The following is a 70,600-nucleotide window of genomic DNA, read 5'->3' as shown; positions in this document are numbered from 1 at the left end:
GGCTGGTTGAACATACAGATTGCATGACACTGGGCGTGGACCAGAGCCTATTACGACGGGACGTTGCTGCACGACATGGCTGTTGGCACTAAGAACTCCATCTCATACAATATTTTTTTAAGAAAAATAGCCATTAACTTGTTGGGAAGGGTAGCAAATTAATTTCAGAACTTCCGTAAGATGTTCTTGTTATTACGTCTGCCATGATAGGGCAGTGTAATTGTAGACAGAAATTTTTTTGTACTGGAACACTGTAATACGCTGAACGAAATTTGAAAGAGCCTCGTGTTTGACTTCATCGTTGCACTCCCGATGCCCCTTGTACGTTGGCCCTTATTCCACTTTTTCCCCTCAATACTTTCAATCGATGCCTTGACCCCCAGACGTCATTTTTTCACGATTCTTGGTTAATTTCATAACATACACCGCATAACTACATATGCAAGATAACGATAGGGTGAATTCTTAAGGGTTCCGTTTGATAATTATTTTGATTTCAGTTCGTTTTTTTAGTACATCAATTTTTTTACATTAAGGGGAGGGGGAGTTCGGCAAAGCCACACAATGGTCAGCCTAATTTAGTATCGAAATCGTCATCCACGAGATTCAAACTAAGACCTTTCGGTTCCAAGTGAAGAGAAATACTACCAGATTGCAGTACTGAGTGGCTTCGATTTCAGTTATTGTTTTCATTGTTTTGAAATTTGAAAACTGAAATGCTGTTGGGTAGTACTGCTTTCTTGGGGGCCGTTTGATACCATTTCATTTTCCGTTCATTTATTTGAAAACCAAAATCTTGTGTGGTAAATTTTTCCATTTAAAAAATAATAATAATAACTGAGAACTACCTTATTGAGTTTTTCAAAATTTAACCTTGAATTTTCACCTTTTGATTTTCAACTTTTATTTTAAAAATAAAGAATAAAAAATATTACTATTTAAGTTTTCAGTTTTCAAAAAATTAAAAACAAAATAATCTAAAGTTTTCACCTATGTTGCATTTGCCTCTGGCTTACAAATTTTTCCTTTTATTCTGTTAACTTTATTTATCGCTGGAGGTATCTTTTCTTTTGGTTATTTTATCTCAAAGTATCCAAGTGGATTGTTTTTGTTTTTTAAATAAAGAAATTACTTAAAGTGAGAAACCTCACGAACAACTGTTGCCAGTCTACCTATACAATCAAACATAAGAGCAGGTATAGCCCTCGAAGGAAGGGTACAATTCTAAATATGCATATTAGAAAGGGATCAACCTACATTAGTCACAACATCAGCCACAAAATTTGCTTCTCAATAAATATGCTTCCAAGTTATGCAACAAAGGGAGGATGCCAACCAATGAATGTCCGTAATTGTGTCTCGAGTTCTCCAAAGGTCCAAGGACACCGCTACTTCCCTCCATATTATCTATAACTAGCTTAGAGTATCCCTTCACCAAAATTCAAGAAAAACCCCTCTACTTTGCAAGCTTAAGAGCATCTACAAGCACTTCAGCCACCATTATAGAACCGTCCTTGTGGCCGTTAGTCCAAGTAAAAGGAACCCCAAAAGCCGGAAGAGAGACTTAAGTTACCATTGGGAAGAAAACTAGCAAAATTGTCCATATAAATTGTGTGTTTGTCTATCCCTTTTCCATTTAATATTCAAATGGATTATGAACCGTCAGATCATATGGTTTATTTTTTCTTTTTCTTATATTTTACTGCAAGAATATAGAATAGATAAGGTAAAATACAGTCCACACAGTAAAAAAATACTCCAAGTACATCAGAAAGGTAATATGATTTACTACAACAAATACAAAAGTGGGGTGCCCTCCCCTCTAGCCTCTGCCTTCTAAAACGATCCTCAGCGACATGATTAAACCCTAATCACAATCCTCCCTAATCCACTAGAATTATTTAGACACTGAATGTAAATAAATAATAATTGTCCTGCAAAAGCCGAAAAGAGAGAAAAGTTAGGAAAGGACTTATTAAATAAGGTTTGGTACCAATTGACTCATTGAGTGCCACTTTCCCAACTAAAAAGATTAATAGCCACCCACCACCATCATCACCACATCATCACTTTCACTAAGTGAGCCCCACACTATCTCAAATTATCAAGACCGATTTGATGACCATCAAGAAAATCTCACCTAATTGCATCTAGGGGTCTGGGGATCATTGGGAATTTTGTGTTACAAACGAATTTTATGAGCTACGCTAGAATCGGTCGCTCATCAACAAGTGCCAATTCTTGATAGTTAGCGTGCAGGTAGAGTTTACAATGCATTAAATGTTAGGAATCACTAATTTGTGTTATAGTCAAATTTGAAGTGGTACGCTACAGTCAATCACTCATTATAAGTTGAACGATTTCTACCCGGTGATACATACGAACCGTCTATGTGAAAGTGGTAATTGTCAATGATGATGATAGTGGAGTAGAGTAATTAGTAAGAGGGTGAGTTAGTTTTACCTTTTTCCTAAATTCCCAAGTAACCTCTTCTATTTTCCTGTTTCTTTTTCTCTTTTCCACCGTCCATTTGAGCAACTTTAGATATTTTGCACTCAGCTTTTGTCCAGCCTCAAAGGACGTGTTTCATCAACAACGAGACCACTAGCCACGTCATCGGAATCCCACCAATCACATCCCATCTCTCCTGAAAACAAAAAATACCAAAAATTAAAACACATAATTCCATTTATCACATGCCGGACGACGTCGTATTCACCACCACGTCACTATTAAATCGACCTCAATCAAATTCAACGAGACCACTGTCTCCGGTGATTATAAAGGATTTGGATCTCTCCTGAGCCTAAGGAGAGGATCTTCCTAATCAAGAGACATGGATCGTTGCTTATAAAGGATTTGAATCTCTCCTGAGCCCAAGGAGATCAAGACACATAGATTGTTGAATTTTTATTCATCAGTTACAAACAAAGAATCTCTTTAAAATTATAATAATTATAACCGTTGAATTTTTATTTAACAGTTCACGTATCTTGATCAGGAGGATCCTCTCTTTGGCTCATGAGAGGATCCAAATCCAATTATAAAATCACTCCTAAATCTTATCAACGAATGAACGACCACTAACAAATCGACACCTGTCCAGTTTACAACTATCACACTCTTCACAGTAAGTTAAAGTTGGGAGGACTTACCGTGGCCGGGGCGGAGGAAATGGACAAGTATGGCGTGCCGGAAAAATCCGACGGGGACCTACCGTTACTAATCGGGTTCACCTGTCCCTGGCCCGAACTCGAACCAGAACCCGAACTCGAACTGGAGTTACCAAAGGAAATGTTGCCCGCCGCGAGCCCGATTGAGTACGCAGGCGACCCGTCGGGTTTAAAAAGCCCGAAATTCCTCTCTGAACTCGGGCCGGGTTTCATGTTCTCGTTGAACAGAGCGAAGACGTAGATGTTGAGATCCGACCCGGGCCTGAGCGGCGTTCCCTTCTTCTGGTAAATGAGCTTGATCAGATTCCCGTTGTACTTCTTCGCGTTCTCCGGCGTCGCTCCGGCCTCGTCCTCATCTCCCTTCGACGGCCACCCGGTCTCGGAGATGTGGACCGGGAGCTTCTTGAAACCGAGGGAGCCCAGGGCGGAGTACACGGCGTCGATCTGGGCGATGAGCATGTTGTCATAGTGGAGATTGGTGGCGGGATCGACGGAGCCAGAGTTCGGCTGGAAGAGGACGTAGTCGAGAGGCACCTGCTTTGGGTTCGACTTGTAGGCGAAGTAAGGGTAGGCATTGATCAGGAATGGCGATCCGGTTTTGGCGTGGAAATTGAGGATCGGAGTGATGCAGCTAGTCAGATCTCGGCGGAAAGCGCCGGCGGAGGGCGGAAACGAGGTCTCGAGAATGGAGAGGGAGTGGGCGGTGGTGACGGCGACTTGCTTATCGAGCCCTAGACCAACGAGGGCGGAGTGGACGCTCTGCATTGCCGGAAGGAGGTTGTTGCTCAACGACGTGTCGTTGAGGGTGAGGACCTCGTTGCCGACGAAGATGCTTGTGATGTTGGTGGCGGGGAGGTGGGCCTGGACGTTGGACTTGACCCAGGATTGGGCCTGGGCCGGGGCCTGGACCTTGGAGAGGTACTCGTTGGGGAGGCCCACTATGAACTCGACGCCAGTGTTGGCGAAGGCTTTGAGGACTTTGGGATCGGCGTCGTACAGCTTGATCTTGGAGATGCCGATGGACTTCACCAGCGGAACGACGTCGTCCGGTGACGGTAAGTTGTTGGCGATTTGGCCGTAGTTTATTCCCATTGAATTTACCGTTTCTGGAAACTTGAACCCTTTTCAAAAACAAAAACAAAACAGTGATAAAATGTTGTAAATTCGCTGACCAAAATTCAAAATTTTCAAAAAAGAAAGTAAATGGGAAAATTGGGAGCTGGGTTTTACCTGAAATGATGAGGACTGACAGGAAAATTGCAGAGGGGTAGGGGAAGCTGGTGGTGGCCGCCATTTTTGGAGCACACTGCACAGCTTGGAGACTGAAAAGGGAAGAATGTAGCAGCTGGGAAGAATGTAGCAGCTGCAGCAGCTCCAAATTGGGCAACAATGAGGGGAGAGAGAGAGAGAGAGAGAGAGGAGTGATATATAGAGCTGTGAGATTTCACTCTCTGACACTCACTCTCAGAAATACAGAAATGAGCTGGGTACTGAAAGGGCACAATGTCCAATGTAGACACGCAACTGTGAAGTTGAGAGAGAGAGAGAGAGAGAGAATATTAGATTTCAGTTGGTAGACGGTTAAATATTAAGATCATCTCTAACCGAAAGAGAGATAGATGACTCGTTTTAGCCTTTTAGTTCACCAAGAAATTAATATTTTAATGAACAATGTATGACTATATTTTTTACCATCTCGAAATGAAGCATGAGATGGCTATAGACCAAACATAGTCCTGTGACAAAAAATCATCTCCAACCAAGGGCCAAAGAACTATAGTATGGAATGTGAAGAATTGAAATAAAATGAGGTAAGATAATATGGAATGGTGAAAAATATGTGAGAAATGGTGTAGGAAAAAATTAAAAATTAAAAAAAAAAAAAAAGGGCGGGGTTAGCCAGCGAGCTAATTGAAGATGGCTAGCCAGTTGGCCCTTTGGCTTTTTTTTTTGTCCCGCGGGGCCCACAAGCCATTTGGCTTAGCTCTCGGTTGGATTATTTTCGGCTCTTTGGACCATTCGGTTGGAGATGGTCTTAGGCCATCTCCAACCAAAGGTTGGCCAGAATGCTCGTTTTAGCCCTCTAGCCCTCCAAAATATTAATATTTTAATGAGCAATACATGACCATATTTCCCTCCATCTTCAACCGAGTGCCAAGGGACCATAGGGCTCGTTTTAGCCCTGTCACAAAAAAACGTCTCCAAGGGCCAAAGGCCCAAACAAAATTTTATTATTTAAATTTAAAAACTACAACAACTTAAATTTAAAAACAACAACTTAAATTTAAAAACTACAAATTAAAATTTAAAAACTACAAATTAAATTTAAAAACTACAAATTAAATTCGTAAAAAAAAATAATAATAATTTGGCCCAAAAAAAAAAAAGAATCCAAAGGTAACTAGCCGTTGTATTTGAAATTTTGACCTACCATTCCCGTTGGATATAACTGATAGGAATAAGTACAATGCTATCGGATATAACCAACAGGAATAATGAAAATTCTGGCTCGACCCGGGACTGGCTAGTTGGCTGCTTTGGGCCAGCCGGTTGGCCCTTTGGCCCTTTTTTTGCCCAATAGGGCCCACAAGCCCTTTGGCCTAGTCCTCGGTAGGAGACGGCTTTTGGGCTATTTTTAGTCCTTTAACCCTCTGGACCATTCGGTTGGAGATGGCCTTAGGGCTTATAGGGGCAACAAGCACTAGAGTAAAAAGTGAAAGAAACTGAGGATGTGATCCAACTTTAACCTCGTTCCAATTTGTCATTTGTCATGCGGTTTAATTTTTAAAATTTGTATTACACGATTGATAGTCAATGCGAAACTGATTCACATCACTAAAGTATTATTATGTGTTTAATTTTCTTACGTGGCATGCATTATTAGTTCAAATTACCCCAACAGTATTAGACGGATAGACAAATCCTTAAGTTTTAGTAATAGGAGGGGTTGAAATTACAATGGGGACCAAAAGAATAAAAGGCTATCTACTTTTGCCGTTTCTGATGAAGAAATGTATGTGGGTGTGTGATTTGTGTGAGCTACTTTGATTCTTCCTTCACATCCATGCTATGATTCATGCAATGGTGTTGGCATTTTGCGATGGCGATGAGGTTTTTGGTGGGGACCAAATAACTGTTGTCCGACAAGCTTCACATGATCCCATTCCCAATCCACTCAATGTGGGAGGTCTCAGACCACAAACATTCGAGTTCAACTCATTGTTGCGTGAAAGGTAAGAGTGGGCAAATCACAGATTTTACTTTAAGAGGATTTGTTTCGGTTTTCTTCTCGTTATGCTATTGCTCGATAATTGAAACTGTCTATTTAAGTTTGTTAAAAATCAATCAAATTTGAAATTGTTTAGTCATTTAATATGTACTCAATAAATAGACAATTATGTTTCCAATTATATATTCAAATTTTGACAACAATAATTGTATAGCAAGCGGACAATTCTGATCACCGTGCAACATTGCAAAATGAGAAACAAGTCGAGAAGGTAGAGCAAGAAAGTCCGGGAGAAAAGATCGGTAGCATCCCTTACTATAATTTTCGATTGACCTTTTCTTCTCCTCGCTTCTTTTTAATAAAGGAGATGTTACTGTTAGGCTGTTGCCGTTGGGATTTTTTTCAGGGTCGAAGAAAAACGGCAAAGAGAATTGCCAAAGGGGACAAAGATGCGTGGCATGCATGCCAAGCAAAGCAAAAGCAGCCGGTTCTGGCTGCTTGCGGGGAATAATAATCTTATCTCCTTTATCTTCTTCCACTCTTTGTTTTGCTTTGCTTTGCTTTGCTTTCATACGCATGATTTAACAATTCAACGGCCGCAAACAAACATGAGATGTTTGCTGATCCACATGTCTCACTGCTACGTAAGCCTAATGTCTTTTCTCCACCATGTCCATGCACTTTTCACAATTAGTTCCATTTAAATACTTTGGGGTATCTATCTAATCTATTAGCGACGATTGTCTGACTAAGATAATTCTAACACAGAGAGAAGTTAGTGTGAAATCGTGTGTGACGAAATTTAAGAAACCCTATACTTTTGTCAGAGTTGTCATACGAATGATGTGATCAAAATGCCATGTACAAATTTTTCTGTTTGGTCTATATGTTCACTTCCCCTAGAGCATCATCATGCTTGTTACTGAAATTATTACTTGGAGCAATTGGATTGATTACTTGAGTCCTAATTTACTATTATTTTACCTTCCACCATCATATATACCCTTTTGTTAGTGCTTCGATTTTGTTCCCATTGCAAAAATGTTCTCTTGATTCTGTTTTTTGTGTGCTTTTCGGGTGCTCAATGTATAAAATGGATTCGAAATACTTGGATGATCAAACAACTTAGCTGTGATTGAATTTGGACTATTGGATCCACCAGAGGAATCTGATCTCTCAGCCATAGGCCTTTTTGAGAGACTTTCTCTGACTCACTCACATGTCTTACTTCAATAGTAGACATACACCTTTATGAAAGAGGAAAATCTCAAGTGTTACCGGATTTATATGTGATGCAAGATAATAATACATGGGTTTATATGCCGTTGTGACACAGTACAATCTCTACACAGCTTATCAGAGACCACGCTATTAATAGCTAAGATTCCACTAAAACATCGTCATTGTGTTCTAATGTCTGTAATGACATGGCAGGATGACCAGTTTTGGCTTAAATTTGTGTGGTCTAAGCAGCTCAAAGTTTGTTTGGTTCTTAATCTTTTGTTACATTTGTACATACTGAGTTGTTATTCAACAATCGGTTGTAATCTCTTTACAAGAAGCAACGAGGTACCCTCTCTTGTTCGGGAATTAATGCCGAAAATTACACGAATGCATCAAAATCTTGTATTCAGATGAAATGTACTGAAGCATACAATAGGAAAAGAATAAGAACCCTACAAGTGATCTGCATTTTTTATTTGCCTACAAGACGTATAAAACGTACAAGAACAAGGCAAGAACAGAAAAAACTTGTTGTCCAAGTCTTCACGACCGCAGCAAAGCCGTGGCAGATTCATTATGTTATTCAACTCCACGAACTTAATTGACAGAATAAAATCTCTTGGATTTCTACCACCAAGCATATGGCTCTCTCTTGCAGCTGAAGGTTACACGAACCACCAGCCGTTGCCACAGGTGGAAGTTAGCATGCTAGCTTATACGTTAATATCCGAAACCTAATGCTCTAGGGAGTGGCAATATTTTCCTTGGCAAGAGGAGCAATCTCTTCTCCTTCAAGGCCTTGTTCGTTGCCACCAACTTCCAGGCTCAACAGCAGCTTTTCCCATTGTTTCGAAGGTCCCTGAACGAAACACAACACTTTTCAATTAATGTTCTGATTGCAGAACCAAAAATTAAACTCAACTTATTTGTCTCGACGAGCTGCTTAGCAACTCCGTGTTAAACTAACCTTCCACGAAAGATCTTGGGCCATGCAGTTCTGGATCATCTCATTCAACGCAGGAGTACCGTAAGTTGCAACAGCTCTTTTGACAGTAGTAGCAATTGCAGTTACGTCTGCTGGATCAACTTCGTCACACTAAAAAAAAAATCAAACGAGACAATTCATCATTATGATGTTATATAAGTAGGGCATAGAAAAGAAGTAAAATTGTGCATCTTAGATGCAAGCCAAGCGTTGACTTACTTCGACGTTGAAAGCTCCCATTTGAAATCCAGTAAAACCTTCTTTGACAGTGTCGACAAGTCCACCAGTTGAGGCAACAATAGGCACCTGAAGTTATTGCATTCATCAGTTTAAGACATTGGCGGTGCAAATATCAAATGAGAACAAAGTGGGGGTGATCTAGCTCCTTACCGTTCCATATCTCATAGCATGCAACTGAATGAGACCGCAGGGTTCGAATCTACTTGGGACCAACATAAAATCAGAGCCGCCAATGATCATATGGGCTAGCGAGACATTGAATTTTGCAACTCCTACAGCCTTGCCCGGATATTTGATCTCTAGTTGTTCTATCTGCGTCTCCATGTACTTTTTGCCGGTCCCCTAAAAGAAAGAACATATCCTTCAATCAAACTACGCCTACTGCCAACAGAAAAGTGCCGAAGGAAGCAAACTCAACAGATACTTACAAGGACTATTATCTGCACGTCCTCCTCCCCGACAAATTTTGAGATAGCTTCCACTAGAATATCCGACCCTTTCTGCTCCTCTAGCCTACCAATGAATCCGATCACAGGGATGTTCCTGTCAACTGGCAACCCAACTTCTGCTTGAAGAGCCTCCTTCACCAGAGGCTTTGCATCCAGTACCTAAGCATCCAATTCTGATTAGTAAAATGGTTTCTTTTCCTGCCCCATTCTTCAAGGAATTAAAAATCCTTAGGAGTTACTCACAGTTGTGCTGTCATATTTGGTATCTAAGTATTTGTCTGTGGACGGATTCCACTCTTGTACGTCCATTCCATTCACGATACCAGTGATGCCGGTCTTGCGAATAATGTTATCCAATTCCACACCTTTGTCTTCTCCAGAAACAAGTTCTTGTGCATAGAATGGGCTTACAGTTACAACTCTGTCCGACTCTAGTATTCCGGCCTTCATCCAATTGATTTTTCTTCCTTTCACAGGCGTGTTATACCTGCAAACCGAACATTAAGAAAGAGGAATAATTTGTCACTTCAACGAGTAAGGTGTTGAGTCCTTAATAGAGTTTCTATATCAAATGTAAGATCAATACCCGTCAATGAAGTCGAAAGAACCCTTAAGGTTTTCGGGCAAATTAAGAACTGAGAAATCCGAAATGGGAAATCTGCCCTGGTAAGCTATGTTGTGGATGCAAAATACAACCTGCAATTCATTGATCAATTTCTCATGTAAGAAATGCCCTTCAAACCCAAGAGATGCCTTACCTTCGCATTTTCGTAAATCCCCTTCGGTTTGTAGATCGCTTTTAAGTAGCAGGGAAGAAGGGCAGTGTGCCAGTCATTAGCAAGGAATACAACTTCATCACCTGCATTGTGGTACCCATGGATACATCATTAGTATTTCTATTTCTTCATGAAATTACACTTTTCGTTAAGCAAAAGTTTCCGAGAAGAATAGAAAGATGCACACCATACGGTCCGGAGAAGTATGTGTTGCTGTTCAAGTTAAGAACCCTTGGTGCCTCCAAAGCAGCCTGAAAGTTCATAAAAATCATCATTGAACTTTATGCATGTTTGTAAGATTCATCTTTTCTATTCGCGGAGAAATACACCAATGAATAAGACCGGGATAGTTTGATTTCTATTCCTTCAAGTGGATAATTTCTCAAGTTAGAGAAAAATAAATCAAACAAAAGAACATTACTTGCCTGGCACAACAAGCTGAAGCGAAACTGGTTGTCCTTGTAATCCTCTCCTGCACTCGGGCCATAGATTTTGGATCCAGTTTTGCCCCATACCTTTGTATCCAGAAAATCAAGCATGAGTCAGGGATCCAACTGAACCCTCATTCATACAATAATCTAGCAGTTTTCAACCTTAGACAACAGAAAGAAAATTCATACTCTCTCAAGGAACGATGGGTGATCCACAAAGACACGATCAACTCCGCGTTTGTAGCAGTGGAAGAAGCGAACAGTTTCAACCCTACCACCAACTTCTATCTGCATATACACAAAACTTCTGATCATTCAAGGAAAATATCCGCCAGGGCATACATTACTCACCGAAACATGAAACTACGAAAACATTTTCGAAATAATGCAACACTTAACAAGTATAAAAAGCATATATAATATCTGCAAATCTTACCTCAACTGGTACACCAGTGTCCCATGCATCTTTGTACTGATCGTAGCGTGGAGACACCGTCATAACACGGTGCCCGTTAGCCTAGACATGAATCAGGAATAAAAATCAGTTCAATTAAACCCAATGAGATGAAATGTGAAAATTACAGAAAACTTATGAAATTGACTAACCGCCATTGCCGGTGGGAGTCCTCCAAGAACATCACCAAGACCACCAGTTTTGCTCCATGGACCAACTTCTGCCCCCACGAACACCAAGTTCATGCCATTCCCACATACAATCTTCCCCACACACCGATCACTCTCGGTCTTCTCAGATTTCCTCATGGCTTGCCTAGCAACCGCATTGGAACGGATCTTCATCCTAAGCATATCCAAATTGCTCAAAGATCTTAACCCGTTGTGAGTCATGGGTTGGTTCCACATAGCCATCTGCCCCAAGTTTGTTCTGGTATCTAACCCCGAAGCTCCATTGACATGGGAAGTCTTTGACACAAAGTGCGAGGATGCCACAGTTGCCATCTCTGATGTCCTTATTCTGAAACACATTAACCAAACCAATATTTCAAAAAATAAAAATTAATCAAATCTAAAAATTAATTTTTGATCGATATTCTAATTAATTTAATCTAATCTACGTGGAGGGGGATTGGTAACCAACTTGGCTAATCCCAAGTCCAAAATCAACAAAATTTAAGCCAAAAGAATTAACATGAAATGCAGAACAAGATGATCAAGCAAAATCGTAGACTTTCAGGCTCATAGGGTTGACAGATTAATAAAAAAAAATATAGACCCAAAAATTATGAAAAAATATAGACCCAAAAATTATGATCATGCAAATTTGAAGACTCTGAAGATCATGGGGTCCTTAGATTACTCAAACAAAAGAGACCCAATGAAAGGATCATTAAATCAGACACAAAAGTGATTACCTTAATACTAAAAATTGAAATTACAACAAATTGAGAAAATCTCTGAATATTTGTTCATGCAGTGATCAAAATATTGCGAAAACTGGAACGGATCATACCAAATTATGTGAGAAGTTAAAATTTTAAATCAGTTGTAAAAAAATTGTTTGATTTGATCTTTAGATGAAGCTACTTACCAGATCACAAAAGACCTCTCTCACTGTCAGTCTCCGAGTCTCACTCAACAGCTAGCTCAGAATGCTTGTGCGAAATGGTCATGGGGAAGTGGGGATTATGTACTTGCTGCCTACGTTATTGTCGCATGACACGTGTCTACATGGCAACTGTTGGGCTTTCTGGCCCTCAAGTACGATCACATCCAAGTTTGAGAAATTCCTTTTAGTATGACGTCACACCGTTCGTTTTTTTTTCTCGTAACTGAGAATTATATTCCATGACAAAGATGCCAAAACGTACCGGGAAATCCTACAACAAGGCAAGCAAAAGCTAACACAGCAGTAATAAACAGTGTAAAGAGGTACATGAAGGAAGGACGCTGCAAACATGCAAAACGTCGCCCCTACACTGTCAAAATAAATTAATGAGGACAAGGTAAGCCATCATTGTTCAGCACATGCATCAAAGAAGATGGGGGTCGATCAACCCAAATAACATCACACATCTCCGAATTGTTTGCTGACGCAAGAGAGTCTAGCGCAGCATTGGCTGATCTTGGAACTCAAGACTAGCGACAGTTCTGAAAAGACTTCTCCAACTCCTTGACTCTCATCAAGATCAGAAAGGCCTCCCAGCAACCATCCTCCATCGAATCAGAAAGGCATGAGATAGATGTTAGCCTTATAAGGTTATACAATTAAAACACAAACGAATGAGTGACTAACCTGATTCTGACGGCGGTCATGGAAGTCGAACATAAAAGTAGCGGAGCACGGCAACACCAAGATCTTCTATAAACACCTAGCCGGATACAACTACTCTATAGGAAGCGTTATGTTGTGTGTTCTAGGGCTTATAGGGACCGGTGCTTTATATAGGCTAAAAGTTAGGGTTTTCATCCATAAAGGAAACCTCAACCTACTTTATTAGCCTCCAAGTCAAGTATTGATAGGAGCATATTCATGCGACTTAAATGGCTTGTTCTCGTGCATTTACGTTATGTTTCTTTAGTTATTTTAGTACTTTAAGCTATTTTCGTGTGTTTGTAGGTCTAAAGGGCTAAAAGAGCAAAAAGATGCATTTTGGAGACTTTTGGAGCACTGTTGGGCTAAGGATGGATAGCTTATGCTTGGAGCCAAAGTGTTGGACGAAATTGAAGACCTAATTGAAGACCAAAGTGTTGGAACCTTGTTCCCTTTAGTTCTAGGACATTTAAACCTTTCCTATATCCATTGCACATGCATTCCTTTAATCCACATGCATCTCCATAAATCATCCAACACACTTTCTCTCCCAAAAACCGTACACACCATTCACCCTAGATTCTAATCAGCCATTCACCAAAACCATTTCCCTTTGTGCCGTGCACATGCATACACACTTCATTTCAGTCACATGCATTCCATCCTTTAATTCACCCACATGCACTCATAATCATTCACACCTTGCATTCACATGCATTTCCAACCTAATCACTCACCCACACAATCTGCCATCATTCACACAAACACCATCATTGCCGTGCATCCCATTCCATCTTCCATTTCAGATTGCATTCCATTCATTCCAGCCAAGCCACATGCACTCCCTTTAATTAATTCATCCTAGCTGTCAAAGCACATGCACATTCACCCTAATCATTCACATAGCTTTAATTCACATGCAAACACATTGCATTACCATTCACCACCAGAAAATCACCATCATTTCCGTGCATTTCATGCACTCCCAACCTTTAATCCACATGCATTTCATCCTTTAAAACATTGCACATGCACTCCCTTTAATTAATTAACCCACATGCATCCTTTATTCTTTCATCATTCCAGCCACTCCACATCCCTCACCAAGAAATAATTCAACACATGCATCCATAATCATTTCTCCAACCTTGTGTCGTGACTTTCCCATCCAAATGCACACAAACAAAGTTCCTTGCAGCCACATGCATTCCCCTTTCATCATTGCACCACAAATCAGCACATGCACCACCAATTCAGCCAACACATGCTTTCACATGCATTTTCAGATTGTCCCCTTGCACATGCAGCCACATATTCATTGCACATGCAATTCCAACCCACATGCATCCTTTAATCATTCAAACATGCAGCCACATTCCCTCCTAGCTGTCATGTTCCCCCCATTTCACCTATAAATAAGCATCCATTCATTCATTCAAAAATTCATTCACTCTTCCATTTCAGAAAATCACCCAATTCCACACATCCTTGGCCGTGGCTTCCCTACCAATCCAAACACCACCATCCTTCCATTTTCACCACTCCCCAAACCATTCACACCATAAAACTATCCTTAGACCTTGTGCTACAACGAAGAGGAAGATAAGAGGGCCTAAACGTTCATACAATTCAAGTTTGAGTTGTTGGAATGTTTAGGTGTTTCTTTGATTTCAATGTTTAATTTCAATACTCTTTGTTTTGTACGGATGAGGAATGGAAGAGAAGAGGGCCTAAACGTTCATACAATTCAAGTTTGAGTTGTTGGAATGTTTAGGTGTTTCTTTGATTTCAAAGTTATGAGGAATTAAACCCCCCCTTGGCTAGGGGGGGATTCGAAATATATGTTTAAGCTTGCATTTTGATTTGATTACTTCTAATTGCGTTTCATAAGTTGTGGATTCAATTTGTTTAACCGTTTGATTAATAACTTATTTATGTATGTTTATTGAGAATGCGCGCTTAATTTTCATGCATGAATATGACGCTAGAATATAAGTGAGTTTCACCTAATCGTTATGAACTTATATTCACAAGTAGTGGAGGTTGCTTATAAACAATCGCGTTAAACGAATTCTTGGCATAAGTTTCATGTGTATTCCATAGTAACGAATGCCTCGTCAACACTTATAATTTTCATAGAGCGTAATGATTCCTGCTTGTATCTCTATTATGCAATCATGTAGGGGACTTGTGGGGAATGTTTTGGGTTGTCGTATGCAATCATCCAATTCAATAACGTTAGGAAGATTTGAAGGTTAATTAGTGCATCACGGTTAACTTGGGGTGTTGAGAATTAATGGTTTATTGAAATGCAATTGGAAATCATTTTATTATGCAAGTGTAACATGTGTGGAGATGAACCCCTTAGCTAGCCTTCCATCCATATTTTCATCACATTCATCTTTACTATCTGTTTTTACTTACAATCTGTTCTTTTAGTTTAAATTTGTCAAAACCTAAATCCCCCTTTACTTTCTTGTCAAATTAGTTAGAAATCAATTTAGTTTGTGTTTATAAGTGTTGTGATTCAATTTGTTACATAAATTCGTCCAAAGTACTCAAAGTGCTCAAAACTGCCCAGAAAGTGATTTTAAGGCAGTTTTGAGTGTTTTGGGTAATGTTTGAGTCTTTTGGTTTGTTTTAGTGTTTTAAAGTTTAGTTTTGCATTCTTTGAGTCTAGTATAGTGTTTCATATTGTTATTTTACGTTTTTGAGTCAAATCCAAGTGGTTAACAATCCCTCCTAATCCCCGGTCCAGAACGATCCCTACTTATACTTATACTACAATTGTCAAAAAGAGGGTTTAATTTGTGTGCGTATAAATCACGCATCAAGTATCAAAATCATATTCAATTAAGGATTTCATCAATCCTATTTCCAATATAAGACACCCTATATAGGATTGATATCTTTAAGAGATTAAATCACAATCAACACTATTCTCCAATATTACATTCCTATTACATGTAGTAGACCACTTAAAGGTTGATTTATATTGGATAAATCCAACATTCTCCTACTTGGTCTACAAAATGTAATATTCATGTTTATACTTTGAGATTGGAGACTAATGTTACTTTACTGGCCATGTAACAGTGATTACATCTCGTCCTTAATGCAATTTCTGTCAAATGCATTTCTTAACATGGAACTAACAAGGTTGTAGGATTGACACAACCCAGAACCTTCATAATCACACATGCTAAGATCCTCATTCACATGAAACACAAATTATGATCAAGAGATGAAACTTTAAATTATCCAAAATGTCTTACTTTAGATCATCTCTGGTCCACCTTATTGTAACTCACAAGTTACACTTTATGCTTCTTCGAAGCCTTAAATCTGTCAATGCAAATATCCTTCATCTAATGAAACCACCATCACCTGCAGGTGTGAATACATCTCCAAAACAATCACGCATCACTTTCATTAGATCAGTAACAATACAAACGATGTTTGTAGCCAACGGACACAACTGAAAATACCAAATAGGCACATGTCCAAGTAAAATATCCCAAAAACTTCATAAAATAAATTAATTCAACACTTGTGAGCAAGATGAATTAATATGTTTTTGACACTGATCTATGCATTATACCAGTTACTTTCATAATGATTTGCAACATTTGCAGGCAAGATGGAAATCCTCACAACCGAGGCAGTGCACAAACCATGTCATGCCATTTAATATGCAATTTGATAACAACTTGATATCTGATATATATTTCATCAAATGATTGACTAGCACACGAAAAATGTGACTTAAAGAATCCAACTGGAGATTAAAATGAATACATGGATTTTATACATACCTTATAGGTCATATGCAAATGTAAGGCATTACTAACACGAAACTTAAACTCCCACTGATCTGCAACATCATTACTTAATTTGCAAATCAATATTTAAATCATATTTTTGAAAATATGCCTTTGGGAATAGCCTTACTTAGTCAATGAATGCATATTACCTCAATGAAAGGTACAACAAAGCACGAAAACATTCACCACTGTTACACAAAACATGCATCCAACAACCATCTTATATGTATCAATAAGTCTACATTTATGCTAAGTCCTTATGAGCCTCAAAACAAATGATCAACCAAGAAATCCAAATGATTGCAAATAACAGAAAAATATACGCATATACCAAGTATCCATTCGTGCAACTTAAACATATTATAGACATTTGAGTAGCACAAATTCATAGAAGATAGAATAACGCTTTAATAGATTCATGCAAGTCCACTTAATGCTCAAAATTTTAGAACAACTCCCACTAAGTTTTTAGAGTTTATATTGCAAATAGGTTAATGAGTTTGAAGCCTAATTTTCGTTCACTAATTCACTCACTTGGGCAAACACTCTTTCAAGGATGTACCTAAATAAAACTGCTTTATATTTTAGACATAATAAAATAGACATTACAACCAACATAAAGTTGTCAAACATAATTTCAGCAATGAGTTACACTTACTTTAGAATTTATCATAATTAATTTACAAGCTTGATTGCTACCAAAGTTATACTGATCAAAATAAACATACTAATCTTCATAAAATAAATATAGAGCCGTTTTGGGTCTAAATAGTAGTCTAAAGTCACGTCTCAAAAAGACCAACACAATCTGCTAGTAAAACTGTCTATACGAGTATGGGTTACTAATAAATTCACCATAATTAAAATATATGGCAGAAAATTACAAAAATTGCCGACACATAGTAGACATCTATATGTTGAACATATCCAAAATTCAGGTCAAATGGTGACTATTGGACATGTCATTCATCCAATTTAAATCAAGACACTAAATCTTCCAGAAACAATTATGTGCATCTACCATGAATTTATGCATCCATAACAAATTCAATTTCATATCATTTCAATTTCGATGTCCAAAGGAAACTCTAGTAGTCAAATTTCATCCTCTAAATTGACATCATAGTTCAAATTGAAAAAATTTACAAGCGTAAGACTTAAACAATGCGTACCTTAGCAATCCTTGATTAACCTTCATGGGTCCAATACTTTGCATCAACAAGTCTCATAAAGAGACACAAAGATACATCATGATGCAAACGGTTTCCATGCCTTAAAACCACAACCTATTATAGGGCTCATAGTGGAGTTATTTGTAACTGATAGCATGGAACTTTATCCCAATAAACTTCATGAAACTAAATTAATTTATGCTTGTAGGCAAGAAAATTAACTAGTTTCTAGTACTAGATTTTATGTCACAAAAGTACCTTGAAGAAAAACTTCAAGACATGTAGGCAAGATGAAGATTTTCACAACTTTTGTGAAATAAAACTCATACTATGCCATCTTAATTAAACTAAAAGAAGTAATCCACACCTGTAGGCAAGAAGATTATCCATTTTATTCTAATTAAGATGCAAAGTTGACCAAAGTAACTCAAAAACACAATCCCATCATCAATTAAGCCGTTGTGGCTTGCTTTGGTTGAAAAGACATTGTTCAACTCCGTCCTGAAACAATACAAAAGTCACATGGATTAATTAATTGTAAGCAACAAAATTATGATAACCTGATTCAAGCGTCGAGTCTTGCTAACAAATGGCACTAATTCCTTCATGACTCCCCTTGACATTAAATTAATCTCAAGAAACATGACAACATACTTGAAAGAGATTAATCACATATAGAACAAGTTTTATTCCACCACAAGAATGTCAATACTTATCATTATGGAGTCAATTACTTAATAGAAATACTTTATGTAATGGGAAAGAACAATACATTCCTTTAATTTAAAAGCTAAATCACTCAAATGTTTTCTTAAGTCAAACATGTTCCTTTCCTTTTATATATTTCTTTCCGTAACACAAAACTACTAAACATAGCATTAAAATCATGCATTAGCTTTGTAAATACCAAATTAAATAAAAGGAACAACCAAAATTATTTTCTTCCATAGAAAACATCTCCAATATGTGCCATACATTAGCCTTGAAAAGTTTCTTTTCTTCTCCCCTTATGACACATAAAAATTTAGTAATCAAAGCACTGTTTAAATTCTTTAGGCATAAGAAAAACCACAAACAATAATACATGTTTGAAATTCATACTTATCAATTAAGTCACATATTTTGAATGGATTACATATTTCATGCCTTCATATGTTCACCACTTCTTTGTAAACATATATATAATCACATGACCAACCATAATTCTTATATAAGAATAGATAAAAATACAAATGAGAATTGTCACATTACTACAAACCTTATTCATTTGTATAATACCCTTGTTCTTGTCACTCGATACTTTATGTCATTCTCAGTCAATCCATAAGTTATGCATCAATTTCATAGTTAACTAATCATGTATAATTAAATGACTATATTGAGATAGGAAAGCAAAATTATAGACAAACTTGATTGATTAGTCACACATATTTCTTGTTCTATTAATGGCATAAAAGTTCATTCACATCTCGTAAATATTAGTGAAAACAAAACTACAATTCATTATAGTCCAAAACCCACGGCAATATTAGAAATATGTCATCTCATGCTTGAACCAAATTAGCCATACAAGCAACACTATACATGCCATTTGCTTAACAAATGTTGCCAAAATATGTATGACTTACTTTCATGTATAGGAATTTTATTAAAATTCATTAATAGACATGTATACAGTTGACGTGCATAAAACTTAGCATATGCTTCCCTGCAACACAACTGTAATATATGTTATTACAATCATAGGCACAACATATCCCAATAGTATTAATAAATTATAGGATATGACTAATTCCATCTCCTACAATTAGAAAGACGTCACGACATGGTTAAATTTTGCGGGAACAATTTAACACTTCATGAATCCAACACAACCATTCCTTATATAATTTATCATGAAGACCAAAAGTAAAATCATACCTGAATTTCATATACTAATGTATATACGAACCTCTTCATTGGGCCCGTTCGACTGAGGGATCTCAAGAAATTCTCCAATGCAAGGTTAGAACAAATGTAAATTTGTACATATGCTCACACAACTTGAGAACACATCGACAGTATATGGTAAAACATTCTAATCAAACTTTTCTTTACATCCCTTTATCAAAACCGAATACGATAAGAGCTTTAACAGTAGCAAGCTTGCCACATTTAAAATCCAAATCTAATTGATTAAGCAGTTTGTATTCAGTCTCTAAGTAAATTAATTAGGCCACAGTTGTATTACGACTTGAAGCAATTGACATGAATATTCATGTAGAATAGTTAAAAGTGATATGGCAATCAAACCAACATGTAATCACAGGTTCACGATGCAGGCTCAGATTTTATAAACTTTACGCCCCATATGCAGAAAGACCAACTTTTACAATAAATTCGTTGCATACTTGCAATGGGCTCCAAACCTCTTTTAGTGCACAAGCAATACGCATGAGCATAACCCACTTTCCTTCTTTAAAATTGAATGACTCAACACTGCATAATTTCTAGGAATAAGCAGTTAGGAATTGTTGCATGCAAAAGAGATCCCAATTCCCTAGAATATTATAGGACTATAACTGATTTGATGCACTCTACAAGTGCATATATACAAGTCTAAATCATGTCACAAATCAATAGCAAGGTATAATTCTTAATTATTAATATGCCAAAACCTCATACATAATGGTTTTAGTTGAAACTATCATGAATGATCAGAGCTAAATGCAATTGGTTGCAAGAGGCATGCGGTCCCAGGAAATAGGTCATAACGACAATATATTAATTATACAATTGCTCAAGAAGTATCACTGCAGTTATGCTTTACTCACGGCAATTGATCGGATGTGAGTTGACAAATTGCACAAAATTTCAAGACAATTGTATGTATTCTCAACACGTTGCTTAAAATAAAATAAAATAAAATAAAATTTAAAGCTCAGTTCATCAATTTTCTCGACAACTTTAATCAAACTTCAATCTTAATAGGTTTTAATTATATAACCAATGGCTCTGATACCAACTGTTAGTCGTATAAGGTTATACAATTAAAACACAAACGAATGAGTGACAAACCTGATTCCAACACCAATGTCTTCTATAAACACCTAGGCCAATGCATGAGCTTATAAAGAACCGAGCTATTTTTCATGTTGCCAATTGAATTTATAGAGTAAACTCGCAACTTTATTTGTAGCACCAGAGTATGTTAGTCCATGTCTAAATAAGTTTAGAATGAAATCTCAACTTTCTTCGAAGCTGAATGATAACTTAAAATACTCCATGTTTGGGTTAATATTTAGCATTGAGCTTTATGGTAATGAAGGCCCAAAGGTGCCAAAGAAAATAAGGACTCACCCGAAGCCCAATCGATAGGCCTGAAGCAAATTGAAGCCATTTCAGCTAAGGCATAGGCCATGTGCTTATGATTGAAATAATGGATGACAGAGACTAACTCACCACCAGCCAAAAAGCACTTTTTAAGGGCATGACAAGTAAATAAAGGATGACTCATTGCCCTCCGAAAGCCATCAGCTAGAAATAGAGCCAAGAAGGGTTAGGCCAAATTGTCTATAAAAGGAGAAAGGGACACCAAAGGCAAGGACACTTAACCAACCAATCAAAAAACATACAAACTCTGCTCTCAAGCCAGTTCGTACCCAGAAATCTAAATCTTATCCATATCCAGTCCTTTTTAGCTATAGTTCCCTTAGGAAAATCCATCTTTTGTCTAGTGTAAAAGCTCTACTACCTTGCCTTAGTATTGTCTAGTGTAAAAGCTCTGCTACCTTCCCTTAGTATTGTAGTATCGATTCTTTCGTGTGAAACCTATTCATTTTTCATCCCACACCACATATAAACCTCTGTAAACTCGAAAGAGAAGTGGCTGCAAGAAGTTGTACCTTGCCCGACAAGGGTAAATCTTGCCCGAGTCTTTTTGTAAAATCCCACATCGCCTAGGGGAATGGATCATGTAAGCCTTATATGTATATTCCCATCTCTACCTAGCACGAGGCCTTTTGGGAGCTCACTGGCTTCGGGTTCCGTAGGAACTCCAAAGTTAAGCGAGTAGCGCACGAGAGCAATCCCATGATGATTGACCTACTGGGAAGTTCTCATGAGAGTTCCTAGAAACAAAACCGTGAGGGCGTGGTCGAGGCCTAAAGTGGATAATATCGTGCTACAGTGGAGTCGAGCCCGGGATGTGGTGGGGGCCCAGGCCAGAATGTGACAATTTGGTATTAGAGCCAATCCCTGGCTGGATGTGTGCCAACAAGGACTTCGGGTCCCTAAGGAAGGTGGATTGTAAAATCCCACATCGCCCAGAGGAGTGGATCCTGTAAGCCTTATATGTATATTCCCATCTCTACCTAGCACGAGGCCTTTTGGGAGCTCACTGGCTTCGGGTTCTGTAGGAACTCCGAAGTTAAGCGAGTAGCGCGCGAGAGCAATCCAATGATGGGTGACCCACTGAGAAGTTCTCGTGTGAGTTCCCAGAAACAAAACCGTAAGGGCGTGGTCGAGGCCTAAAGCGGACAATATCGTGCTACGGTAGAGTCGAGCCCGAAATGTGGTGGGGGCACGGGCTGGGATGTGACATTTTTGTTTAAACTTATATGTAGTAGATCTGTCGTTTAATGTACTTTCCTTCATATATTCAAGTTATTTTCAACTGTTTTTTACTTAAGAATTTAATTTACATTCGAATCTGATTAAGTTAAGAAGTTTGGTTTCATTAAAACAAACTATGATCGTGGAAATGGTTGGGAAGGCCTTGAATCCCCTTTTTGAACATACAAGACTATGAATTAAAAGTCCTTGTTTACAAGGCAAGAAAAGAACTTAATGCATACTTAACCCATCTGTAACAATCATTTGATAAAGAAGAAGTTTAAGTAACTTGGGACGCAAGCAACCAATTTAAATCACTTTAACTCAACAATCTGTTATACAAAGATAATAGTGGCACATTCAAACCCTTGTTAGTTTTGATTGCGAGCCTTAAGACCTTCACCAAAGGCCCCACAAAGGCACCTTTCAAACTAACTGTAAACTTATCTTGCAACACACAAAGCAATAAGAATTGCCCAACAAACAACAAACTGCCATTCCCTAAGGGAGCTGTGCGAGGAACCAGACCCAGAAATCTTTGCCTGAACACCCCCTTATTACCAATTAGATTTCGGTTGAACACTCACATTCCAACGGACCCCATTGCACCTTATGTGGATTGGAAGTTTGGAAGAGATTGAGCAACTAGCTGGAAGATCTTTTTCTTGAATCAAGTGCGAGAACAACACCGTGCGGAGTAGTCTGCAGCTAAGAGTGCATGGCTTGGTGCTGGTGGGGCTTTTGAGGTTGATGGTTCCCACATAGGATGCAAACAAAGTACCAAACCACATCCCGAAATTCTTTCTTCCATATTTTGCTGACTCAGTTGCTGATAATCGACGGTGTCTGGTTTTAGAGAGAAATGGAGACTCCGACACTTGCTTGGAAACCTTAAAAATAATGTAATCAAGTTGCAATTTTGTATTATATTATGCATGGACATTGTTGAAGTAGCAATCTTAATCACTACGATCTGCTGCATGCATTGCCACACTAATTTAGGTTGGAAAAATTCTTTGAACTCATATTTTTTCAAATTTGAGGGAAAAGTTGGTTCTATACCATTTTTTGATCTAAGTCCCTAGTATTAATGTAATAATGAATTTACATGTTAGTTACATAATTTTTTAAAATAAAAATTAATAATTGATTTAGGATTTTAATACTCAAACCTTTATTAAACTCCTAACTAAATTTTAATCCAAAACAGTTCCAAAATAAATAAAAAATTAGAATAAGTTTGTACCCTTAGCTTTTTAAAAAATGTTTTCAATTTTTTAATCTTATATGTACCCATTCATGTAAATTTTTTCAAATTTTTAATCTTAAAATGTACCCATTCTTAAATATACAAATTTGTTATATGTAAAATGCACTAATTTTTTAACCTGATCAAATTTTTTCTAATCCATTTTTAAACATCTATGGATACATTATTTTTCTTTGATTTTGAGAATGTATCCATGTCAAGTTTTATTGAAGAAATTTACTAATATTATTAAGCCTAATATCCATTATTATTATTATTTGTGTGGTTTTGAAGAATGTACCCATGTTTTGGTACAATAATTTTTTTTTAATACACACACACACACAATAGTATAATTTAATTTAATTCCACAAATTATGGCTTTTTATTTAAAATCTCATTAACATAAACAACTATAAATTTCAATTTTTAATTTAAAATATATAGTAACATAAATAGAAATAAATTATCACATTAATTTCAAGGAAAACCAACAAGGTTTTAGTAAAAAAAATATTGATAAATAGAGACCGCATCCAAAGTCTCCTTTTAAAATTACTAATGCCGATAAAATTACTACTTGCACTTTACCCTTTTACTTAGTAATGGGGAAGTTCAAATTTCAGTAAAACCTGACGTTGAATTCATGGCATCTTAATAAGGTGAATTGCCTACAACTATTGTAATTGTTGAAAAATTATTGGTTGGCGTTGGAACACAATCGCGTGGTATAATCATTTCATGACGTGTTATAATATGGATGAACACAAGACCTAGGTTTTATTAGGGTCGATGAAGGAAATTGAAATTCTGCTACAAAACCAATTAGCAATATGGGGAGTAATTGAACTCCTTATGTGACGGTCTTCCTCAATTTTGGATATACTCTCAACAACCAAACCTAATGGGGTTTCAACTGTAAACAAAAGTTGTCATTCTTTGTTAATGAAATTTCTGAAGGGATCACGGAGTGAATGTAAGCAAAATCAACAGCTGAACCACTATAAATTGTTGCTTTTTCATGTGGTTGTTTATTTCCTTGAGGTTGATTGGGTGCGTAGTCATCATACTGCATCGACAACAAAATCCTTAGAACGGCATGTATACAACATGAATTAATTAAACTATGACTGTATTCCAATTATTACCAAATAATCTCGTGTTGGTTACATATAAAATCAATGTTTTCCACTCTATCAACAACCTTAAAATGGCATGCATATAACATGAATTAATTAAACCAATGACCATATTCCAATACCAAATCATCTCATGTTGATTACATATAAATTCACTGTTTTCCACTCTATCAACAACCTTAAAAGAGCGTGTATACAACATGAATTAATTAAACCACGACCGTATTCCAATACCAAGTAACCTAATGAAGAACACTAGAAAGATCAATGAAACTCATGCTGTAAAGTCGCATTAATACTCATAGTCTTGTACCATCCACTCGTATTTTTTGCGATTATAGGCCATTTGTTCGATTTGTGGCTGTGTTTTTTGTGTTCTTTAATTTTACAAAAGCAAATTAAGAAATAGGAGAATTACAAGACAAGGCATTGCATTCGTCAGTTGCATGAAAACGATGTGGGAGCAGCAGTGCTTGCAGTCATGACTCATGAATCATGTGCACTTCAAGTTTTCAACAAATGATATGCACTTTCCTGGAGTTAATTGGTGTGTCAGTCCAAGGTGTGGCCTATATGTTTTTAATTAAATCTTAATCATAAGCTTTTTATAGCATTTTACAGATCAAAGTCATTAAAACTGTTGGATTACAAAGGTAATTTTAAAAGGTAAATATCACAGTCGCTGTTGGACCACACATGATTTTTGTAAACAAACTTATGTGGTACCCAGTCATCGCGGAATCAAAAATAGAAAGCAACCAATTCAAGGTTTGAGAAAAAATGGACTGCTAAATTCATCATGTTTAATCTGACTTTAAGCACCCACAAATATCAATGGCACCCTTTCCTCAAATTGTTGGTGGTGGTTGAATCATATGCTGTTCTCGTTTTACTACGATGTATGGAGGCTCTGTCTTTGTTGGTTTGCTGCCCAACCCGTAGAAAGTGGGGTGCCATACTAATCCAAGTACAATAAGGCGTGCTTAATACGACCTCACATCCTGTCAACGGTGGTTTGTGAACAAATTTCAAACACCTTTACCCACCTAGCACAAGCTCACGCTACCAGCTCGGCTGGAGACTCTATCCTGTTATCGCGGGGAACACGCTCACGTTTCTATAGCACTTTTTACGTAACTCATCATAAGATAATTTAATTATGTAATGAATGTTAGAGAAAAAAATCTAATCCAATAATAAGTATTACAGAAGGAAAAAAAAAAAAAAAAAATCTAGTCACGTGATCAATCTTGCAGATGTATGAATGTATTCGCCCCGGATGCCTATGTTTCCCCACAAAAATATGAATGGCCATCAACACATTTGAAGATGGAAACTATTTTTTTAAAAGAAAAGGAGTTGGAAACTTTGTTAGTCTAATTCATAAATGGTGGAGTTGTTGTACCACCCTTTACTTGCAAAGATCTCTAATTTTGTATATATGTGCTTTCACCCCACACAGATTCATAGCCAAATATTTCCTGTGGTGAAAAAATTAAATGACTATGATATTTCAGAGAATGGTAGATTATTAAATAAAATAATCAAAATTTTAAGTCACACAATAAAAACCATTTATCTCAACAAGTGAAAGGTATCACTATGACGCGCGGTCTTTCATATTCTTAAATAAATCACGCAACAATAATTACGGGATTATTTAGTTGTTTGGGACGAATTTCAGACTTGTATTTGACACTGCACATCTTGAGTTTGATTTTCGATGCTGGTGAATCGAATAATGGTGTCCAGAGGAAGACTGAAATGCCTCTATGAGTCTTTCCGGCCCTTCCAGAACGGTCAAATGTTATGACGAAGTCACCATCTAATCTCTTTCGTTTTTTTTTTTAAATAAATAAATAAAATAAATCACGCAACGTTTTTATCTTTGCCGCATAACAACCGTATTAACATCCTGAAACACCTTTTACATAACAAATGACCATCTTCCTCGAAGTGTTCAACTTCCGTTAACCTGTATGATTTTAAACATTTTGTTCAAGTCTATCGCCTCTGGTTTTATTCTTTAATTCCAATTTAAAACTAATACAGGGCAAGCAAAGCAAACCCAGCACGTTGGGTTATAAGAAATTGTGAAACAAAAATTAAATCAAGCAAATCAGTTCTAATCAAGCAAATTAAACACACAATTAACAATTAACAAAACGTCCAAAAAACCATAATTTCCAACTCTGAAAAACCACCGATTGGAATTGGAAGCTTATGTTTATGCAACCAATTTAAATCATTTTAACTCAACAATCTGTTATACAAAGATAACAGTGGCACGCTTAGACCCTTGTTAGTTTTGATTGCGAGCCTCAAGGCCTAATCCAAAAGCCCCACAAGGGCACTTTTCAAACTAACTGTAAACTTATCTTGCAGCACACAAAGCAACAAGAAATTACCCGACAAACAACAAACTGTCATTCCCTTGGGGAGCTGTGTGAGGGGCCGAACCCATAAATCCTTGCCCAAACACCCCTCTTATTACCAATTAGATTTTGGTTGAATACTCGCATTCCAACATACCCCATTGCACCTCATGTTGATTAGAAGTTTGGAAGAGATCGGGCAACTAGCTAGAAGATCTTTTTCTTGAATCAAGTGCGAGAACAACACCATGAGGAGTAATATGCAGCTGAGAGTGCATGGCTTGGTGGTGGTAGGGATTTTGATGTTGATGGTTCCCACATACTTATGTTGATTGGAAGTTTGGAAGAGATAGGGCAACTAGCTGGAAGATCTTTTTCTTGAATCAAGTACGAGAATGACAGCGTGCGGAGTAGTATGTGGCTGAGAGTGCATGGCTTGGTGCTGGTGGGGATTTTGAGGTTGATGGTTCCCACATAGGATGCAAACAAAGTACCAAACCACATCTCGAAATTCTTTCTTCCATATTTTGCTGACTCAGTCGCTGATAATCGACGGTATCTGGTTTTAGAGAGAAATGAAGACTCCACTTGCTTGGAAACCTTAAAAATAATGTAATCAAGTTGCAATTTTGTATTATATTATGCACGGACATTGTTGAAGTAGCAATCTTAATCACTACGATCTGCTGCATGTTTAGGTTGGAAAAATTCTTTGAACCCTTATTTTTTCAAATTTGAGGGAAGAGTTGGTTCTATACCATTTTTTGATCTAAGTCCCTATCATTAATGTAATAATGAATTTACATGTTAGTTACATAATTTTTTAAAATAAAAATTAATAATTGATTTAGGATTTTAATACTCACACCTTTATTAAACTCCTAACTAAATTTTAATCCAAAACATTTCCAAAATAAATAAAAAATTAGAATAAGTTTGTACCCTTAGCTTTTTAAAAAAATGTTTTCAATTTTTAATCTTATATGTACCCATTCATGTAAATTTTTTCAAAATTTTATTCTTAAAATGTACCCATTCTTAAATATACCAATTTGTTATATGTAAAATGTGCCAATTTTTTTTTTTTTATTTTTTATTTTTTATTTTTTTTATATAAAACCTAATCAATTTTTTTCTAATCCATTTTTAAACTTCTATGGATACATTATTTTTCTTTTATTTTGAGAATGTATCCATGTCAAGTTTTATCAAAGAAATTTACTAATGTTATTAAGCCTAATATCCATTATTATTATTTTTTGTGTGGTTTTGAAGAATGGACCCATGTTTTGGTACAATAATATTTTTTTATTACACACACACACTGTCACATCCCGGCCCGGGCGGGACCACTTTCCGGACCCGCTCCACCACCGTAGCACGATATTGTCCGCTTTGGGCTTACCATTCCCTCACGGTTTTGTTTTTGGGAACTCACGAGCAACTTCCCAATGGGTCACCCATCATGGGATTGCTCTAGCCCTCTTCTCGCTTAACTTCGGAGTTCCTACAGAACCCGAAGCCAGTGAGCTCCCAAAAGGTCTCGTGCTAGGTATGGATGGGAATATACATATAAGGATCACTCTCCTGGGTGATGTGGGATGTCACACACACAATAGTATAATTTAATTTAATCCCACAAATTATGGGTTTTTATTTAAAATCTCATTAACATAAACAACTATAAATTTCAATTTTTAATTTAAAATATATAGTAACATAAATAGAAATAAATTATCACATTAATTTCATAGAAAACCAACAAGGTTATAGTAAAAAAATATTGATAAATAGAGACCGCATCCAAAGTCTCCTTTTAAAATTACTAATGCCAATAAAGTTACTACTTGCACTTTACCCGTTTACTTAGTAATGGGGAAGTTCAAATTGCAGAAAAACCTGACGTTGAATTCATGGCATCTTAATAAGGTGAATTGCCTACAACTGTCGTAATGGTTGAAAAATTATTGGCTGGCGTTTGAACACAATCGCGTGGTATAATCATTTACTTGCAAAGATCTCTAATTCATAAATGGTGGAGTGGTTGTACCACCCTTTAGTTGCAAAGATCTCTAATTCTATATGTATGTGCTTTCCTCTTGTGACCAAACAACCAGCGAAGAAATAGCCACACACCCCACACAGATTCATAGCCAGATATTTTCTGTGGTGAAAAAATTAAATGACTATGATACTTCAGAGAATGGTAGATTATTAAATAAGATAATCAAAATTTTAAGTCACACAATAAAAACCACATATCTCAACAAGTGAAAGGTATCACTATGACGATCTTTCATATTCTCAAATAAATCACGCAACAATAACTACGGGATTATTTAGTTGTTTGAGACGAATTTCAGACTTGTATTTGACACTGCACATCCTGAGTTCGATTTTCGACACTGGTGAATCGAACAATGGTGTCCAGAAGAAGACTGAAATGCCTTTGTGAGTCTTTCCGGCCCTTCCAAAATGGTCAAATGTTGTGGCGAAGTCACCATCTAATCTCCTTTTAAAAAAAATAAACAAATAAAATAGATCACACAACGTTTTTATTTCTGCCACATAACAATCATATTAACATCCTGAAACACATTTTACATAACAAATGACCATTTTCCTCGAAGTATTCAACTTCCGTTAACCTGTACGATTTTAAACATTTTGTTCAAGTTTGTCGCCTCTGGTTTTATTCTTTAATTCCAATTTAAAACTAATACAGGGTAAGCAAAGCAAACCCAGAACGTTGGGTTATAAGAAATTGTGAAACAAAAATCGAACCTAGCAAATTATATTATATTATTTCTATACTAAAACCCAAACGCCAGTGTACTGTTCACGGACAGTGGAGTGGCGGTTTTCCAGCAGGCTTTTTTCTCTTTGTTTCACAGTTAAATGACGGAATTGCCCTTCTAGGCCACGTGTGACTGCAGTTCATTTGCCCAACCCACGTGTTGATCATCGTAGGCTATTGCGTTTCCCCTATATTCTTCCCACTTTTACTTTTGCTTCCCATATGAGTCTCTGTTTTTCTATCACTATTACACCTCACTTTTTTTCCCTTTCAAACCCTTGCTTCCGTTGGTCGCGAATTTGTGTTCTGTCACTCTCAAATCCCGCTTTTTATCGTTCTCGGCTCTTGGTTTGCTCAGAAAGCACCGAATCAGTGTAAGGTTGTTCAGCTTTTCAGTTTTCTTTGGTTCAAAACTGCGGGTTTGATTTTGTTACATATAAAATTATCAAAAGTTAAAGTGTTTGATTTTGTTACATATAAGAATATCAAATGTTAAATCTTTGTTTGTGTGAATTTTTTAACCAAGATCGTGTTATGGGTTTTGTTCATTGGCCTTTTTGAGATTTATGATTTGGTTTTTTTGGTTGATTCGTTTGTTTTGCAGGTTCGTTTATACAGAGACAAGGACAACTTGGCCACTGCACCATTTCTCGGCACTTGAGGGTAAGATTTAGCTGGTGAGGTAATGAGATCTTAGCTTTATTTTTAATCAACGAATTTGGAAGCATCTTTATATGTTTAGTTTGCTATCTTCTGTTTCGGTTGGATTTTAGGCACTAGAAATTATGAGTTGTTTTGGGTATGGTTTCCTGTCTCTGTTGCTTCCTGATTCTGTCTCTGTTTGTTATTTGGTTTGCTAGAATCTGTGGTTTTGTCCGTAAATCTTGAAAAAAATTTGGGCTAAGCAGAGGAACCAATTCAGGTCTCAGTCATGCTCCCTTCAATCGTAGTTTTATACAATACAAAAGCATTATAATTTAGAAAAATGTTAGTCGCTGTTTGTTAGCAAACTCTATGAGTTGGACTGCTCCCTACACAGACAGTGAACCAGCTTAATTTTTCATTAAAATCACAAGCTTTGATATCTGAGTCTGCCATATTAGTATCATTCATTAGTTTTTAATCCCATTAATTATATTTTGAACATGTTTATTTTTCATACAACAATAGTTATAAACATGTGAATTCTTTTACATCTTAAAAAATAAGAAACTGATCGGGTTTCTGATTTTCCAAGTCTGGTTTATTCTGCATCAGGTACACTTCTGGGCATCATTATGGGTGTCAATTTCTTTAGAACTCATGGATAAGTAGTTTCGCGATATCAGTTGATGGACTCGGTAAGTGAATTCAATTATAGTTTTCTTAGCTGAGTTGATATCTTATCCAATGCACTGTCCACCTTCTTTTCTTTTGAGAAGATTTGTTTTCTATTGAATTGATAATAAAAATAACTGGGGAAGGAAATTGAGAAAGAAAAAAAAAAAATCAGCTTTTCTTGGATATGTTTGTGGATATTTTCCTTAGTATTTACTCCTTTCGGTATGTTGTGATTACACGCAAATACAGATTATATGTCAATATTGTGGGGTTATAACACATCGGTTTTGGAAAGCATCATTTTGCGTTGTGAATTCTGAATTCTGTGTTTAATTTTCCTTTTGTGTTTTGAATTTGAATTTGTAGTCTGATTATGATGTCAATGCAGACTATCTACTATCAATCAGACACTAGACTATGCCTTTAATCAATTGAGAAAAGTCAGTTCATTTGCAGACTGCCTGGTTATGAGTTTACTTTTAACTATCTGGTAATTTGCAACCAAGTTTTCTTTTTCAACTTATGCTCGGTTTACTATTCTTCTGCAGCTTATTTTTTCACAGATTCAGTCTTCAGTAGATGGCTGAGGAATTTCCACATGCAGCACTGTATCAAATTATTATTGATCATAGGGTATGGCATTGTAAGATCATCTTCTGTTCACTTTGATCAAAATTTTATCGACTTTTTTTTTATTTTTTATTTTTATAATTATGATTTATTTCTTATTTTGCCTCAAGTTTAGTTTACTTAAGCTTTGTTTATTATCTATGCAGTACGAAGAAGGCCTTATTAGTGTAGTGAGAGAGTCCAATATCAACTGGACGGTAAGTGATCCATTCTTTTTGTTTTTTGTTTTTATGCAATGTCCATACATAGTGTAATTTTTACCATATGTTTGACCTTTGTTTTTAAATTAAAATCCACCAATTTGGTTGTGGTTTGTTCCATGATAATTGTATAAAGATGATCATGTTGTACATTACATAGTTTGGGAATTAGACTAAGCAATTTGATTAATCTAAGTAAATATATTTTAGCTTTTCTTATGTTTTAACTGTTAAGATAGAAAATTAATGGATCATTTACTTAAAACTCACAAATTATGAGTGTGTTATTGCATATGCTCATATTGCTCCTAAATACTAATCAATCAGTATAATTTGTTTTTGGAAAACTAAGTTTAATCCTGGATGGGAGGTAGGTAGGGATTAATTTTGAAAATCGTTACCCTATGAGGATATTCACAGTTAATGGTGAAAGTTATTTTATTTTTTAAATTATCTCAGGAAAAAATCTGTTGAGGGAGATGATAGTTTTCTTAAAAATAGCATCAGAAGGGAAAATGGATATTGAATTTTTGGGTGGTTGTTTCTGCATTTGCATCTTTCTGATTTTTTCCTTTGCTGTGTGTTAACTCTGTTAGTGAAGTAACGTTTACAATTACTTTGGGCGGTTCTATACTAAACTGGAGGAAAAGATACATGCAAAGGAGATGGAGAAGAATAATTTGCAAGCCAAGTATGAGATGATATTCCAATAGTGTGGAAGAAAAGAGCACCATCGCCACAAAAGCCGGCTTTTCGTGGGAAGATTCGACAGGGACAATGTGTGAGAACCAAAGAATCTTTGCTTTGTTGTATCCTTTTCAGTTTGATTGATATCTGATTGATTCCGTAAACCCAAAAATGAAATCTAATTATTTCTATGTTTTGATGGGTGGAAATGGTCAGGATTTCAACTGCGTTGGAGCATAAGAGGAAGAGAGATGAGGTAGACCCGATATCGTGGTGTTCAGTAACTCAGCTGGTAAGTTTTGGCATTTGAAAATTTAGTTGTTTTTGTTGCTGGTTATATTTATTTGTCAAAGTAATGATTTTGGTTTCATGGTCAAGATTTTATGAGTATGACCATGATGGATCAAAAGCTAGGGAACTTGAATTGGCAATTGGAATTAAAGTCTTAATACATGGTAAGTTTTTATTTTTTATTTTTTTTTATATTTCTACTGCAAAATTTTTGATTTTCTCATTTTTTTTTATACACCAAATTCCATTTGAAAAGAGTAGGTTGGTTAAATACAAGTTTTCCATACGAATTAGAGGACTTATGTAGTGCTGATGTGGGTATTTTGATCTTCCGTTATAGGAGTGAAGAAACCGGCTGGATTAATCATCATCTTATTTTGATCAAATTTTGCAGTATAGATGATATAAGAATCACAATTGCATATGGGAACTGAATCATCATGACATTGGAATTCAAGTTTCTGTTTCTATCAATGCAGGCTATTGCTAATCACCAAATTAATTATGTTTGTTGAAATTTTTGGAATAATATTTTTCTAAAGCCTGATGACTTAAACCTCGCTGAAAAACAGTTGCACATGAAATCATTCACTTTACATGTACAATTACACTCAACTCAGCCAATAACTTTAACAATCTTGCTGATTTTGACCATGCTTTATAATGGATATGCCAATTGACTTTCTTCTTTACACTTTCTTCTTTAGTGATCATGAGGTTCAGTAGCAAATTGACAGAATAGTCTTTTGAATTGATTAACCATCTACTTAAAGATGCATTAACAAACGTCTGCACACACATGCATTTAGGTTGAAGCAAACTATGTTATCACATGATTGAAATCATCTATTTACATCGATAAACTTTTAATTAGCACATGATTGATATGGGTATATAGACCCAACATCTTTAGCTATATGTTATAGTTTGACATAAAAATTGAATGTATCTGTTTTAAATCTTTCAACCATGTTATTCAACTGATACCATAAACTGCCATATTTTTTAAACTCCTGGAAAGGAATTGACATTCAACATGATCAAAATGACTCTATAAATTGCTTATAAAATATCTTTTCAAATACATAAGCAAAAAGAGGGATGGTTCTCACCACATCTTTACCATTGTCCCATTTTTTAGCTATTATAAAATCTATGAATTGCTAATGGGTTTACCTTTTTCATGGAATTTTCAGAATTTTGGGTCGTTGGAGGAAGAATTTGGCTGCTTGACATTTTGAGGTATATACTTTTGTTTTGATTTCTTCAGTTAGATAGTTAATTTACACCAATGCTTTTGTTTCTATTTGGGTTTTTGAAAGTTTACGGATGTTGCTAAATCATGATAATATTTATCCAAATAGAGGTTAAGTCAATTTGATAATAGCATGATAATTGATGGTTATGAAACGTTAATATAATAAATTGATGCTTTGGTTGGTCTAGAATGGTGGTTCACCCAAGACACTCATGATAATACGTGGAAATCCTATTGCATAAAGATAGAAAAATCATATGAACATTCAGATAGTTGCTTTACAGGCAATATGATTGCCCTTCATTTTCAAGATTTTTGAAGTTAAAAAAAAAAAAAAAACTACATTGACAAAGAAAAAGAATTTATATGACTATAATTGTTTGAAACCGATAAGTACGTAATTTATATTCTTATTTGAGCAATGGAGTTCTCAACTAAGTGATTCTTGACAGGGTCTTAGAAATATGATCAGTTTGTCAAGAGTTTGATAGAGAGCTCTTTTGTTTCTCTTTGCAACCACTGCAAGAGTGCAATTAAAATTTAATCAAAATACCTTCGCATTCATAATCCCAAAGGTGACTTCATAAGATGAAATTAATTGACCTAATTATGTGCGAACCTCCAATTAAATGAATGAAATATTCGATGTGGATCGAAACCGAAACCGAAACCAAAACCAAAATGAAACAAACAACAGCAACTGCCCAAGTTTTTAAAAGTGTAATTTGGATTTATAAATAAATTTTCTGTTCAAATTTTGTTATTGTGATTTTGGAGAAACTCTTTCTTTAATCTACTTATGTTGTGGGATTTCAAAGTTGAAAACCATTTGCTTTCAATCTTTTGAAACAAATTAGCTTTGGTAGGTAACAGAACAGATAAATTTCTGGGGGATATAAAAATGTTTGCTTTGCTGAGAATGTTCTGTTTAAATTAATCAATTCTATAGTGCACTTTGAAACCTAAGTCATCGATTTGTTAGTTTCAATTTAAACACTTTTGGAAACTTAGAGATACATTTATTAGTTCAATTAATTAATTCCTACTAAGATTCTTGCAAAATGCTTTTGTTATGCTGTAGTTAAAACACTTTTTAGGGTTGTAAATAGATTTTCACATGATGTAAATAAGATTGTTTTAATGATTTGGAGAATATGGAGAAAAGTCATTCCAAACTTAAAATTCAATGGTAGTTTATTGGTGTAAATTATGTCACTCTCATTATTTTTTCTGTCATTTTCTAGAGTGCCTAAATTTTGACTGTTGTTTAATTTGGATAAAGCTCAAGGCTTATAACTAAGTTTGCTATTTATTTTGTTTGATGCATTTCCAGTCTTTGTAGCTGACACAACTACATCACCTCCAAAGTTGCAGACAAGGATTGCAAGGTTTTTTCTATCCTTTGGTATTCATTGATTGAGTTTGTTTGCAGTTGAAAATGCTGTCTTAGTTAAGACTTAAGGAGAACATCATATTTACAAAATATACTCGAATGTGTTGTTCGTTGTTTCTGATGTTAATCGTTTTTTTTTTTTTTATCAAATTTAAAAACTCTGGTTTGTATTTTTTAATATTGTTTGAGCATTTTGGCCTACTGGGTTTGGTTGCATCTAATTGCAAACCCTTCATTTTTCTCATGATTTAGTAATTCACCAAGTAATTATGTTTATACATACTCTAATTATTTTTTTTTCCAACATGTGTTCATATAGCTGAAAATAAAAAATCAGCTGATTATATTAGATTAAACTTTGGTAGTCGTTCAAACATAATTATTCCTGCAATTTGTAATCCCCCAGCAATGCGCGGACATTATTATCTAGTCTATACTAAACGTCTAACTTTCTATTTAATTCCCTTTGTGTCCTTTTCACTGTTCCTTCGCCAGTGTTGTTCCAATTTTGCCCTTCAGTTCCTTTGGTCTTACTTTTTTGTCAATTACACAGTAAAATGACGGTTTTGACCCTGGATTGACAATAGAAGTCTCTCGACTCCTTCCTCAGAAACGAAATCCAAAAAGGAAAAACTGTGCCCTGCAACACGATTGACGATTTCGATTCCGCTTTGTGGATGCCTTTGGAACTCTCCAGTCATGCGACCGTTCATCATATTGCTGGACCTTCCACTTCTAGTGCATCTTCATGGTTTTTCCATCCGTTCCCTCTCTCTCTTTCTCAAATTTCTGCTTCCGCCGTTCTCAAACTCGCCTCTCTCACTCTCAAGCGTTCAGTCTCTCTCGCTCTCAAACGTTGCTGATCCGTCGAAACCCATATTCCTTTCCTCAAAATCCAAGGTACGGACTTCATGCAGCACTAAGTTTCTGGGATTTTTTTTATATTTTAGTTTTGGATCGTAATTTTTTGCTCGGTAGCTGAGAAAATGTGATTCCGTGTTTTAGTTTTGGTGTTTTTGTGATTTTGGGTTAGTAGGTTTTTCAAATATTGGATGTTTGTTTGTAGGTTGCAAAACCCTCTGTTCTCAAGGTAAGTAATTTAAAATTCTGGGGTTATTCTATTGAAAGTTTCAATTTATAGTTTAGGTTTTTTATAATCAGAGTTGAGTTGGTATCTTGTTTGTGTGTGATTATATTGAAATCGGAGTTTCAGAGGACTTCTGTTTGGGTTTGATATTTTCCACGATGTATAAAATGAGGGAGGGCAAAGCATTTAACGCACCATATTATATTGGCTGTTTTTGTTATTTCATGCTACGTATTGTAATTGGGAGATTAACCTGTTAATTTGTGTTTATGTAGAAATTGGAAGAAGCAAAGAACATGTATGCTTTTAGCACCACCACCTACACTGGATTCCAATGAACGGTATCTGAAGAAACATCTGAAAAATTCAAAGGGTATGCATAGTAGTCAGTTGCATTTGTGTTTTGCAGCTCATGGAATGCTTTTTGCAAGCTTAGATTCAGCTCATGAAAGTTCTTATTGCTGTGGTTGTGTTGTGGTTGCAGCTTATGGAATGATTTTTAAAAAATCAGGCCATAATCAGTTTGTACATGAATACCAGGAAATCAGGGGTTAGGATTAATCTCCCTGTTAACGTGTGGCCAGTAACATGTCCAGGGCAAGCTTTGAATGCACCTGATGACTTGCCTAAGGATGTCACACGGACATTGAATCAGGGCTCAATTCCCATGAGCATGGATTTTCATCCTTCACAACAGACTCTGCTTCTTGGGTTGTATTTTTTAAGTAGCTCCTTATATTTATTTGTATACCTTCGGCTCTACACTTTTTCCCTAGATGCTTGCAGCTCATAATTGACTGTTGATTGTTCTCTGTATATGCTTCAGTTGGTACCAATATGGGGGACATAGGGCTGTGGGAAGTTGGATCTAGGAAGATCCTCTGCATGGTAGTTAATAGATAACTTTTCTATTTGAAAGTTCTTACTGTTGTGGTTTCTGTGTCTTTACTTAGATTAATTATAAATTAGAGGTGGTTAAAAATTCGAAATTTTATTGACGCATGTTTTCTTCTTTCTTCCCAACTATCAATTTGTTGTCTGAGGAGAATAGCTGAATAGATCAAATAGGACATGAAGAAAATCATTTTGGTAACGAAGAAGAAAGAAGAGCGAAGTAATGAGATATGAAGAGAACTTTGCCGCAAAGATTAAAATAGAGATTGTAGTGAGCAAAGTCTAGGTATGAAGAGTCTGAGTTACATAATTGTTAATGGCTTTGTACCTTTCTAATTTGTAAACCGTTAATACTATCTTAAAATTTAAATTATGAATCCTTATAATTGAAATGTCAATTATTCGAAGCTCATGACTGAATTATTACAGTTCTGTAAGATTTATTGATTACTTTTTTTTCGAACTGTCTCTCGCAGCAGAATCACTGCCACCAACAGCTATGGCTGCGCAGTTCGTCGTCGTCCAGTATTCCTCCAAAATTCCACTATCTCTCTTTGCTCTCTCCTATTCAGTGCGTCTCTATTCTTTTGGGTCCACCAATATCTATATCCCAAACGACTCTTTATATGTATCCATTTGTTAGAGAAAGCTTTTGCCTTTTGGGTTCAATTTTATCTGCTATCTGCATTGGATTTGATGTCTTCTTGGTACTTATTTTTTTTATCCAGCAATCGAGCTTGCATTATCACTTGAGAAATTAGCAAATGAAAGCTGCTTCACTTGCACACTGTAAAACATTCATTGTTATTGTATGATGTCTTTTTAATATAAGATGATTAGGCTTAGGTGATTATATTTTGTACCATCGGTTGGTTCATGTTGCGAATTAACAATCTTACTATACTATGTTCATCCTTGAATTTACGACTAACAGGTTGCTGAGAAGAACAAAGATGTGCAATTAATAGATTTTGTTGAAATTGAGTTTTTGGCTGAGCAGGTCAGTCTTGATCTCTTCCCTTATTTTTCATCAGTTGGAAAGGTTCTACAGGGATGCTTGCATGATTTTTGATGTTCTGCTTTTACCTTTGTAGGTGGAAGCCTATCAGGAAAATATCTGAATATTTTGCTCAACTAAGGACACTTCACAAAGGGCACGGTAGGAACCCATAATTCAATTTCATTGACATCTTTATCATATGTTTAGTGTTCATCTTTTGAATATAACATTACTTATCTGATTTCATTTTCTGTTCCTTACTTGAGTTTCTCAAAACCTAATGCAAACAACTAATATGGCTAAAATTAGTCCCTAATGTATTTTCCTCATCTGAATTGGGGTTTTTAAAGTTTATCAAGAAATTTGATCTGGGATTCTGAATTTTTTTTTTTTTACAACTCAGAAATTTGTGGAGTTATTCTTAGGTTTTATCAAGAAGTTTGATCTAGGTTTCATATATTTTGTGACTCACATTGTTTTTTAGCATTTCTGTGCAATGAAAGATTTCTGCTTTCTTTTGATTTATGGGCCTGGATTAAGCGTCTACCTTTCTATATTGATGGTATACTGATGGAAATGAGTTTCTTGCCAAGGCTCACAAGGCACTGAAATGCCCCTACAAAGCCGACTTACAAAGTGGGCCCTATGGATTTCAGTTTTCAGAGGCTTTTCTCTGTTATCTTAAAAGCACAGTGGAAGAAAAGGGATCAGGCTGTGTCCATCCATTTGTAGTTTTGCAGAATTGTATTAAAGTTAATCCTTCTAAAGACAATTTAGAAGAAGATGCGATTAACAAAGATGACGACTACAAAATCTTCCCCACAACATGGTCCAGAGAATCTCAAAGATTAACAAAGATGACGACTACACCACTTTTTCTCTTTTCCTTTTCTTATAACAAACAATGACCATTGAGTTTTTTTCTTTTTTTTTTCTTTTTGAAAAATAAAGTTGGCCTGTCAATGAAAAAAAAAAGATCCGGATTGTTAGTCATTTATATATTTTCTTTTAACCACTAAGAACAACAACAAAAAAGTGATCTTTATTGTTTTGTTAGTGTGAAATGGTATCTTTAGATTTTCATGAAGTTGTGTTTTGCTTCCATGACTCAGAGGGTGGATATGGCGGCGGACAAGGACAGGCAAGTAAATTGGTCTCACTATCTGCCATTTTGGCTTAGCCAGTGTCCATATATCTTTGTTTAACTCAGTTAATGTTAGTTGTGATAGCTTGACTAGGCTTATACAACATTACTTATCTACTCTATTAGATAGTACTTTGCATTCTTTTCCTTACAATTGATAGCGTGTTCTTTGATTTACAATTGACAGCACGTTCTTTGATTTCCCAGATGCCACATCTTGCAACGACTTATGCTGCAATAAATGCACTTATAACTCCTTGGTGGTGAGGCAAACTCTACAAATTTTTGCAGCAAATGAAACTTCCAAGCAGCGGTTTCAGGTTAGATGTCACATTCCTTTGTGTGGTTCTATAGTTTGAGGACATGTATGTACAAGGATCATATCATTACCTTTAATATACTTTTACCATGAATTACTTCTTGAATGCATGATGGTGGAGAAATTGATGTCCGGCCTTGCTACACTGTGGTTTCTGTTAGTCTTTCTCTGTTCTGTTTGTTTCTGTTAGCCTCTCTGTCTATCACGCTTAAATGGTGGAGAAATTTACTTCTGTTATTCATCTATTTTGAGGAAAATTGACCACACAATCATTTTATCTATTTTGATGGGCCCATTTTGATAAAAATGGGATTGCTGAAGCTAAGAAAGCTACTGATGCACATATGCTATCGCTAATTTTTTGTGTTTGATTTGTGATTTTGAAAATAGTGGTTATTTCTAAGTGTGTGTTACTGTTTGGTTTAAGGCTTCTAAATCTAAGGTAGCTGCTGAGAATGGCCCAACTGCTGCTACAAAGAAGAAAGAAGTCTCAGCTGAAAGCTCAGATGAGAGTAGCGATGATTCGGAAGATGATGATGTGAGTTTTTGGTTTTCCAACCTGGTGCCATAATTTTTTTTTCCGTTGGGGTTGTTGCATGGGACATTCACCCGAAGATTGAGTCACTCATATCTGTATATTTGGGATACATTGTGTTGTGTATTTATTCTTTGTTAGATTGAGAAAGATACCTTTTGGTCGATAGTGATCCTCAACCTTTGTGTTCACAGGAAACCCCTGCAAAGGTTACTGCGCAAAAAGCCTGCTCAATTGCAAAGAAAGGCTCATCAGTGGCTGTTAAAAAGGCAAACACTAGCAGCTATGGATCTGAAAAGAGCTCTGAATCTGAAGATGAGGTGTGTGCTCATGCTTAAATATTTGTATCACCTGAAGGATGTTCCTTTGATGATTGTTGAATCCTAATCTTTCTGAGCATGGTTAGGAAGTTATGAAAAAAGTAGAAAGGATGTTCCATTGATGATTGTTCAGAGAAGAATTCTGGTGATAGTTCATAGGAAGTGAAGGTTTATGTTTTTTTTTTAAAATTCCAGTTGGAATGCGTTGCAATAATATCAGTCTTTGTGAGATCAAATGAATAACACCTGCCTCTTTGCCTCTTTCTACATGTTTTATACAGTTTCAAAACCCGAAGCATCGTGTGGGCAAGCTTGCTAGTCAGTTCTAATCAAGCAAATTAAACACACAATTAACAATTAACAAAATGTCCAAAAAACCATAATTTCCAACTCTGAAAAACCACTGATTGGAATTGGAGACTTATGTTTATGCAACCAATTTAAATCATGTTAACTCAACAATCTGTTATATAAATATAACAGTGGCACGCTCAGACCCTTGTTAGTTTTGATTGTGAGCCTCAAGGCCTACACCAAAGGCCCCACAAAGGCACTTTTCAAACTAACTGTAAATTTATCTTGCAGCACACAAAGCAACAAGAAATTGCCCGACAAGCAACAAACTGCCATTCCCTCAGGGAGCTGTGTGAGGGGTCGGACACATAAATCCTTGCCCGAACACCCCCTTATTACCAATTAGATTTCGGTTGAATACTCACGTTCCAACAGACCCCATTGCACCTTATGTTGATTGGAAGTTTGGAAGAGATCGGGCAACTAGCTGGAAGATCTTTTTCTTGAATCAAGTGTGAGAACGACACCATGAGGAGTAGTCTGCGGCTGAGAGTGCATGGCTTGGTGGTGGTGGGGATTTTGATGTTGATGGTTCCCACATACTTATGTTGATTAGAAGTTTGGAAGAGATTGGGCAACTAGCTGGAAGATCTTTTTCTTGAATCAAGTGCGAGAACGACATCGAGTGGAGTAGTCTGCGGCTGAGAGTGCATGGCTTGGTGCTGGTGGGGATTTTGAGGTTGATGGTTCCCACATAGGATGCAAACAAAGTACCAAACCACATCTTGAAATTCTTTCTTCCATATTTTGCTGACTCAGTTGTTGATAATCGACGGTGTCTGGTTTTAGAGAGAAATGAAGACTCCGACACTTGCTTGGAAACCTTAAAAATAATGTAATCAAGTTGCAATTTTGTATTATATTATGCACGAACATTGTTGAAGTAGCAATCTTAATCACTACGATCTGCTACATGTTTAGGTTGGAAAAATTCTTTGAACCCATATTTTTTCAAATTTGAGGGAAGAGTTGGTTCTATACCATTTTTTGATCTAAGTTCCTAGCATTAATGTAATAATGAATTTACATGTTAGTTACATAATTTTTTAAAATAAAAATTAATAATTGATTTAGGATTTTAATACTCACACCTTTATTAAACTCCTAACTAATTTTTAATCCAAAACATTTCCAAAATAAATAAAAAATTAGAATAAGTTTGTACGCATTAGCTTTTTAAAAAATGTTTTCAATTTTTAAATCTTATATGTACCCATTTGACGCACCTCGACTCGGAATGTCCCCTAAAACTCCAAATTAAGCTGTGCTGGCCGACACCTGGAAGGTGACGAAGCCATAGAATGTGATAATGTTTAAAATGTGAATAAATTTGAAACTAAAAGTGCCTATATACACAAGTGCGCGGTGAGCGGGTATAAACCCATTTCACACGTGATACAAAGCACAAGAAAAGTAATGTGAGGTAAGATAATAATTATACCATCATAAGGAACCACCTGAACTGGGAGTGCCACAAGTCCTCGTCGATACAGAACTTTGCTACTAGAACCTGGAGGGGTGCAAAATAGAAAGTGTTAGCGGGCAAACAAAGATTTTCAAAATCATTTCAATTATCAAAGATAGTAACCCCTCGCCGTAAAACCTATAGTTTCCAGAAAATCATACCACATAAAAGTATGAAATCAAATGTATACTAATAGTAAATCCAGAAGTATACCACTACTTAGCATCTCATTAGCAATATAAATAATCATGTGCTTAATAACCCATACTAGCACGCAAGCCGGAATCACCTATGGTGACTTGTATGACTACACCCATATCTTATCAACCAATGCTAGCACATAAGTCGGAGTCACCTATAGTGACCTGTACGACTTGTCGATATCTCATCAATCAGTGCTAGCACATAAGTCGGAGTCACCTATAGTGATCTGTACAACTTATCCATATCTCATCAATCAATACTAGCACATAAGTCGGATCCACCTCTTGTGGTATGTACGGATGTACCCATAGCTCATCACATATCTCTGCACACGGGTCGGAACCACCTCTAGTGGTCTGTACGACAGGACTGGGTGTAAATAAGTACGCTCAGTGCTACAGTCACTTGAAGACTATGCGAATAATCGCGGGTGACCTACAAGTCGGAATCACCTATAATGATCTGTACGACAGAACTGTGCACCTACCTTGGATCCAAGGTGAGCGTAAGGTGCAGGAGGTGAACATCACGTGAAGGACTGTACCCTGGCCACTGGTGGGAGTACTAACATCGGGGTGCAGGTTTATGAACTCTAACTGTATCTATTGTAACATATACGACTTATGGGCAACCTATACGATAATGTCGGAGTTACCTATCATTGCAACCTATACGACAAGGTCGGAGTTGCCTAAAACATACATGTAGTCATGCCATAACTCCATCATTTCAACTAATACCATAAACTCACCTGAACTTACCTGGGTATCCTGCGTTCACCTTGCGTTCACCTTTGCATTTCAAAGCGTTCACAATAATTATGTGCAGTAATGTACATATGGATATACCATGATGCAATCTAATACTCAACCATGACATCGCATTTTCAATTATATACATATATACATACATACATACATATATATATATATATATATATTATGGCATAAAAATGCATAAGCCGTAACGCCCTACTCTTGAACTATTTATTTTCGGAAATAATTATCGGTGATAAGCTCAACTAGACACTAGTTTAATTAACTATCATTACTTACGTTTCCTTACTTCAAATTCTTGATTCTTCACACATTGATTTATGACCAACATTTAACCACCAAATCATAAGGTTAAATCTCACATTTTCCACCAATGTCCCTCACATTACTCAATTCTCTAAATAAGGCTATTGTCTCAATTATTTAATCTCACTTCTTATATGGCTGCATCTAATGTCTCGTTAGACTGCCTATGTACCCTAAACAGGGATCAAGCCATTCATAGTTCACATTAGTACTTCAAAGCATTCATAGTAATCATAAGCAATAATCAATTTATATACACACGATAGAAAGGAAAAGATCCACTCACCTGAGGTCCGCGCTACGACTCCTTAGCACGCATATTAAGACATCACAAACCAATGTTGCATGTGGCTAAGTCCAATTTGGCTGGGAAAAGCCCTAAATTCACTCAAACCCGCCAGAAACCCTAAGATGGGTGTTCTTCGATTCGACTTCCTCGATGTTCCAACGCCCCTACAACTGATTGGATCTTGTTCCTAGGTCCAAGGGGAGTTGATTAAGGGTGACGGTGAATGGTGATACTCACCGCAATGACGAAACACCGACGAGAACCCACGAGTTCTCCGGTGGAGTTCTACCTGAAATAGGCCTTAAAACCCTTGATTTTTGGGCATAAATGGTAGATGGAAGGTGGTGCAAGAAGTTCCAGGTGAAGGATGGATGAAACTCGCCTGAAAAAAATGGTGGAATTGGCCAGCATTCACCCGGGTCGAAACCGGGCTGGTGGTGCACGGGTTGACGAAATGAAGGGAAAAGTTTCAGCTTCTCTCTCCCTTCTTAAGGTCCTTTTCCTCTCTCTAAAAATCTGATTGGTCCCCTTTATTTTAACTAATTTAACCTTTAACCCACATGTGGAAATTAAATAATTCCCACAATCTATAGTTTTACAACTTCAAACGTCCGTAATTATACCGATATAATCCGGACTCGTAAACGACTTTCGCCTACACGTTCATACCAACGAGTACTACACAAATGCGCTAAGCGAATAAGTCATACGTTTCTCTACACGTTGGTCAAAGAAAGTCAAAACCTTCACCTCTAGGGCATTGGGCATAAATTCATTCTTTTAAAATTTATAAAATCGTAGAACTAGAGACGGGCTATCACACATTCATGTAAATTTTTTCAAATTTTTAATCTTAAAATGTACCCATTCTTAAATGTATCAATTTGTTATATATAAAATTTATTCAATTTTTTTCTAATCCATTTTTAAACTTCTATGGATATTTCTTTGATTTTGAGAATGTAATCATGTCAAGTTTTATCGAAGAAGTGTACTAATGTTATTAAGCCTAATATCTATTATTATTATTATTATTATTTGTGTGGTTTTGAAGAATGTACCCATGTTTTGGTACAATATTTTTTTTTTTAATACACGCCCACACACAATAGTATACTTTAATTTTATATTTTAATTTAATCCCGCAAATTATGGGTTTTTATTTAAAATCTCATTAACATAAACAGCTATAAATTTTAATTTTTAATTTAAAATATATAGTAACATATATCACATTAATTTCAGGGAGAACCAACAAGGTTTTAGTAAAACAATATTGATAAATAGGAACCGCATCCAAAGTCTCCCTTTAAAATTACTAATGCCAATAAAATTACTACTTGCACTTTACCCTTTTACTTAGTAATGGGGAAGTTCAAATTTAAGAAAAACCTGACGTTAAATTCATGGCATCTTAATAAGGTGAATTGCCTACAACTGTTGTAATTGTTGAAAAATTATTGGCTCAGGTTGGAACACAATTGTGTGGTATAATCATTTCATGACGTGTTATAATATGGATGAACACAAGACCTAGGTTTTATTAGGGTCGATGAAGGAAATTGAAATTTTGCTACAAAACCAAATAGCAATATAGGGAGTAACTGAACTGTTTATGTGATGGTCTTCCTCAATTTTGGATATACTCTCAACAACCAAACCTAATGGGGTTTCAACTGTAAACAAAAGTTGTCATTCTTTGTTAATGAAATTTCTGAAGGGATCACAGAGTGAATGTAAGCAAAATCAGTAGCTGAACCACTATAAATGGTTGCTTTTGCATGTGGTTGTTTATTTCCTTGAGGTTGATTGCGTGCGTAGTCATCATACTCCATCGACAACAAAATCCTTAGAACGGCATGTATACAACATGAATTAATTAAACTATGACTGTATTCCAATTAATACCAAATAATCTCATGTTGATTACATATAAAATCATTGTTTTCCACTCTATCAACAACCTTAAAATGGCATGCATACAACATGAATTAATTAAACCAATGACCATATTCCAATACCAATATAAATTCACTGTTTTCCACTCTATCAACAACCTTAAAAGAGCGTGCATACAACATGAATTAATTAAACCACGACTGTATTCCAATACCAAGTAACCTAGTGAATAACACTAGAAAGATAATGAAACTCATGCTGTAAAGTCGCATTAATACTCATAGTCTCATACCATCCACTTGTATTGTTTGCGATTGTAGGCCATTTGTTCGATTTGTGGTTGTGTTTTTTGTGTTCTTTAATTTTACAAAAGCAAATTAAGAAACAGGAGAATTACAACACAAGGCACTTCATTCGTCAGTTGCATGAAAACGATGTGGGAGCAGCAGCGCATACAGTCATGACTCATGACTCACGTTCACCTCAAGTTTTCAACAAATGATATGCACTTTCCTGGAGTTAATTGGTGCGTCAGTCCAAGGTGTGGCCTATATGTTTTTAATTAACTCTTAATCACAAGCTTTTTATAGCATTTTACAGATCAAAGTCATCAAAACTGTTGGATTACAAAGGTAATTTTATAAGGTAAATATCACAGTCGTTGTTGGACCACACATGATTTTTGTAAACAAACTTATGTGGTGCCCAGTCATCACGGAATAAAAAATAGAAAGCAAACAATTCAAGGTTTGAGAAAAATTGGACTGCTAAATTCATCATGTTTAATCTGACTTTAAGCACCCACGAATATGAATGGCACCCCTTCCTCTATCTTTGTTGGCTTGCTGCCCAACCCGTACAGAGCGGGATGCCTTACTAATCCGAGTAGCATAAGGCATGCTTAATACAACCTCACATCCTGTAAAAATAAATCACGCAACGTTGTTTTTATCTTTGCCACATAACAACCGCATTGACATCCTGAAACACCTTTTACATAACAAATGACCATCTTCCTCGAAGTATTCAACTTCCGTTAACCTGTACGATTTTAAACATTTTGTTCAAGACTGTCGCCTCTGGTTTTATTCTTTAATTCCAATTTAAAACTAATACAGGGCAAACAAAGCAAACCCAGCAAACCCAGCACGTTGGGTTATAAGAAATTGTGAAACAAAAATCAAACCCAGCAAATCAGTTCTAATTAAGCAAATTAAACACACAATTAACAATTAACAAAACGTCCAAAAAACTGTAATTTCCAACTCCGAAAAACCACCAACTGGAACTGGAAGCTTATGTTTATGCATTCCAAATAATTCGTCCACAGATAAGGATTCCATTTCCCATCCGAGCAAGAAACCCCAACTTCCTACCGACAATTTAAAACGAAAGTACAAACCATGACACATGTACTTCTGAAAATCACGAAGATTCCCAATACAACCCCCAAATTAAAAATAAATTAATTAATTAAATAAGAAAAAAACCTTCTCATTTAATTAATATAAGATTAAATGCTAATTGAAGTGAATTATGAGATTGGAGAACCCAAATTAAACACCCAAAAGGGGCCAATCACAAATCAACGCCAAAGTCTTCAACTTTGGAAAAATAAGAAAAAATAAAGGGGAAAGAAAAAGGAAAGTACAAGTTTTTTTTTCCTCTGAATTCTAATGGCGGGAATTACAACTAACTCTAGAGCTTCGCCGTCAAATTAATCATCTGTGCGCCGTCACCAGCGTCTCAATGAACCTCAAACCGTCGAATCTCGGCTCGAACTTATCCTTGTCCGACGCCGTATGCGAATTTTTCCCGCCGTTCTTCGTCGCCGGGGAAGAAAAACCCTAATCAAAAGCAATTAACGCCGTAATTAGATTAAAGTTCCGATATATTAACAGATCCATTAATCAATTTCACGAAATTCAAAGCAAAATCCAAACTTTGCAGCATTTTGTAATTTTGTGCGTACCTGGTTGGACGAGGACGACGTCGTCAGAGCCATGGTGGAGGCGGCGACTACCGATGCGACCAGAGGACCCGAGCCCTTCATTTTCGGAGAACTCGAAGTCGACGAGAGGAGAGAAACGGTGCGTTTCGGAGCTCCGAAAACTAATGATTCGAATTCAGGTGGTCGAAACCCGACGAGGCTCGCCGGATCTCGAACCCGAACTTTGCGATTTCCTTCTCTCTTTTTTTTTCTTAATTTTCCGTTGCGGAGAGAGGCATTGGCTGGCGCCTCTGCCGGGCCGTTATTTATACGCGTTCGCTGGTGCGGGCGACTTTCATCGAACCGCATTTAACGGGATTTAATTTTAAATTTAGATCCGGCTTCGTGAGGAGATTCTTTGCCACGCTGGCTTTTTTGGTTGGTCGGATGGATGGATGGTTGTGATTGCCTGGTGTTTGATTCGAAAAAATCTGACATCGAAAGGTATACGCTCTAGTTTGGACCACGTAATTAAACCATTATATGTACGATGAAGAACTCATTAACTTGGATCGAACAACTGAACAAGTAAGCATTTCAGGGCATGTTTTAGTGGCTGATCCATGATTCATACTTCATAGGGAATCTAGTGTACAGATCAAAACTATTTTGGATACAAATAATGTGTCAAAATTTTTTTTTTTTCTAAATTCCAATCGATTTCTATTAAATTTTGTTACCAAGGCATTTTGTCAAGCATTTGTTGGCATGTTGACGTTTGTTGAGACATGTCGAGCCATGCGTTTAGGCTTGTCAAGCATCATTTGTCGAACCCTACCAAACTGACGTTTCTTCTAACACTACCCATTCCGGGGTCTCTAGAGGACCTAAATCATTTTTCAGTCTTCTATAGAGCCCTAAGGCTCAACTGGTCCCTTATTTAAAAACTTGTTGACGTGAAATGAAGGGTGAGTGTGAGGGGTGTAGGCTGGTCCCGTTGATAGAGGTAGGTGCACCATTAGGAAGGGTGAGGGAAGAGTAGGTTAGAGTGGTTTTTACTTTTGGTGCGGAAAGGAAGATGCCTTGATTTGAGCCGTTAGATACCAAAGAGGGTGGGTCCCATTAGCTTGGGGAATTGCGAGTTCTTGGGGGAAGGGTGGTTACTGGTTGCGTTAACATTCATTTGCTTAAGCTCGACGCCGTTTTGGTCAGTCTGTCAGCCTGCTCACGCATGCTATCATCTTTTGGAATATTCAACTTTTGACTTTTATTCTTGAACGCCTAACGTACGATAATCCTTTTTTTAACATTCTTGTTTCTTTATATCAATCAACAACTTTCACTTTGGTTAATGAACGTTAATTTTTTTTTTTTTTTTTCTATAATTTGAGAATTGAATGTTACTAGTTCAAATAATTGTTTGTGATAAATTACGTTTTTATAAAGAATTCGAGATTTTTCTGATTATTTAAATACACTTAATTATCAATCAAACACAAGAAATGTTGATATTTTTAGTTGTATCGAAAATTATGAGAAGTGCGTCAGGAGGATTATCTCTCCTCATAACATTTTTTTTTCTTTTTCTCCCCTTCTACTTGAACGATTACAATTAAGACACGTCAACATTTAATATTAATTTTTTTTATATAAAGATAATAAGATAAAAGCATGTGAGAGGAGGAGAGGGAAAGAGATGGGGGAGGGGAGAGAATCATCATCCTGGTTTACAAAGTAGTTGGAAACATATAATATTATGATGAGGGAGATTTATGAATATGGTCAAAGAATCTTCAACTCATATTTGGTCTTTCTTGTGATAATGCTACGGGTGTAAGTGGATTCCCTGCCCCTTCAAGCACCAGAGGATTCACCAACGGAAAAAAGGATATAAAGATGAAGCACTAGATGTGATTCTCGGCCCCTCTAATTTGGTCAGGTGGGTTGCGAATCGAAGATAAATCCTTTTTCTTTTAATCCCTACTAATTAATAAAACACTCATTGTCAACCAAAATCTTATGAAATTATCAGTTTAACTCTCTAATTAAAACAGAATATAAATAAGAAATATGAGGCAGAAATGTAATTTTACGCAACCAAATTTTTCTGTTTTTTTTTTTTTAAAACCTCACTTACATAGAATCATAACATATCTCTAATTTAAAAAAAAAAAATTGAAAAAAAAAAATCTTCCTACTTCCACATTCTTTATCACTTTCTTCCTCTCTCTCCTTCTATTTTCAAAACATAGATCCGGCCTTTTCAGGTTGCGTTATTCCCTAATCACAAACTCCCGAATCACCGACCGAGGAAGTGGTCTTTTTCCATCCTTCCATCTTTGATTCTTTATCCAATACTTGACAGGCGACTATCCAATAATACAACAGTATTAGTCTTGGGAAATTCAATTTTGGGCTGCAGCTCCTCTCCATGTCGAACAACCAACAAGTCTACATTCTCCCTTCTATCTCCAAGACAAAGTCAATGACACCGGAATGTGCTATGAGTCGAGTCAACAGAACACTACGTAACTCTTTACATATCAAACGCTGTTTAGTTCAATTGATAATATCAAAATATACTCTAAATCAAATCAATAGAATATTGTTTGACTCTTTATATATAGCACTCTATTTAGTTCTATACTCAAAGTTGAATATTTTCTAATTGGATAGATTTTCATGCCGAATTGCATCATATAGTATTAGATCCAGCTGTGAACTGTGAAACTCAAATGTTGATATTCACAAACCTAACATGCATAAATCAACTCACATGTATCATGCAATATTTTATACATGTAAACCTAACATGCATAAATCAACTCACATGTATCATGCAATATTTTATACATGTTGTACGTTATGCATTTTTCGTGCTAAGTTCATTATTTTCAGTGTTGTTAATAGCACTGAAGTTGCAGAATCACGAGATCGAGGAACACCTTCAGTTTAGAGTAACATCACTGCTTCAAGTTTGGCTAATTATTTATCCAAGTCTCTGTTAATAAGGAGTCATTGAGTCCTTGTTGGAAAAGTTCATCTCATTAGACTGTTTGCAAGATGAGATTCACCAAGTTACCATCTTTATATGATCGGATATTTTCAATTTCAGAGTTCGGCATTCTGACTGTCGAACAACATTTACCATCAACACACTTATCTCTCGTGAGTATTTGTGTCCTTACATTTTGATATTGATTCGGCGCACCCATATTCTCAAGAGTATAGTTCAGGCAGCCAAACCTGGTGCAAGAGATCCTAAACTTCGCGGTGAATTAAGCAACCATGTCTTCAGGTTTTAGAACCCAGAGGCCAAGACGAGTTCCTTCCTTAGCCTGATCGCTCGGATAACCGGAGTAGCGCATTTGACACTACCACCACATTCATTCTACTCACTGATTGAGTTCGGTGGTCGAGTTGGCACACCCATATTCACAAGAAGGATGTAGTTACCTCATTAGTTATTCGGCATGTGAGGCTGAGTAATGTTTAGGGTTGACAAGTTCGCAAGGTAAATTGATTGGAGAAATTGGCACATACATGATAGTTTAGGGGAGGTAAGCAACATTTTACTCTCTATTTTAATGAGTTATGAATGCTAGATGATTTATCGATCTAAGATCTCAACAACGATAAATACTCCCTTGGAACACTTCACAAATTCTGAGGATCCAACCCCTCTGAAGAGGCATTGAGATTTGGGTTTTCGAGTTTTAGAAACGAACTATTTGAAAGCAAAGCCTTCGAACCTTATAAGCTGGGCAGTTGATTTGTGCCCTTTGGCGAATTGGGTTGGGCTCCTGAGTAGCAAATCAAATTACGATAAATCTTTTTTAATTTATTTGAACTTTAACTTTTTTTTTTTTTTTTTTGAAGGAACAGGAAATCAAATTAAGATAAATATTTTTAATTTATTTACATTTTATCTTAAGCTAACCAAATTCCATAATTCCTAGATTCACTAGGATTCGTAATCCAAAAGGGAAACTGATTTCCTCTAAAATCCTGAATACTTTGTCTATATAAAGGCTAATGCAATTGTTGAGTCTTCCGTCAACTCATAATCTTTTTGTTCATCAACCTCAATCTCCTTCTCCTTCTCTTGGTGAGCTGTGAAACAATGTCTGTTTTCAGTGGATTTGGTGGAGGCATCTGTGCTGACTTCTTCGGTGACGAATATGGTGTGACTCTGCCTAATTGCAAGCAAACTTCCAAAGCCAACGATACCACTCCGAGTTCTTCAGAATCATCAACCATGAATAAAGCTACTCTGAACAAGAACAAGAACGTGGAAAGTCCAGAAACTCGTCGTCCAAAGCCTAGGATGTGGAGCTATGCACTGTCTTTACAACCTACCTTTGATGGCTTGTTCTTCTTCGTAAAACCCTCCAACAAACCTACTTAATGTTCATTTCTTGCTTTGCTACTGGCCACTTGGTAAACAATGATGAACTAATTGTACTTTATGATATGTAAACTTTTGTTTTATGGAGTACATACGAAAATATTTTTGTGATCTATTAAAGTTAAGGTTATTTTCTTAGTTTGATCTCTTTATGCTAATCTCTATAGCGAAGACTATTTGCTCTGTATTTATATTCTAATCATTCCAAGTTAAGGATAAGCACACAAAAAGGTGACAATATACAAACCTAAATTTCACATACAACAATTAGTAAACTCTATAAACTTAAATCACCATAATTAAAAAAAACCAACCAAAATTATAATTTCGCATTTTCAAAGATTGGAGGTCAATCCATAAAGCAATATTTTATAGGACCTGGATTGTCTGCCCTTCCCATCCCATATCCTTCTCATCCCCTCCTATTTCTGTGGCCACGGTTAAGTCACATCAACATTTTATATTTCCATTGCTTTTTGTCTTATTATTTCTATAAAAAAAATTCAATATAAAATGTTGAAGTGTGACTTAACCGTGACCACAAAATATGGGAGGGGATGAGAAGGGTATGAGATGGGAAGGACAGACAATCTAGGCCCTATTTTATATAGTTCCAGCCTTGAAAAGTTGGAAGGTTGAATAGAATATAGGAAGTTTTAACGAAAAGTTCACGGTACTGTTCACTTTAACAAAAAATCATATTGTTACACTAAAAAATCAATCCTGGTATTATTCACTTTACCCTTTATTTTATTTTTATTATTAAAATTCAAAATTTTCAAATCATTTTCATTAATTTTTGTTATAATATAATATTGTATACCTACCCATCTCCGAAACATGAATGCAGCCTTTTGAGGTTGCATCATTCCCTCGTCACAAACTCCCCAATCGTTGACTGTGCTGAGTAAGTGGTCTAATCCTTTCCATCCTTATCCAATACTTGACTGTTGGCTATCCCATCCAACAGTATACGTCTTGGCAAATTCAATTTTGGGCTGCAGCTCCTCTTCATATCGAACAACCAACAAGTCTACGTTCTCCCTTCTAACTTTCCAAACACATATTCAAAGACACCGGAATGTGCTATGAGACGAGTAAATAGAACACTGCGTAGTTCGTTAGATATCGAACACTATATAATTTAAAATATCAAAATATACTCTAAACCGAGTTAATAAAATACCGTTTGACTTTTTATATGTCAAACACTATTTGGTTCTTTACTCGTTCCTAACTAGATAGATATTCAAGCCCAATTGCATCATATTATATTAGATCCAGCTGTGAAATGGGAAACCCACGGTTGATATTTCAAAACCTAACGTGCATAAATCAACTAATATCTTAACTATTTATCGTACATCGTGCGATCAGAAATCATCTGAATTTTTTTTGTTAAAATTAGATACAAATAGTACCTGACGAAAACTGACCGCATGATGTATGATAAATAGTTAGAATATGAGGATCCTTAAGATCTTCACAAAGAGAATCCGAAAAAGATCCTCATCCGATGCAATATTTTATACATGTTGTACGTTATGCATCGTTTGTGCTAAGTTCATTAATATTTCTGGATTAAATTATGGAGTGTGTATGCAAATTAGGTTTAACTAGTCAAGGTGATGGATCCCATAATTTAATTTTTTATGACTAGAACATTTGCCACTAATCATGGCTTACGATCGTTCGTATGAAACTTCCGTAATTCAATATTATATGCCTCATATTTGTCTTTTCTTATCATAACCATCTAAATATGCAGATAATCTTTGATTTTGTCCTTAATTAATATAAAACAACGCACCTAATCGGAAGAACTAATTAAGGAGCAACATAATTAGTGGTTAAAAATTAATCGCATTAGCATAAGAATCCACTAATGACATAATGAGTACCAAATGCTATCTTTTAGGACCATTTATCATAAGAATCCACTAATGACATAATTAGTGCCAAATGTTATCTTTTATTACCATTCATCTTTGCATGTAGGGTCCTTAGCAGCACAGTTCTCTTTTTTTCTTTCGGTTTACAACACAACTTTTTGAAAACAAAGAATCTTTTAATTTGAGAAGCAAACTGTTTTCGCTTACCAACAAAATGTGAGAAGGAGCACCTTGAGTGTAAGTAGCCTTTAGTTACGACGCAATGATTATAAAATTTTCTAGACCACTTAAACTCAAGGTGGCCTAGAGTTTGAGGGAATTTACACATGTTTTGAGTTATTATAAATTATCATTAATTTTTCAAGTTTATATTTGTTATTTCATGTGTACAATAATACTCATTTGAAAGTGATTTTAAAATGATTGAAAACTCTTTTGGTGAAAATATTTTTGAAACAAATCTTTAGGAAAAATCTAACTGGATCCTGGAAAAGCACTTTAAGTGTTTTTTTGGAAGAAACACCAGATATCTACTCCTTGCAGGAAGCACTTCAGTTATTTGGAACCCAAAATGAATTTCACCAAAACCGATTTCAGTTATTTTAAAAACATTTATGAACAAGTCCTAATATAATCCATCTAATGGTATCAAATCTGCCCATATCATAACGAAAATAAATTAAAAAATCTGAACATCACACCAACATGACATGTGTATCTAGGGCGGATGGACTTAGAGATCAAGGTTGTTCCAAGACCACCAATAGTCCAGAAAAGATACATGTGAAGGTCTTCTGAAGACTCTCTGAATGTTTGGTAAGGATTTGTTTTGTACCTACCAAGTGTTTGAGGCATATCTCGACAGTTTGCATCGACAATACTTGACAAATTCTTTTACATAGCTCATCAGATTGATTCAACATATATCGATATATGTGCGCAATTTGATTTTGGCTAACCCAACAAGTTCACCAAGTGTTCGACAAAATGGCTATTTGAATAAACATAAATTTTTTTTATGCGTTTCGCGTTCTATTTCTATTTAAAAACTTGTATTTAACACTAAGATCCTTCAAAATTCAAATTCTAAATTCGCGCTGGGTCTATCTTAATCACACACAAAAGAACCTTTTTGGGCAAGTGTGCGCAATGTGCACACAATTTCCCGAGAGATGTCCTCCAATCACATCCGTTCAATATGCATTGTGTGGCTAATTTTCGTCAGGTACTGTTTATATTTAATTTTAAATAAAATAATTTACAATAACTTTTAACTGTACAAGTACAATAATAAAATGTAATTTAAAAATTTTCGAAATCTTCACAAAAGAGATCCGAGGATCCTCCCTTCAGGAATAAGGTTGGACAAGTCATAGGCGGCTACAGAAAGACCTAGAATTTGGTCTCTTACCCTCTCCTTTCTTCCCTGGGACTTCTAGGGTAGTCTTCACGCGGCTACTCCAGAACAGAGCATCCACGCTATTTCTCTCCGCACGCGTCTTCCTCTCCCTCTCGAACTTTCTTTCTCCTTCCCTATAAATACCCACCTTTCTTCCTCGACTCCCTCATCAATCAAACATTCAAATTCTCTCTCTACACTTTCAAATTATCGATTTTGCGAATTGGGTTTCTTAATCGAAGGAAAAAAGAATTGGGTTTTCAAGTTTTGGTTCATCTGATCAGAACATTACCTTCAAGAAATCATGAATTCCATGTTTAGTTCATTTGATGCTTTGTGTGCTGAGTTCTTGGGCCAAAGGGTGAAGTCCTCCTTCCCCACACAGCAGCTGAAGAGTACTGCCGCAGTTCCATCAAATAACACGACTAGTACAGCAAAGCAAGAGGGAAATATGGAGTCTTTGCCGGAGTCTAAGAAGCAGAGCCGGAGGTCGCCGCCGAGGTTCGCGGTGGAACTGGACGGCCTCAACTGCTTTGAGACCCTCGTCTCTTAACTACAACTGCCGCTGGAAGTTTAATCCCGTATCATATTTAGATTGTTATACAAGGAAAAAGAGAAAAAAAAAAAAAAGTACTGATGTAAATGTTAATATGATATATTACAATTCTTTCATCTCTTTTATTCCCTAAATTGTGTTAATTTTAAGTTGAATTTTTGGTATGTTGGCGACTTAACAAATCAAATTTCGAAGAGTTTTCATCAAGTAAATTTTATTTTGTTTTGTTTTTTATGTTGTTATTTTATTATGCTTTGTTGCTAAGTTTACAAAGGCTGGCTATGTGGAATTTTGCCTTCCAATCAACAAGAAATAGGGAACTGGAACCTGGGTTGCGTTTGTGAAGTGTTCAGCTTACGCTTGCAGCCAATTAAAGCACTTCGAATTTTAGGGACTCAACACGGCACGTGCATCGATTTTTAATTGGATACATGTAACTTGTAAAACAAAAAACTGGAACTCTTAGTGCCCTCTCTCCCCCAAAGCGCTTAAACCTCCGAAACCCTCTTTGCCGTCGGCCTCTTGATCCGGCTTGGGATTGGCGGCAGCTTGTGCCCTTCCCTCCTCACCCTCCTCCCTTTTCCCTTTTCCCCTTTCTTCCACTCTCTATAGCATCCCTATTCCCCATCTCTCCCTGATTTTCCCCCTTCTTCCTCTTCTCCTTTTCTCCACCCTGTGTTTCCATACTTTCTCCCCTTCTCTCCCTCTCTTTCCTCCCGATTTCCCCATCTCTCCCTTTTTCTCCCACTCCACCACATGTTTTCCCTTCTCCAAACCACCATGGTTAGAGATTTAGATTATCTGTTTTTGCATTTAGCTTTCAGTTGTTTTCTTTTTGAGCATTTTGTGTCTCAGATTGTTCTAAGCGTAGTCTCAGTATTCTCTGAGTTTATCTCAGATTTGTCTTCTTTGCCTTGTTCCTTTCCAAACATTGCTCCTAACCATGAATCTTCTACCATCTATCTTTGCGGCTCGTTTCATTGGGTGTCTTCTCCTACCACTTTGATGGTTCGTAGCATTTAAAGTGTATTTTGCACTATTTGGTAGGATTATGGGAGCGCTCCTAAAGCGGGTAGCTTATCTACCCTCATTTTCCGTTCATCCATTTGGTTCTTTGGCCCTTCTTCCAGGTGGTGGCGACGGATCTGTGATGGCGGTGAGGCTGTTTTGGTGAAGGTGGCTGTATGGGTTTTTCAGTTTGCTAGCTGCTATGGGCCACTCAATTTGGGCCGTTCTCAATGAGGTTTTCGTTTATGGAGTTGGGCATTTGCTTGGCCATTTTGGACTTTCTTAGAGTTATCCTTACCTTTTATTAGCTTTCTATTTTAATGAAATTTATTTTGATTGTCCAAAAAAAATTAAAAAATAAGGCAAACATAGTCTTTATTCATAGAAGAAAATGTTACAAGTGATAAACTTAAAGAAAAGCTACCAGTAGGCCAAGTGAACAAAGAAATCTAAGCAAAGTACGTGATTACCCAGTTAGACTCCGTTGTTGACTCAAGTAGTCAACGCCACAACCATTATGTACCCTACCAATCCGTTAACCGGGTCATGTGACATAGTCAACACCAATTAGGCCATCTCCAACCGAAAGGTCTAGAGGGCCGAAAATAACCTGAAAACCGTCTCCAACCGAGAGCTAGGCCAGAGGGGTGTGGAATCTGAAAGGATCCCACGGAATCGGAAAGGGCTAGAGGGCTGGCCAGAAAATAGAACAATCCTGCCGGTTATAATCGACAGGATTGCTTAGAAGAAAAAAAAATTAATACAACGGCTAGTCAACTAGCCATTGTATTCTTTTTTTTTTTTTTTTTTTTTTTTTTTTTTTGGTTTTTTGGGCCCATTTTTTTTTTTTTTTTAATTCTTAAAAATTCTAATTTTTTTTCCCTACAAATACCTAAACCATTCATTAAATTTAAGTTCTAATTTTTTTGGTTTTTTGGGCCAGTTATCGTTGTAGTTTTTAAATTTAAGTTGTTGGATTTTTCAAGTTGTTGTAGTTTTTAAATTTAAATAATAAATTATGTTTGGCCTTATGGTCCTTTAATCCTCGGTTGGAAACAGCTTTTTGTGACAGAGCTAAAACGAGCCATATGGCCCTCGGTTGGAGACGAAGGCAAATATGGCCTTGTACTGTTCATTATAATATTAATATCTTGGAGGATCTTGACTGGTCAGAGGGCTAATACGAGCCCTCTGGCCAGCCATTGGTGAGATGGCCTAAAATACAAGGGTCATAAAACAAAACCACAAAAGCAAAACAGTCCCAAGTGAATTAATCTAATCTCTACATTAACAACAAAAAAGATGCACAAAGAATACATAAAATTTGCCTCTAAAAAGCTTAGCAACAAATATCAGTAGCCATAACCAACAACTAACAGGGAAAGACTTTCGATTTTAATGCCAACAAACCAAGAAGACAAAGTACCTTCAGAACCGTAGAATGCGGCCCGGAGACTCAAATCAATTACAAAGTGATTTTGCACACCTTCATCTGAGTAAGTAACGATTCACTCTCGAGGTGGGTAGCTAACACAATGGCTAAAGAAGCTTCTCAATCAAAAGCAAGCATCTAGTAGGCAATTAAGTATTTGTGAGCGGAGGAGTGGAGGGTAGAGGAGAGCTCTCGTGTGATGCACAGATGAAAGAGATTTAAGTAGTTATTCGGGTTAGGGATTCAAGATAAATTAGGGACTAATTTCAACCTGGTGCAGCAAACTAAATTTCTCCAAGATGTGAGCAGAAAATCAAAAGCATATAGAGAAAGCACCCAATATAAGATCGAGCTCAGGCCCACCACCGAAATTTGAGGATTGAGGCTCACTTCTTCCAGTTTAAGAGAGAGGCACAAGGAAGGCCACGCTTGATGGAGATGGAGAGGGATAGAAGAAAGAAGAAGGTCTTAATCAAACGCTGTTTGTGGGTTGCCTGTAAACAACTGTGGGGGAAGGGATGAGGAAGGGGAGGAGGAGGCTCGAGGTAAGGGAAAGGAAGGGGGAGAAAGACGACGCAGTGGGAGTGGAGGCAGGACATCAGGGTAGGGGAAACAAAGAGAGGTAAGGGAAAGGGCGGCTAAAGAAAGACGAGGCTGGGGGGAAAGGAGGTAGGGCACAAGGGTAGGGGTGAGTAGAGCGAGGTAATGGAAATGGAGGGGGAGAAAGAAAGATGGGGTGGGGGGGAAAACGAGGCTGGGGGAAAGGAGGTCGGGCACCAGGGTAGGGGTGAGTAGAGCGAGGTAAGGGAAATGGAGGGGGAGAAAGAAAGAGAAGGGGGGCGGTGGGGGGCGATGCATGACACAAGGGAAACAGATGGAGGGTGGTAGTGGTGGCACGGTGTGTTGGAGGAGACAAGGTAGACGATAGGGTTGCCGCCGATCCTAAACCAGAGCAAGAGGTCGACCGTTTTCAAATATAGGTTTTTGGGACATACTTTATCTTTACATCACTTGCAAGCGAAAAGCAAATGAAAACTTGGTGAACATACGTGATCCGCTGTCAAATTTATTTCAAGTCAATGAGCATTCTCAATATTCAACATTATACCTTAAAGAGGACTTGAATCTCCACACTCTTTAGCATGAGATTTTGAGTCTCACGTGTCTGCCATTTCGCTACCAAGGCATCTTAAAAGTGAATCGTATGTCATAAATATGATCTTTTCATAGCAATGTATTGAATATATGGGGAAGGAGAAATGTTAGAATGTGTGTATTGATCAATTATGTCATGTAGGTCTAAGTCGACTATCCATAGCGGTTTTGACATTCCTCATTTATCGGTATGCACTATACACTCAATATTGAATATTTTACTATTTTTAAAGAACGTAGCCACACCGATTCGCACGGATAACAAAACTTCCATAAAAACATAGGAAGCATAGGAAGCATAGCAAAAACACAGATAGGCAGATCGGCTTGAAGTACTAAATAAATCCATTGAACCGGACAAGAGTCTTGACCGGTGCTTGGTGTGCCTAAATGCATTTCGGATTACATCGATCTGAAGACAAGGCCTCAAGTTTATGATTTGCAGACTGAGATTTCAGGTACACTCTCAAAGTGTACAAGCTCAGAGTCTCTTTCTGGAAGAAGACAACGACAAACCGGAACGACATCGTTTCGGACGCATGCAGGATACTAACACTAAAAAAATATCAGCAGAGAATCCTACGGCATCCTTTGGAATTTGGACACACATATAATATAACCACACAAAATATCGACAGAAAATATCCAAGTCACTTGTCCAACAACATTCATGAATCACTTCGTCAACACAATGTATGCATCACTCCATGAGTTCATGTCATGTGATGAGAGAGATAGAGCGAGCAAAAATAGTGAAATGGATACATCCAAGAATCCCTGCTCGATGAACATCCATGATTGACGAAAATCTGGCTAGCAAGGCCAAGTTGAAAGAAAAGAAATGGATCAAGTAGTACTGTTGTAGTCGGAGTCTGTTCCGGAATTTGCATATGGTAGCGACTCTTCCACAGAAAACCAGCTGTTTAGAGAATGTTTTTGCAGATCCCAAACGCGCATGTCTAGTTTCTGATTGACTCAAATCCTATGATTCAACTTTGTGTTTCCCACTCGCTGGGAACATCAACTTTTGCAATTGCATCTCACCGCAACCAACAACGTAAAAAATGAATCACAACAGCCTCCAAGTTTCCACTTTACCTTTTTCCATGGAAAATGCGAGCTACACGGGAAACCCCTTCCACGAATTGAATACATAATGGTGTCTATATTTCTATATCACTCATCATGTGACGTCAGAACACAGGTAAATTTTTTACTGTTCTAGGACGCTAGGACCACTAAGATAGAAACCTAGATGAAGGGGGCCAATTGCTCAATAATCGATTGCTTTGACAATATTAATTAGAACACAGATCCGTACAAAAGAAATGGATTCAGCCGACTTTGTGGAAGTCAGAGGTGGTTGTGCTTGTGTGAAGTGTGACTCCGAACTTCCATGACTTTTTGGGGTGCTCACTGCTGGACCACGTGCACTTACAATTCCACACATTTTTTTCTCCCCGATATTTCCCATTGCACCCAAAGACCACTAACTTTACACGGTTCACGCTCCAACCAGTGTAGACATGCGACAGGTTGTGATTGATTTGTTGTTTTTCCATGAAGTCAATCTCAGATTAAACTTCTTGTGTTTTTCATAACCCTGTCAAGTTCAATTGTTTCTGAAGCTTGTATGCAAAGAAAGTATGAAGCAATTCAAGATCATTACTACTGAAAGAATGAAAATGTAACATCAAAAGAAGCTGAAGGTTACTGTTATTCTTGCAGCACAAGTTATCCTTCAATCACATTTCCAACTAAATACGGCTATACAATCACTCTCCTTTCTTAACAGACATTTCTTTTACTTCTCTCTCTGGCTGGGCCTCTACAATTAAGTTGTATTCACGGCTCAAACAAAAAGGACAAAGAATAAGACCTCGAATGGAATCCTCTTGAAATGGGGCAAGGCGTGGAGATCCACCGTTCGGCAGTTCCTCACTTCACTTGACGATCAGAACCTCCTACCGATTTTTGCAAATCTTCGGGCTACTCCGAATATGACTGCCTTTGTTAAGAGCCCTCGGTCAAGACTACAGGCAAGGGCAATAGCCCCACCGACAACTAGAAGCTTAGGTATGCTCTTCCCTTCTGGTTTGTCTGATGAATCCAACTTTTCAGACTTTTCAACCACCATGGAATCGCCCATGCTGTTTTCAACAGATCTCAAGTAGTCTGCACTGACTTTGGTGTTGATCTGAGCCATGTAAGCACACCGTGAAAGTGGGGCTTCAGAGGCTCTCTCCTTCTGATACGCACGCAAGCCAGGTTCAATCTTTTTAACAGCTCCCCACATACCTTGCCGGACTCCAAGTTTTGCAAGTTCCCAAGGGATACCCATATCTTCGTGATGATAGAGTAAAATTTCACATGCAGTAAGCTGGCCATCCCCTCTCTTTGATTCAACTGGTTCATACCAACGAATACAAGTCTTAGTGATGGTTCCCAAGAGCACAATTACGAAAAGAAAGCAATATGAACTTTCAAAGTTTGAATCAATAAAAATTAATCTGCCAATTGCACACCATAGCAAAGAGATATCCCATTTTTTAATAGGTAAATAAAGAAGGATATCTTTCATTTAGGAAGATTTGACAGATTTTTTTCTCATTTCAGAAAGCATTAAGATGTTATAAGACTTCCGTTACCTGCTCGAATGCACCAACTTGAATAGTACAAGTCAACACGTCTAGGTTTGTCACGCCTTGGTACAGCAGAGGAGGGTACTCCCTGAAACATGTTATATCACACCATTAGGTTATGCATCACGAGTTAATAACCTTAAAAACAGAACCGTTCTACATGACGAGCACAATCGCTTATTTTATTCCCAAACTAAGCACAAGCAGCTCAAAACGAACACTTGCAACAGTTACCAATATGTACAATCTGGAGTATAACTCAAAAAACTAGTTTCATTTAGGACTCTCCACTTATTAGCACACAGAAGGAATTCAAATTACTTTAGATATGAACTCAGTACAATAAACCGACCAGTAGCTTCAAATGTTCAAATCCCTAAATTATATACCAACAAAATATTTAGAGTTGGAAATTACTAAATATGCATTGACTGGAAAACTACAAATAGCTTAGCACTTCAACTATTGACAGCTACAATCTTTTAACATACTAAATATAACCAAAACTAGTGCATTAACCGTCATTATTGCACACAAGACATCCAGGCTTGCCAGCCTTGCCAGCCTTGCCAGCCTTGCCAAGAAAAATAATGAAATTTGGACCCTAAAGGAATCCTTTTGACATTAATTTTCTTCTGCAAAATAGGTTACAGCAGCTTGTCTATGTAACTAGACTAGATAGTGCATTGATCTGAGAGGTTATATAGATAGCTAGATCTTCCGGTTAATATACCTTCGTTACACAATAGTATGTCCGTCCTGATTCCCAAATGCGACGACCTATCAAGTATTCTCTGTCGCTACAAAAGAATGGGAACTGTGTCCAAAACAAAGAAACAATGTAAGTACTAAGCCAATGCAGCAACGACAACTCAAGAATCAAAGGAGACAAAGTATCATTGTTCTTACCTTGCGCACCCAGTGCACCAACATGGTTCCGGTGGTTGGACATTCTTCCAAAGTAGATGCATGTACAAGCATGTCATCCCACTTCACTCGAAACTCATCATCCCAAAAGAAATCCCTCAGTAACTCAGGTGTACAGTCCTCATATATAGTACTACTGCGGTATTGCGGAGGTCCAGTCTAGAACATATAGATGAAATCTGGTTAGTTAACCTCACCAACATAATACACATGAGCAAAACACGGTCATGCATCTGAGAGCCATCAATATTTCTATTGAAAAAAGAATCGAGGATCGAATACAACGAAATGTAAAATAGCTACCTCGGGGTCTCTTCGCCAAGCTTGATAGCGCATAGTTGAGGTAGACCGATCCATCATATGAATCCAAGCAGGCCCTCCATCTTTCTCCTCAACAAGCTGGCATATGTGCCGTAAATCCTCATTGTTTACATGACCGGAACTTTCTCTTTCAATCTTTGAGGAGCTGCCATGCCATATCATAACATTCACTAATTAAGCTAAAGCTCTTAAGTCTTACAAGTTAAACTGACCAAAATCCCCAATTTAACACATTAAACACTAATCAAAGTTGCGAAATTCAACACATTAAACACCAAAACACGAAAAATCAAAGCAAACCCGAGTTGTAAAATTAGCCAAAACACTCAAGAAAGTCAAACAAACCTGAAATCAGGATTGGTGGTAGGTGGCAAAGAAAGCGCCTCTTTCGGATTCCTATCGTCGGCAGGCCATGGAATGCAACTGGGCAGCTGAAACTTCAACGAGCTCAGCCCCGGAATCAAACCGATACACGTGGACGAACTCTGCGAGGACGACGAGGAAGAGGAGGATTCTTTTTGTTTTGTGATTGGGCAATCCAACAGCTCTCGGCCAACCAAGTTCGCCCATTTGGGCTTCCACGCCCACCCAACAAAAACCCCAACAACCACGGCAATCCAGAGAGGGGTTATGAACATCATCAACTCTCCGAGCACCTCCACAATCGTGGGTCGTCTAAGAATTTCCAGAAAAGCCGACGCCAACGCCATCGTCGAGCAGAAAAGCAAAAACCCAGAAAACCCCAGAGTTAAAAAACCGAAAAAAAAAAAAAGAGAAAAACCCTCGATTGAATCGGATACTGGTATGCAATAAGCACAGCGATTGCTCGAGGGTTTCAGAGAGGAAGGAGATAAGAAGATAGCAAAACCCCAATACCCAACAGAGAGAGGGGGGATATTACTTATTAGATATATAAATACAGAGAGAAAAAACCAAAAAAAAAGGGAGAGGAGGAAGAAGACAGAGGAAAGGTGAGAGCTTTGGATAAGATTTCTGAGATAAGCGGTACAGAGTTGCGTTGGGGAGATTACCACAGCCTCGCAGAGCAGGGTCTTTGTTGTTTTCTTGTGCTGGTATTGTAAGTATTGCCCTTTGTTTTTGGCCAATGGCTTCAACCTAAATGTTCAATTTTTTTACTTTTTTGGTTCCCTAATTATTATATAATTTTTGATAAAAAAAAAAAGATGAGAAAAAGTGAGTGAGTTGTTTGAATGAATGTGAATTTTCTGAGAAGATCTCAGAAATCTGTGGGTGTGGAATTTATGAATGGATCTTGGGATGATGAGTTGAATTGGTGATTTGGTCCTCTTTTTATACCATGGTAATGGTTTGGCTCTTTCCATGGAGGCCGCGTTTCCCGTTTTTCACGTTCTCTGACTTGGACTTTTATAGATTTCCTTTTTCTATCTTTTACTATGTAAAATGTTGGCCAATATAAAACATATGTTTGATTTGATTGGTTTTATTCTTTTTCCTCTATGGATAGTTTCTGAGATTATCATAACTCCTCATTTTGGTTTCTGAGATTTGAAATTAATAAAAGAGGTCCATAAGTGTGTCTATTATCAATTATTTTGATTATTTTGTAAAAAAAAAATTATTAAAAAAAATAAACGACTAAAATACCTACAAATTTTGTTGAATTGTTTTAGCTCATTGTTTATTAAATTGAGGATATTTTTTTCATTTTGATCCTTATTTAACAGATTTTTCCATGAACAACTAAAAATTATTGATAGTGGGCAAACTCAAGAACCACTTTTATTAATTTCAAATCTCAGAAACCAAAATGATGAGTTATATCAATTTCGAGAATCATTTTGGCTAAAAGCCTAAAAGTTTTTCACTAACTCATCTTTTTTTTTTTTTTGATGGCCGCCGGGGGGGGGGGGGTGAGGGGTGTGTGTGAAATTCACTAACTCATCTGAATAATGAAAATGAAAACTCGTACTTGAGTGCAAAGTAGGTGATTGTGTAATGCTCTAATTCACTTAATTATGTAGAAAATAAAAATACAAAGTGAAGTGCGTGATGCTCTAATCAACTTAAGTTATGTCTACTGTATTTTAAATATTTAAGTTGAAAATAGATGGATAATTGTGACTTGCCACCAGTTGAATATCTAAAAAGCTTTTCTAGATGATGATTGTATCGGTTGCTGGTTTGCTTAAGTTAATGTTTATTGAAACTCTTACTAGCTCTTACAATGGTATTTTTTTCACTAGTAAGTGAGAAGTTCTAGTCGTAGATAATGAGTTTGATAAAAATTTATTTTTACACCCCATCTTGTAAAATATCCTTAAATAACAAAATTTGTCATTAATAAAACAAAAATGATGAGCTATTAACTTATAAAATAGTATTTGAGGTATTAGCTTTTTTTTTAAGTGTTAATAACAACTCTTTTTTAAAATAATATCATGATTATTCTTATTTTTATTGTTATGTGACTTTATTTTGAGTTTATGATTAATTGTTTTTTTTTAATAAACGATATTATCTATATTAAGAGGAAGGGATCAGCTTAGTCTCACAATGACCTAGTAACAATATGGTTCAAATTCACATTTGACGATAATTGAACCTAAGACCTTTCATTTATAAGTAAAGAAGAATATCACTAGACCGTAATATTAAGCAACGATTAAGTATTTTTTATTAATCGTGAAATTCAAATTAAACATAAACAGTAGAAGTTTTCTCACTTCTTAGAGGAGTAGTACTCCAATTACTTCTACTTATCGGAGAAGTAATACCCCAATTATTTAGGGAAAAATGCCACCGACAAGGGGACAAGGGATATAAAACAATTTTTTTTTAGTTAGAAACACTAATTTTCATTGTTTGGGGTCTAGTTAGGAACACTAATCATTTGTTGTGGTAGATAGAATGAGGCCAGTTTATTATTCATTTAATGAAAAGAAAATTAAACATATAATAAGATGGTTATTCAAAATTAAACAAAAAAAAAAAAAATGAAACATATAAGAGGGGCTCCTGTATCAGCCGCCATATCCCATTGGAATATAGGATGGTTCAACACCGTTAGATGTCAAATGAACAGCATTCCAGCATTTGACTGGTCGTGCGTGCTTTCTTTCATTATTTATCAAATGGAGGACGCGGCTTGATGTTCCCACCACTCAAGGCTAGCAATTGAGAATTGACCTTACATTTTAATTGAGATGGTCCGACGCTGAAATAAGACTTGTATAACATAATTACATCATGACAGTAATATCTCATATTAATGATATAATAACACATATATCAATGATACAATGACATGTATAAGTTTTTTATTTTTTTTTCACTGCCTGTTGTATCATTGACAAAAAACATGACAGTGATAATGTATCCATACTGTATAAACCTCAACAAAAAAATGATGGAGAAATTTCTCCAAAACCTCCAAGGTCATAAGGGTGCGTTTGTTGCACCGTACTATCTCAGACTGGACTAGCTTCAAGGACTAAGTTGGTCAGCATATCTGGAAGATGGGGTGAGTTCGTGGTTTGGAGGTCTCAGCCCTCCGATTTTCAAAATCCCCAATCAAATAAAAAAAAAATCTCAGCCCTCTCGATTCCAAGAGCCAACCTTCCTGAGAACTCCTCCAATTTTCAAAAAGCCAACTTCCCGATTCCAAGCACCACCGACGCTGCCACGATGACAGTGCTGCAGAAAAAGAAGTAGAGCCCATGAACTGGAACTGGATGTTCACCTCGTTTCCGTAATCCTGCTTAATACCAAGCAAAAGCAGGGGATTAGCTAACGAGGTTTAGCGCAGGGCAGAGTGCCTCGTAGTCGATGCGAATCCCACTTATTCTAGTCCAGAACCTTACCAAACATAGGATTATATTCCTAGTTAAGCTAGTCCAAGCTAATCCCTTCTAAGGAGGTGTAACAAACACATCTAAAAGTACTAGGGTATACACGGAGTGAAATGAAGGTTAAGATGGTCAATTCATATACCATAATATTTGGTCAAATTCAATGGAGGGTTTCAACATAGCTTCTTCGGGTTTGAAACAAGTAGATAACCGTGACTTGTCATCAGTTGTCGTAATTTTTTCAAAAAAAATAAAAAATATATATATAGACATATATTGCTTGGTCTACCCCAACATTTATTCCCCGTACGCCTCTGAATTGGCCAAACTCGTTGACTCATTGACCCTTTTGCATGGACATGCAACTACTTGATCGTGTTAATTTACTGGTTTATTTGCCAATTAATTGGAATTCAACAGTGCAAAATCAAACCTTGGCCTAGTCAAATTAGAAAAATTACAATAATTAAGAATGTGAACAGTCCGCAGCCAGCTGGATCTTGGTCAATATAGATGATTAATTTTCTTTAATCAACATACTCGTTAAATGAGCATACTACACATGCGTAACACGCAAGCAGCTGTGCTCCTAACTGTGCAAGCGACTCGTAGGTTTAGCACCTCGGAACGCCTAGCGATGTGACTCTAGCCGAGACATTGAGTACAGGTTTGGTACAGTTTAACTTTTTTAAAAAGCATCGATAAAAATAAGAAGTGTTATTGGTATTTTAAATTTTTTATAAATGTAATTTTTTTAAATATAAAAAATTTGGAATGTAGAATGAGAATTTTGAAGTTCCAATAACAATTCTCATAAACAAAAGGCAGGGGAAATTTTTTTGTTTGGTAAACACCTTGTAAGCAGTTTTTTTTTCAAAATTTTAGATTAAAAAAAATTGAAAACTCGAAGCAACAAAAAGAAACATTAAAAAACCGACTTTTTTTTCTTCGAGAGGTGGGTGAACAGTGTTGTTTAATGAATTTTTCGAAGTTCCCAACATACCTTCATTTCTCTCTTTCATCGTTCAAATCTGAAATTAGTTGGACAGAGAGCATCCATCGTGGAGAGCACAGAGCGCCTCCAGATCGTGATTCATGAACCACTATATGTTTTCTCCTTCTCCTCCTTCAGCCTTCTCTTCCAAGCAGTCGTTTGTGAGTCTCATTCCCAAACTTTCAAATAAAAAGGAGTAGTTTCGCTCCTCTTCTCCGTCAGCCCTAAATACGAAGTTTGAAGTCCCACTCGGAGAGTGGTATATATGGAGTCATAGACAAGCATCGTGCTACTGGAAATGTTTGCACCCTCGCAGTCCAGCAGATACACAATTTCGTGTTGAGCAGATACAATTATTTGTGTCAAAATGTTGTTCATGTAAGATACGACACAAAGAAACATTTGATACAAACATGATTATGTATGTATAGTTTTCTGATAAGAAGAAATGATGATTGGAGAAACATTTGATACAAATATGATTATGCGTGTACAGTTTTCTGACAAGAAATGATGATTTTACATACTAATACTAATCGCAATTTACTTTCCCTTCGATTTCCTTTCTACAAATCTTCATACAAATTGCTGCATGAACACACATGATTAAATGATGACTTGTGAAATTCCAAACATCCTGTTAAGAATTAAGGTTGGGTCGAAATCCAAAAGAACAAAGTATATTAAGTAATTGGCCTTTATTGATCAAACAATTAAATTAATAGCATATTTAGTATTATGTCCTTTTTGGTTATTTTACACAATCACAGCTGTTTTATATAAAAATTTATCAAACATTATAACATTGCTTTTTTCTTTTCTTTTTTCCAAAAGCACTTTTACAAAAAAGTTTATCAGTTCCTCTTTATTTTATATCTACTTATTCTCATAGCACAGTTGGCACAGCTGAAACAGTTTTTTTTTTTTTTTTTTTTTTTAAATACAACAATTCCAAACTAGTCATGAGTGAGAAGAACGAGCACCACAACATTGGGTAACTGCTTGAAAGAAACCAGTCGATGACAGAAATACAATATGGCAGTGAAACCGACCATATAATGGTTGAAATACTTGCATGCTTTCGTCGTGTAAATTATGTTATATGGTAAACGAGTTTGCAGTCACACTCCAAGCTGTGTAGTGCTTCACCTTTTTGACCTCCGACCTTATGCATATGGCTACATGAACCACGTGATGGTTATGTTTGAAAAATAGACGAGTCTTAACTTTATCAGGCTTTACACATGCAACCGTTTTCTAATCAATTATTACAATTATATTCATATTGGACGAACCATAAGATTAATAATACAGAAAACGCTCATATTTTATAGTAGCCTCCTTGTAGGTACAGAATTCTACTGTAAGGTGGTTCCAATATAAAAGTCTAAAAAAAATATGAAGAAGAAAATAACATTGAAAATTAGACAATAAACTACTGACTTTTCATTCTTAATTTTTATACAAATAACATTACAAACTACAAAGACAAAATATGGCCACGACGAGGTTTTATAATCCGAAAACATGTCATGATAGTTTCATTGTCAAAACAAGAAATAATAGATCGATGATGATTATGAACTATCCAAAATTGGAGTTGTACTATTTGGAATAAGATTGGAACTATCCAAACTTGGAGTTGACCTATTTGGAATAGGATTGTCCAAACTAATTATGATGATTTTTGCTTGTTATATCGTTCCATACTTCTAATTTCTAAACATATCAATTAATTAAAATAAAAATAAAAACCATATCAATTGATGAAGTGAAAAAAATATATATATGAACTAACCAACACATGATC

The 70,600-nt window shown here is 36.5% G+C and overlaps 6 protein-coding genes and 1 long non-coding RNA gene across 61 annotated transcripts in view; 2 read left to right on the top strand and 5 right to left on the bottom strand.

The window, feature by feature from the left end:
* The window catches only part of LOC137712696 (ubiquitin carboxyl-terminal hydrolase 9), a 7,336-nt gene extending 7,038 nt beyond the window's left edge, over positions 1-298 (top strand). For all 3 annotated transcript variants that reach the window (XM_068451829.2, XM_068451830.2, XM_088684204.1), the window contains exon 14: positions 1-298. This exon is cut by the window's left edge and continues 254 nt beyond it. The gene's annotated coding sequence lies outside the window, so the exon portion shown is untranslated.
* A 1,420-nt stretch (positions 299-1,718) lies between these two features.
* LOC137713159 (glucan endo-1,3-beta-glucosidase 11) lies at positions 1,719-4,773 on the bottom strand. 3 transcript variants are annotated; one of them, XM_068452424.2, is made up of 4 exons: positions 4,404-4,773; positions 3,156-4,294; positions 2,464-2,647; positions 1,719-1,934 (listed from the first exon to the last, which is right to left on the bottom strand). In XM_068452424.2, the coding sequence occupies exons 1-3, from the start codon at positions 4,465-4,467 to the stop codon at positions 2,573-2,575; spliced, it is 1,278 nt and encodes a 425-aa protein (XP_068308525.2). In that variant the 5' UTR covers positions 4,468-4,773; the 3' UTR covers positions 1,719-1,934; positions 2,464-2,572. The 3 variants fall into 3 exon arrangements, with proteins under 3 accessions (XP_068308525.2, XP_088540331.1, XP_068308526.2); XM_088684205.1 differs by having other exon boundaries at positions 2,464-2,765; positions 2,982-4,294; positions 4,404-4,734; XM_068452425.2 differs by having other exon boundaries at positions 3,156-4,279; positions 4,404-4,587.
* A 3,232-nt stretch (positions 4,774-8,005) lies between these two features.
* Positions 8,006-12,194, bottom strand: LOC137713243 (granule-bound starch synthase 1, chloroplastic/amyloplastic). The gene is made up of 14 exons (XM_068452527.2): positions 12,054-12,194; positions 11,114-11,480; positions 10,944-11,024; positions 10,697-10,795; positions 10,502-10,591; positions 10,264-10,327; positions 10,059-10,159; positions 9,887-9,996; positions 9,544-9,787; positions 9,280-9,459; positions 9,002-9,193; positions 8,831-8,917; positions 8,594-8,722; positions 8,006-8,485 (listed from the first exon to the last, which is right to left on the bottom strand). Exons 2-14 carry the CDS (start codon positions 11,462-11,464, stop codon positions 8,369-8,371), a joined length of 1,845 nt encoding a protein of 614 aa, XP_068308628.2. The 5' UTR covers positions 11,465-11,480; positions 12,054-12,194; the 3' UTR covers positions 8,006-8,368.
* Positions 12,195-23,163: 10,969 nt separating this feature from the next.
* LOC137712542 (uncharacterized) lies at positions 23,164-44,904 on the bottom strand. Of its 2 annotated transcripts, none has more exons than XR_015955777.1 (4): positions 44,395-44,902; positions 42,799-42,867; positions 42,584-42,635; positions 23,164-23,255 (listed from the first exon to the last, which is right to left on the bottom strand). It is a non-coding gene; the product is annotated as an uncharacterized LOC137712542 (long non-coding RNA). The 2 variants fall into 2 exon arrangements; XR_011065231.2 differs by lacking the exon at positions 23,164-23,255 and adding an exon at positions 41,361-42,180 and having other exon boundaries at positions 44,395-44,904.
* Positions 30,116-41,738, top strand: LOC137744056 (uncharacterized). Of its 50 annotated transcripts, XM_088684380.1 has the most exons (23): positions 30,146-30,304; positions 30,530-30,588; positions 31,183-31,265; positions 31,634-31,685; positions 31,794-31,878; positions 32,022-32,072; positions 32,672-32,856; positions 32,979-33,054; positions 33,141-33,217; positions 34,250-34,295; positions 35,645-35,699; positions 36,258-36,604; positions 36,771-36,794; positions 37,067-37,164; positions 37,276-37,502; positions 37,618-37,679; positions 38,162-38,313; positions 38,620-38,713; positions 38,770-38,844; positions 40,037-40,149; positions 40,595-40,686; positions 40,878-41,003; positions 41,589-41,738. In XM_088684380.1, exons 17-23 carry the CDS (start codon positions 38,185-38,187, stop codon positions 41,701-41,703), a joined length of 744 nt encoding a protein of 247 aa, XP_088540506.1. In that variant the 5' UTR covers positions 30,146-30,304; positions 30,530-30,588; positions 31,183-31,265; positions 31,634-31,685; positions 31,794-31,878; positions 32,022-32,072; positions 32,672-32,856; positions 32,979-33,054; positions 33,141-33,217; positions 34,250-34,295; positions 35,645-35,699; positions 36,258-36,604; positions 36,771-36,794; positions 37,067-37,164; positions 37,276-37,502; positions 37,618-37,679; positions 38,162-38,184; the 3' UTR covers positions 41,704-41,738. The 50 variants fall into 50 exon arrangements, with proteins under 50 accessions (XP_088540488.1, XP_088540528.1, XP_088540513.1 ...); XM_088684362.1 differs by lacking the exon at positions 36,771-36,794 and having other exon boundaries at positions 30,116-30,304; positions 32,677-32,856; XM_088684387.1 differs by lacking the exon at positions 36,771-36,794 and having other exon boundaries at positions 30,145-30,304; positions 31,634-31,709; positions 32,677-32,854.
* A 2,865-nt stretch (positions 44,905-47,769) lies between the features above and the next one.
* Positions 47,770-48,581, bottom strand: LOC137713543 (uncharacterized). Its single transcript, XM_088683850.1, has 2 exons — positions 48,269-48,581; positions 47,770-48,143 (listed from the first exon to the last, which is right to left on the bottom strand). Exons 1-2 carry the CDS (start codon positions 48,347-48,349, stop codon positions 48,018-48,020), a joined length of 207 nt encoding a protein of 68 aa, XP_088539976.1. The 5' UTR covers positions 48,350-48,581; the 3' UTR covers positions 47,770-48,017.
* Positions 48,582-61,723: 13,142 nt separating this feature from the next.
* Positions 61,724-65,323, bottom strand: LOC137712554 (uncharacterized). The gene is made up of 6 exons (XM_068451634.2): positions 64,312-65,323; positions 63,949-64,111; positions 63,628-63,804; positions 63,452-63,535; positions 62,725-62,806; positions 61,724-62,482 (listed from the first exon to the last, which is right to left on the bottom strand). The coding sequence occupies exons 1-6, from the start codon at positions 64,674-64,676 to the stop codon at positions 62,031-62,033; spliced, it is 1,323 nt and encodes a 440-aa protein (XP_068307735.2). The 5' UTR covers positions 64,677-65,323; the 3' UTR covers positions 61,724-62,030.
* Positions 65,324-70,600: the final 5,277 nt, after the last annotated feature.

The sequence above is a fragment of the Pyrus communis genome, chromosome 14, assembly GCF_041283825.1.
Source record: "Pyrus communis isolate YQ-2024b chromosome 14, ASM4128382v1, whole genome shotgun sequence".
NCBI lineage: Eukaryota > Viridiplantae > Streptophyta > Magnoliopsida > Rosales > Rosaceae > Pyrus > Pyrus communis.
Note: the sequence above shows the minus strand (reverse complement) of the source record. Positions and strands in the feature narration are given on the sequence as shown.

Bases quoted from the DNA above. Each gene is read 5' to 3' on its own strand.
- LOC137713243 (XM_068452527.2), bottom strand. From the start codon at position 11,464: ATGGCAACTGTGGCATCCTCGCACTTTGTGTCAAAGACTTCCCATGTC. The intron at 10,160-10,263 runs GTGTGCATCTTT...ACCACAATGCAG, and splicing joins ATACTTCTCCGGACCGTATG to GTGATGAAGTTGTATTCCTT. The intron at 9,997-10,058 runs GTAAGGCATCTC...AATGAATTGCAG, and splicing joins GGATTTACGAAAATGCGAAG to GTTGTATTTTGCATCCACAA.
- LOC137713159 (XM_068452424.2), bottom strand. From the start codon at position 4,467: ATGGCGGCCACCACCAGCTTCCCCTACCCCTCTGCAATTTTCCTGTCA. The intron at 4,295-4,403 runs GTAAAACCCAGC...GTTTTTGAAAAG, and splicing joins GTCAGTCCTCATCATTTCAG to GGTTCAAGTTTCCAGAAACG. The intron at 2,648-3,155 runs GTAAGTCCTCCC...TTTTGTTTTCAG, and splicing joins TTTCCTCCGCCCCGGCCACG to GAGAGATGGGATGTGATTGG.
- LOC137712554 (XM_068451634.2), bottom strand. From the start codon at position 64,676: ATGGCGTTGGCGTCGGCTTTTCTGGAAATTCTTAGACGACCCACGATT. The intron at 63,536-63,627 runs GTAAGAACAATG...TTTTGGACACAG, and splicing joins TGGTGCACTGGGTGCGCAAG to TTCCCATTCTTTTGTAGCGA. The intron at 62,807-63,451 runs GTATATTAACCG...AACATGTTTCAG, and splicing joins CATACTATTGTGTAACGAAG to GGAGTACCCTCCTCTGCTGT.
- LOC137744056 (XM_088684362.1), top strand. From the start codon at position 38,185: ATGGCTGCGCAGTTCGTCGTCGTCCAGTATTCCTCCAAAATTCCACTA. The intron at 40,687-40,877 runs GTGAGTTTTTGG...TTGTGTTCACAG, and splicing joins ATGATTCGGAAGATGATGAT to GAAACCCCTGCAAAGGTTAC. The intron at 41,004-41,588 runs GTGTGTGCTCAT...TTTATCTTGCAG, and splicing joins GCTCTGAATCTGAAGATGAG to CACACAAAGCAACAAGAAAT.
- LOC137713543 (XM_088683850.1), bottom strand. From the start codon at position 48,349: ATGAAGGGCTCGGGTCCTCTGGTCGCATCGGTAGTCGCCGCCTCCACC. The intron at 48,144-48,268 runs GTACGCACAAAA...GCTTTTGATTAG, and splicing joins CGTCGTCCTCGTCCAACCAG to GGTTTTTCTTCCCCGGCGAC.